The 72089-nt window shown below is 43.6% G+C and overlaps 1 protein-coding gene across 1 annotated transcript; it reads left to right on the top strand.

The window, feature by feature from the left end:
* The first annotated feature begins 1009 nt into the window (after positions 1–1009).
* On the top strand, positions 1010–51187 carry LOC147455695 (Peptidase C13 family). The gene is made up of 10 exons (XM_086514410.1): positions 1010–1196; positions 1332–1373; positions 1450–1594; positions 32773–33002; positions 33129–33186; positions 33270–33347; positions 49568–49656; positions 49821–49902; positions 50018–50200; positions 50778–51187. Exons 1-10 carry the CDS (start codon positions 1084–1086, stop codon positions 50910–50912), a joined length of 1155 nt encoding a protein of 384 aa, XP_086370536.1. The 5' UTR covers positions 1010–1083; the 3' UTR covers positions 50913–51187.
* The last annotated feature ends 20902 nt before the right edge of the window (positions 51188–72089 follow it).

Here is a 72089-nt window from a genome sequence, read left to right on the forward strand (position 1 = left end):
ATGTAGCTCCTCCCACAATGTTCCAAATGCCCTTTGCAACAAAAGGATGTTGCATCGTGTATGCCCAAATTGGGTAGTTCTCCCCATCCAATTTGTCCTCATGATACAACATGCAGAGAACATCATTACTATAAACCATGACCCATGAAAGTGCCTAATTGCTTGCATAGAGGAAAAATTGACCAAAACCAACTTGTAATATAGAGCACAACCCATTGAAGACTACAAAGTGTCCGTTTTGCTAAAATTCTACAGTATCAAAACAAAAGGATGAAATTGCCTACATGGTAGTAGTATTGATAGTGAAAACAAAGTTCAAAATGAGCCCACATCAATATCCTAACAATACCAAGGTTATGAACTGGCTTGAAGGTTATATCACCAAAAATCACCAAGAGGTTGCAGGAGATGTTGCCTAGGAAGGTCAAAACCTACTCTAATATCAATTGTTGGAAATATTATTGCAAGAATGCAAGCAAAGATGGTGAACAAAAGAAGAAGCTCAAGATCACACAACACACGTAGTGTTATTGGGTGCGATAGTACAAAAGATAAGGGTTTCCCTAGAATGATGTACATATATACAAGACCGAGAAAAAAATCTCTTAGTAAGGGTAAAAGGTGATGTGATGGTCCTAAGTGTGTTCACACATATCACTACCATAATATGGTGACATGTTGAAGTGTGCAAACTGCATTAAAGAGTTCTCTCATAGGACTACTTGGTAGAGCATTATGTTCCCCTTCTAGATGATTTTCCTCATACTTAACTGCTTTCACATCTCACATGCACCATGTCCCTTTCAGGTACATGCTCAATTTAGATCATCATATCTTTATATTAAATAGATACACACTTCTTTCTTTTTTTCCATAGATACTTGATGTCAATCTGGTATGTTTTGTTATGTTGTATAGCAATGCCCACCAAGCAAGACTAGTTTGTTTGTCCACACTGGGGGACATTTGGGGGACTTAAAATTTATTTGTAACGTGGCGGGCTTCAGTAAAAGAGAACAGACCCCTGATTTTCAAAGCGTCCACTATGTTCGGGACAAATGAAGGTTTGCGGTAGCATCAGTCATGGAGTCATCGCGATTTATAATTCTGCTGCTGTTAATCACCTCTTTCCAGGCGGCGTCCTCCTCCTTGCATACGAACACCTGGGCAGTGCTTGTCTGCACCTCTAGATTCTGGTGAGAGAGTGCAACTTTGTGTGTGTGTGTGTGTGTGTGTGTGAGAGAGAGAGAGAGAGAGAGAGAGAGAGAGAGAGAGAGAGAGAGAGAGAGAGAGAGAGAGAGATCGATCTTACTGCTTTCCAATGGTTTCAGGTTTAACTATCGCCACATGGCGAACACCTTATCTCTCTACAGGTCAGCCTGATCAAGCACTTGCTACAAACCTTTGTGGCCTGTTTTGGGTTTATGACACAAGTTTGGGTTGTTACAGAACAGTAAAGCGTCTTGGGATTCCAGATAATCGCATCATCCTCATGCTCGCGGATGACATGGCATGCAATGCTCGCAACAGCTACCCTGCTCAAGTATTTAACAATGAGAATCATCAAATCAACTTGTATGGAGACAACGTGGAGGTATTTGTTTTCTATTCTAATGTGATAAATGTATAGAACCAAGCATACCTTTTGTGTCTCATGTAAGCATCACTTCTGCATTTGGATTCAAATTTGAAGTTAGAACAGAAAATAGGTGAGCTCAAGCACCCAAGGCAATAGACGGGATGCTCATTGAACAAAGAATGGAGGCAAAAAGCATACATCTGATATTGTGAAATTTTCAAAGCTTTTTTCAAAATACTAGGACCATTGCACGGTAATCATGAAATGTGTTTCAACCTGTGTGGAGGGGGAAATGATCTAAGCATTGGAATGTTTAGTCCGGTTGAGTGAGACACATACATTTTCACTAAAAGCAAGTTGCCATCGTGTAATAGTGTTAGTAGGGAGACCCAAGTGTTGCACTCATGGTGTGCGCACGTAGAGAGATTGGAGAAGGTCGACACCGAGGATGGGTGGAGCAGAGTTTGCAATCATTGCCACTCACAGTGTTACCCAACAATTTCCCACTTAAAGGCCAATGTGCATTTAATCAAGGTATGGACGTATACACAAGATGTATTGTCACAAAACGAAAGCGGAACTAAATATTAGTACTCTAGATATATAGGATAAACTCTTAGAAGCAAGAAGAATGGAAGAGAAGAATAGAATAGAGAATAGTTAATCAACTCCATACTAACCAGAAGGAAGGAAGATAGAACGCAAAGACATGAACTGAAACCCACAATGCGTTCTGAATCTTGATCTTGATCAAGGTTGCATAACTCCGAGAATTTCACGCTCGAGACGTTACATTCTGTTCGAGTATGTATTGGTCATCCAATACTAACGTATTGATTGTTTTTAGTTTAATTGCTCGACTTTCATAGTGTTCATGTTGACAAGCAGATGATACTACAAAGATACTTTAAGCACAATCCCTGCGATAGCCAGACAAGGTGATCGAGATAACTTGCAGCATAGTCGGCATCACTTTGTGGAATGTTTGGAATCTCCACATTTGCAATGGGATACAATAGGAGCTACTCATCCGCTTTTGGCTTGACATTATCAACTCTCGCGGAGTTATTGGGACATTGTTACAAACTGCTGACGTGTCAAGCCACTGAGGAACGGAGTCAACATGCAGATCCCAGCCGAGGGACCTAAAACCTAGAAGAAGAAGAAGAAACAAAAGGAATGCCCGACCAACTCATAGATCAGCGGCCGAGGGGCCTAAAAACCCTAAAAGTCAAAGAGAACTTGTTTAAAGCGTCCGAAAGTGGTTGAGACAAAGTAAAACAAGTTTATAACCTCAAAAGATGATGATGTGGCACCTGTACGGATATCCCAGAATTCGCTGCGCACTTTTAGGGAAATCTTGAAATTTTAGGAAAGTGTTTTTTTGGGGCCAGCTTTTCATGTTTGATGCTTTTAGTCTTTGGGCCTTTAAATACGAGTCTTGGGGGCCCTCTCTGGTACTCTTCAACGTGCAGATTGTAGAGGAGGTGCTCCTCGGCTCTTGTACTTTGCAAATCAATAATCATAAAGAAATACCGAAAGGGGTACCAACGTTTGGGGCCAGTGCTCTCTTGGGGTGGAACTCTGCCACTCCCCGTCTTTTGTGTCGTCTATCTCTTTCAGTTCAATTGTTATTTGAAGTGCTTAAAGTTGTTCAATCTGTTCTTTTCCATTGGCATGTGGTGCTCGTCCTTGTTACAGTGGAATCAGAGCTTCAAGCGTGTGCTTTTTTGAAAGCACACCGGTCCCATCAAAGAGCAGATAGAGCAAAATGGTGCTTCGAGATTTTATGAAAATTTTATGAAAGAAGCTTCATGGCCCAACCCCGGAGTTAAGAGCCATTGCCACCCTTCATCGTGGCGTATCGTGCGCTCTCCTGTCTTCATCGCTCTGTCTTACAGGGCATAAGCCATAAAGATCACTTGCAAGAGAAGGATCAAAGATTTTTTTTTTTTTTTTGAGCTGTTGTTTTTCTTAGAAGTAGTGTTATACAATGGTGGATATCTATAGCTACCAAGCCGCACACTCCAAGGACTTGGCAAGCTTTCAAGAAAATTTTTGCCTGAAGTTACATGCCTTCTGACATCTTCTTTCAAAGTGCAGCTTCTGGCAGAGTGGGTTATCCTGAAATGCAACCCTAGTAGATTACAACTTACAGCCTTTGGACATCTTTCAACATGTGTCTCTTCTCAAGTTGATAACCTTGGAGGTCCAGTGTGATTGCTATGTCTTGCGACTACCATCACCGCGACGGGGACATTGTCTGTCCAAGAGCTTATGGACCATGCTGCGGTCGGCTACAACCTTATGGCATAACCCTAATTTTTGGTGCAGGTTTCAGGATGAAAAGTTAGTCGTCTTTTCAAGCTCGACTGAAGTCGAGATTACTTTTTAAGTTTGAGTCTGTTTGGGAAAGTGTTTGGTGTTCCTGTTTGGAATTTGTTTGAAATAAATTCATTGTTTTAAACCTATTTTGGTGCCAATTTGAATCATTTGATGTAAGGTGCAACGGAATGAATATTGAACTTTGCTCAAGATGAGTGCTCCGAACTAAGCAAGGGTTCCTTTTTCTTAGGGAAGGGAGAGCCTTCCGTTCTTTAATGAGAGAGTGCAATGGACACAAACAAAATGAATGGACACTGTGCGTGAAAGTGCATGAGACTGAGAGATAGAGAGAGAAGAGAATACGACACCAGAGACGTTGTAAAACCCTCCTCCAAGGGCTCCACTCTCTATGGCGAGAGCGGTCTACTTATGATTGCACACATCTCTACAATGCTTGAACTTGCCGACGATGAGGACGACTAGACGGGCTGAAATCTGAAAATGCTTATGGCTGAAATTTGCAAATCTTTATCTGCTGAATTTTGACTCTATGTCGGTGACGATGGCGATGACGATGATGCGACGGCGATGACGATGATGCAACGACGACGCGCTGAAAACGCAGATGCTGAAATCTGCGTTTTTCGGGCTGAATCTGCAAACTTCGCGGAATTTGACCGTGTGGCGAGGATTTGCTGCTGGAAGGTGAGATCTGTGAGGTTCAGGGGTTTTACTGCGGAGTTTGACTGCTAAAAACTGAAAATGCTGGTGCTACTGTTGCTTCTGTTGCGAAGATCTGCAAAAACGCTAGGTCTCTGGCTGATCCAAAAACGCTAGGCTGATTTGGGGTTCTGCGGTGGAAATCTGCTAACGCTAGGGTTGATCTGTTGTCGTGGGGGAATCTGCTAACGCTAGGGTTGATCTGCTGTCTATTGTCGCCGTAAATCTGCAAGTGCAAAAATGCTGGCTGATCTGATGCAAAAACGCTAGGCCTTCTGCAATGCTGAAAACGCTAGAGTTGTCGGCAGGTCGGTCTTGCTGAGAAGTTGCCTATTGAGCAAGGTGCTCCTGTTGCCTCTTCTGCCAGAAAGTGCTAGCGCTACGTATCTACTTATACAAACTTAGTCAATTTGCCCTACCTACTTTCCAACAAAAGTCACTTAAAAATAATAAGTGAAAAATGTCAAAAATAGGGAAAATAGGTCTATGCGTTGTAAAAATGCTACTGATGGGTTTTGATGGAAATCTAATGATCATGTTGTGTGCAACCAGATGATATGCATCTACTCTATGTGTCTGGACATGCACGGTCTGCGAACATACTCACAAAAGTGCCAAATCACTTCCTATTCTAGACTGATTTTGACTGAACTGAACCATGGTCATGCTGTAGCTTGTCCACTGACACATAGGGTTGGATGTGTCACGTGACATCCCCTCCTTTTCAAAGTGAGGTACTTGTACCGAACTGTATGGCGTCGAGGGAGATCGCCAATAACATCCGGAATCTTGGAAAGGACTCTTCGTTGGCCCACTCTGATGTGTGGGTCGTGTGATACTTGAACTTCATAAAGGTCTGCAACGCTTGCTTCTATGGGCCGCGTCGTAAGCGACACAAAGTCTTCTGTGGCTCCTTCAATGCGTCAACTTCGTTTAGAGTCATGCTTCTTCCTTCTTCAAGAATCTCCGAGGTTGAAAATTCCTGAAACCACTTTCAACATAAAAACATGAACATACCCATTCCATGTAGAGTGACTGGAAAAAATCTCATCTTTGTAAAAGACTGTACATGCAATGTAGATGAACACATAGACGGAGTGCCAAACCGTTCACCACACACACGCAAACAATGAGATCGAAGCTTGTCTTTCTGATCTATATCAATCAACTGTGGCAAAACTGTTATGTGGCAGCGGAATGATTGTTTGCGCTTTGCTCAAGATGAGTGTTCCGAACTGTGCTCAAAGTTCCTTTTAGTTCTTATGGAAGGGAGAGCCTTCCGTTCTTAATGGAAAGTGCTATGATCACAAACAAAGTAAAGGGACACTGTGCGTGCAAGTGTATGAGACTGAGAGATAGAGAGAGAAGAGAGATACGACACCGGAGACGTAAAACCCTCCTCTGAAGGCCCCACTCTCGTCGGCAAGAGTGGTCTACTTTTGATTGCACAAAGTGGTACAATGCGTATGCAATGGACTGATGCAACTTGGGCTATGCCGATGACGACGATGGTGACGACGACGACGACTCTAGGGCTGAAATCTGCGTTTTTCTATCTACTGAAATTCGGGACTGTTTCGGTGGCTGAAAATGACTGTTTTGGCTGCGTTTTTATGGCTGAAAATGGGGGTTCTTCTGCATCTAACCGGGGATGAATCTGCTGCTATGGAGACTGCTGAAAAACGCTGCTGTTTTGTTGTCGCTAAGGCTGAAAACCAAAAACGCTGATGTTGATTTGTAGCGTTAGTAAAACGCTAGGCCATTCTGGTGCTTCTGCTGGCGATTGGGGAAATCTACAAACGCTAGGGGTTTAGAAAGGATGGCGATCATGCAAGGTGAAAGCGCCAAGGGAATCGGGTACTGCTGCTGATGCGGGAACTACTTGGATAGAAAACACTAGGGTGCTTGAGGGTGTCGCGAGGATGGGGGAATCTACAAACGCCAAGGGATATTAACTTAGCGAAATTGCCCTACCTACTTTTGTTGGGAAGTCACTTAAAAATAATAAGTGAAAATACAAAAAATAGGGAAAATAGGTTGAATGCACTGGAAAATTTTCCTAACTGAATCTGATGGATTCTGAAGGGAATACTGATGATCATGCTATGTGCAACTAGAGGATATGTATCTACTCTCAGTGACTGGGCATGCACGGTCTACGAATAGACTCACAAAAGTGCCATCACTGCTAATCTAGACTTGACTAGACTGACTGAACCCTGATCATGCTGTAGCTTGTCCACGGACACATAGGGTTGGATGTGTCACGTGACATTCCCTCCTTTTCAAAGTGAGGTACTGGTACCGACTTGTATGGCGTCGAGGGAGATCGCCAATAGCATCCGGAATCCTGGAAGGGACTCTTCGCCGGCCCACTCTGATGTGTGGGTCGTGTGGTACTTGAACTTCATAAAGGTCTGCAACGCTTGCTTCTTTGGGCCGCGCCGAAAGCGACAAAATCTGCTGTGGCTCCTTCCTTGCTTCAACTTCGTCTAGAGACCTGCTTCTTTCGTCTTCAAGAATCTCCATGGTTGAAAATTCATGAAACCATTTCCAACACAAAACCATGAACATACCTATTCCATGTAATGTGAATGGAAAAAATCTTGTCTGCGCTAAAGACTGTGTATGCAATGTAGATGAACATAGAGACGGAGTGACAACCCGTTCATCAAACACATGCAAACAATGAGATCGAATCTTTTCTGTTTGATCGAAATCAATCAACTGTGGCAATTCACAACGGAAATGCCCATGCTTGGTGCTCACACTTTCATGTGCTCGTTCCGAAACTGTGTCATGCCAAGGAAGAGACATGGAATGTGACTTCCTGACATACATACTTTTCAGCTTTTCATGAAAAATCTGCATACATTCGTGCTCATCCATGAAAGAGACGTGCTCAACATACAATATGTCATGCCTAGGAAAAGGGATCACATAACGATGTTGACTAAAATACAGGAAACGATCACGAATGAAACATTCGAACAATGCGTGCGTATCAATCATGCGAACACATAATACTCCCTGTAAGGGTTCTTTGGACCTAGGCTCGAGAGCCAAGATCGCTGCTTCTTCTTGATTGATCGAATCTGCAACGAGGTTAGCTTTGCTAGAAAAAGCAACCACTAACACATCATCCTTATGAACAATCACATCATCTTCATGCAACTCATCATGCTTGTGAGAAATCACATCTTGATCATGCAAATCATCATGCTTGTCTTTATCATCCAAACCATCATGCAAATCATTATCTTTCAAATCATCATGCTTCTCATAATCATGCAAATCCTGTGTATCATCCTGTGGAGAAAAAGAGACTGAGAGTCTCCTTTTCCTGAATCCTTTCAATCTTGTCCTGCATACTAGCAATGAGAGATGGAAAATGAGCAATGTCCTCTCCATGAATGACAATAGGAGAATCACTTGTGGCATTGAGAGTTATAGTGTTAGTCTTAAAATCCATGAGAGCGTCATTATCACGAAACCTTCGAATGCCCAAAATCATATCACATCCTGAGAGAGGAGAAACAACAAATCTTCTAGTGAAGGCAATTTGTTGAATTGCAAACAACACATCAAGGCACTCCTCCGTGATGAGAGCGTCCATACCGGGACGAAAGCCAGAGACCTCGATAGGAGATCTCGGACTAACTTCGAGGAGGGCTCTCTCAACAAGAGAGGAATTGATCACATCATGCATACTACCTGGGTCAAACAATATGACAAAAAGGTGCCCCGACGTACGACCATAACATTTAATGAGAGAATCATCAATGGGAGGGTCCTGAGAAACTTGGGGCATACTCGTGTTATCATTTATTGCATTGACAGAGGAAGTGGGTTCTGTGGATTCTTTAGATTCATTCGCTTCAAGCTTAGGACATGTTCTTTTTATGTGACCCTTAATGTGACAATGAAAACAACGACCTTCCTTAAGAATAAGTGCTTTGCTCTTCCGACGTGATGTATCCTCCAACAATTCCTTGTGCTACCTTTTTATCTGGAGTAAGCTTAGGTTTAGCAATAGTGTTAGCCTTATCCTTAGATTCATTGGAAGAATTCTTTTCTGAGAGATTGTTGGAAGATTGGTTAGAAGAGTTACCATTCTTACCGTTCTTACCGTTCCGAGGGTTCTGAGAAGTCTGCGAGGTACTTGTGGAAGTCTTGTTCTCCTTAGGCTTTCCCTTGTTGTGCTTCATCTCCTGTGCGAGAGCAATCGCTACCGCCTTGTTGAGATCGATTGGATCGAGCACCTCGACATCGTACTTGATATACTCGTCCAATTCAAAGAGAAAAGCCTCTTTGCGCTCATCATCCGATTTTCGTAATTGAGTGCCTAACTGCAAAACACGATTAGAAAAAGACATGACTGGCATACCATTTTGCTTGAGAGAGTGCCAATCGTCCTTCAATCGTGCGAGGTACTGAAGTTGCATAAACCGCGCCTTGAGCTTGTCTTGGAAATCAGCGCAATTGAAGGAAAGGGGCGTGAATCCGTCGACTTCCTCTAGGTGCGCGGCTGTCACCAGCTAGTGGCAATTCCATTTTTGTTTATTTTCTCTTTCTTTGGGGAATTTCGTTTGTTTTACCTTTTGGAAACACCCCTCTGGAAATCTAACTGCCCTGCATTGCATAGCCAGTGTGGAACTGTTCAGAGAGAGTCCAGGCCTGAGGGCTAAAGAGCACTAAGGTTGGACAAGGACTATGGTTAGCCAAAGTGGGGTCATTGGCCAGCCAAAGCGGAATCCTTTGCTACATAGGCTACATTTCAGTTCTGGGTGTGGCTGCAGTGTACAAAGAGGGTCAGATGACCTAGAAGAATGTAATGGCAGAAACTCCTAAATTTTAGGGATTGCTATTTTTGGACGGCAAAATGTCTTCGCGTCATTACGTGCAGTTTGACATGGGGATCATTTTGTTACTCTGTGGGCAAGTCAACAGAGGCTGCAGGTGAGATATTTTTAGACCCGAGGATCTAAAGCGGGAAAATGCACAAATGAGTGACACTTGGCACTCTGAGGCTAGTTTACTACTTAGAGAGAAGGCAAAAACGTGATTTTCAGCTGTGAGCTTGTTTTTGAGTGCTGTCACAGGTGGGAGAGCTTCAATGGAGTGCTGGCTTATCCTCTATGTACAGTGAGGTGCAGGATGTCATGACCTGCACACCTCTCACTGCTCTCTCTCTCCCCTATTCTTTATGGTTATGCCCCTTTTCATTTGACCAATGTACAGTTATGTGGGTTCATGCGTGATTGCCGAGGCAAGAGCCTCTTGCACAGGTACTGGATTAGCTAGTGGCTAATACCCCGTAGGTATAGGTGAATTCGGAGAGGTTTCACTTGCGGAATCCCGTCTGATTCAAAGGGCAAGTAGCTCTACAGGTGCGGGAGCTCGAGGACTTGCTACGGATGCGATCGGCACGCGAAACGGAGCCCCAAACAGTGAATTATAGCCTGCTGTGTATTTTTGCAGGTTTAGGGTTTTGGTCCTAAATGGACCCTAATACCCCCAGGAGGTTCGGGGACGCGAGGGGACTGTTGTACAGGTGATCTGGCGCATGTTCAGGGCAGAAAACAGAGAATTCAGCGTGTTGCAGATTCTCGCCAGGTTTTGCAAAGTGTCCGTATGCGTCGGGAAAGTCATCTAATACGTGGGGATACTGACTGTGAAGGGTCCTAGTACAGTTATGTTGCTGAAATCGAGCCAGAACAGAAGAATTTCAGCCCAGATTGTGCGGGGCAGCTTGTAGGGAACCACAACTTTTATTTCCTCTTTTAAAGAATAAAGAAATACCGAAAGGGGCGCCTATTTAGGGGCCAATTTGGTGTCTGACTCGCATACAGATGCATTCTAGCATCTGTATCCCATTCCCCTCTCTTGTGTCATTATAGCACAGGTAGAATAGATGACTAATAATGGGTGAAAGCTAAATCAAGGTTTGAAATAAAGTCTACCGCCCTTTTTGAAGTTAACAGGCCGGTTACATGGTTCCATCGACGGGATTAAATCACTTTTTCCTCAAAAAGTGAGCCTTGGTCAGTTTGGGTTAAAGACACAGAGAGTTTTTGGGATGAGCTTGAAAACACAGAGAGTTTGAAAGTAGATCGAGTGGATTTACAGGTGAGAAAGGCTACGAGAGTCTTTCTTTGGATACAGGTGAAAAAGGCTACGAGTCTTTCTTTGGATTTACAGGTGAGAAAGGCTACGAGAGTCTTTCTTTGGATACAGGTGAGAAAGGCTACGAGTCTTTCTTTGGATACAGGACGGATGGCAACAAGGAAGAGGGTTCCTCTTCAGAGGATAGACAGCCTATTCCAACTGCACATGAAATTGGCGAGAGTTCAGGCCAAGCAGAGAAAGCTTTGCAGGTTGTTACTGCTGTGACCATGTTCAAGCAATTGATGGAGAATCCAAGATTTATGGAGTTCATACAATCTTCATCAATAGCACATCAAGTTCAAGGCAGTTTTGGCATGCCAGGAACAGTGTTTAGGGGTATGCAAGGCATGGTGCCCAACCCCATGTATGCAAACATTGGTTTGCACCCAGGATTTCAGGGCACACAAGGTCAGTTTGGGGTGTCACAAGGCAACTTGGGTATGGCTGGTTTTTCAATCCCATCAGTGAATATGACACCTGGACATCAACATGTTACTGGCCAAGGAGTACAGATGGCTCCCACAGGTGTACCCATTATGCAAACTGTCTCTTTTGACAATTTGGAGTCAATGGATAAGCTAAAGCCATACAAAGAAGATGATCAGTGAGTCCATTGACACATTCAATGGCTTTGATGAGAGCACAAAGGTTTTCTCTTTCCTCGAACAGTCTGACAAAGCATTTGTTGGAAGAAGCATTTAAAGTCAAGAAAGCTGTCAGTTTTCTGGAAAAAAAAAATGCAAGTCAGTGGTGGAATACACTGTTGTTACAAGGACAGACTCCTTCCACTTGGAATGATTTCATACAGGTACCGAATTAGCTAAAGGCTAATTCAAAACAGGTATAGGATGATTTAACAAGATTTCTTGCGAGAAATCTCGTGTAAATCAAAGGGCAAGTAGTCCTACTGATGCAGAAGATCAAAGGCTACGAATTGGTGCGATTGGCACGCAAAACAGAGCCTGAAAGAAGAAAATACAGCTTGCTGTATTTTTTTGTAGATTTAGGGTTTTGACCCTATTTGATGCCTTTTTGTCCCAAGAGCTTCGGGGAAGCTAGAGGATAGTAATACAAGTGATCTGGAGCATTTTAGGAGCTAAAAACAGAGAATTCAGCGTGCTGAATTTCCAGGACAGGTTTGCAAAAGTGCTCTATTATGCGTGGATAATCACTTGGATATGTGGATTTTTTGTTGTGAAGGTTTCTACTACAGTTATGCTGTCAAAATTCGGTCAAAAAGAGAATTCTCAGCCCAATAAAAGTGACAAAAAGAGAATTCTCAGCCCAATAAAAGTGACAGCATAAGGTAGATCACAGGTTAATCTCCAAAGATCAAGATGAAGAGCAGAGAAAGATTGTTTTCGATGCTCAGTATGCAAATCAATGATATTGCATAAAGGCTGAAATTGCCTGAGAGTTGGAAGATTCACAATGCGTTTCACGTGAGTCTTCTCAGACGCTATGCGGGTGATGTGTCAGAAGATATGCAAGCTGAAGATCAACCGGAAGTCGAGGAACTTGATGAGATCTTGGTCCCGGAACAGATTTTGGCGCATAAAGAAAGAAAAGAAAAGGCAAGGTTGCAAGGTGCGTTGGTAAAGTTCAAAAGCTATTCACCTCTGGATGTCAAGTGGATGGAAAAAAAGTGAACTTGCAGAGTCACTAAAAGTATGGGAACTTAAAACCTTGGTTTGCAACCTACCTTAACCCCTTGAGATTCAAAGCTACATGGATTGTCAGTGTGACAATGGCTTCTGAAAGAAATGATGTACATGTTACTTATAGTGAGCTCAAATGAAGTGCATGTTACATGAATGTTAGAGCTGTACAGATTGTCAGTTTGGCAATTGCTCTTATGGAATGTCCAAAAGTTTGGTTAGTGTTATAGAAGTGAGTATTTCTTGTCAGTTTGTCAAGGATACAACAATTGCTTCTATTAAAGGGTACATGTGTAACTGCATTCTTAAACTGTCGGTTTGGGTATGCTCGAAAGTGTTACTGGATCCAACGTGTACTAAAAGACAGTGGCAAAATGCGTCGCTACCATTTTGTCATTGGAAAGTTAATGACTCAAAGCAATGGCAGAGTGCGAAGCTACCACTATGTCATTGGGACAGGGTTCACGCGCAGGCAATACATGTGTCGACGAGGTGTTGAATACACTAGGGTTGACAATGAGCATGTATGTGTCGTACATGTGTCGACGAGGTGTTGAATACACCAGGGTTGACTGTGACCATGTACAACATAGGTGCAAACGAGGACGTTTGAGATTTCAAGAGGGGGGTATGTCACCCGCTAGTGGCAATTCCATTTTTGTTTATTTTCTCTTTCTTTGGGGAATTTCGTTTGTTTTACCTTTTGGAAACACCCCTCTTGAAATCTAACTGCCCTGCATTGCATAGCCAGTGTGGAACTGTTCAGAGAGAGTCCAGGCTTGAGGGCTAAAGAGCACTAAGGTTGGACAAGGACTATGGTTAGCCAAAGTGGGGTCATTGGCCAGCCAAAGCGGAATCCTTTGCTACATAGGCTACATTTCAGTTCTGGGTGTGGCTGCAGTGCACAAAGAGGGTCAGATGACCTAGAAGAATGTAATGGCAGAAATTCCTAAATTTTAGGGATTGCTATTTTTGGACGGCAAAATGTCTTCGCATCATTACGTGCAGTTTGACATGGGGATCATTTTGTTACTCTGTGGGCAAGTCAACAGAGGCTGCAGGTGAGATATTTTTAGACCCGAGGATCTAAAGCGGGAAAATGCACAAATGAGTGACACTTGGCACTCTGAGGCCAGTTTACTACTTAAAGAGAAGGCAAAAACGTGATTTTCAGCTGTGAGCTTGTTTTTGAGTGCTGTTGAAACCGGCCCATAGGGCGGTAGGCGTTGGCTTTCACCCGAAATTCTTTACTTTAAACACACACATAGAGCACTTTGCAAAGGAGACCTGTAACGGGAATTAACACTTAATCACATACACGGCTCGGAAGCTAGAATGCTCCGAGCAGACGCCGACAACTTGTAGGCCCCAAAATTGGCGCCCCTTTCGGTATTTCTTTATTCTTTATCAAAGGGAATAAAACGTGTGATCTCCCACAAGCTGCCCCGCACAATCTAGGCTAAGAAACACCTGTCCTGGCCCGATTTCGGCAGCATAACTGTACTAGGACGCTTCACAATCAGTATCCCCACACAATAGGTGACTTTCCCGACGCATACGGACACTTTGCAAAACCTGGCGAGAATCTGCAGCACGTTGAATTCTCTGTTTTCTGCCCCGAAAATGCGTCAGTTCACCTATACAGCGGTCCCCTTGCGTCCCCGAACCTCCTGGGGGTATTAGGGTCTGTTTAGGGCCGAAACACTAAACCTGCAAAAATACACAGCAGGCTGTAATTCCCTGTTTTGGGCTCCGATTCGCGTGCCGGTCGCATCCGTAGCAAGACCTCGAGCTCCCGCACCTGCAGGGCTACTTGCCCTTTGAATCGGACGAGATTTCTGGCGTGAAACCTCTCCGAAATCACCTATACCTGCGGGGGATTAGCCACTAGCTAATCCAGTACCTGTGCAAGAGGCTCTTGCCTCGGCAATCGCGCATGAACCCACATAACTGTACATTGGTCAAATGAAAAGCCCACTAGTGGGGCATAACATACTGCTCGTAGGGGAGAGAGAGGGCAGTGCGTAGCGTGTAGGGCATCACTCCTGGCACCGCACTGTACATAAGAGGGAAAGGAAGCACTCCATAGCTCTTAACCTGTGACAAAAGCTGAAATGAGGCCTCTCCCAGCTTAAAAATCAGCGCCCATTTTTCTGTAGGAGGAAAGTCCATGAAAAACTGACACTTGGCGCATTTACAAGCATTTTTCCGTTTCGGGTTCGCCGCTTAAAAATATCCTGACCGGTTGCCCTGTTGACTTCGCTGCAGAGTTGTAAAATGTTCCCCTAGTCATACCGGAGGTAATGACGCGAACACATTTCACGGCCCAAAATAGCAGTTCCCTAAATTTTAGGAGATGCTTCCGTTGGGCTCCCACTGGTCTTCTGACCACCTATCCTCATTGGGACCGCATCCAAAAGTGCAATGTGGCCCAACTGTCGGATACTTTTTGTTGGTAGTCCCACCTTGACTTTACGCCTTAATTGAGTTCACCTCCTAGTATCCACCAACTTGCTAAGTGCGACGGGGGGACCTATATGATCTTACCCTGAGCCTAGACATCCTCTTACCATACGAATTCCAGTGCCGACCACTTCCCGTCTGCAGGTGAATGTACCCGTTCACATTGGCCATACAATGTCTGACCGTTTGCTACTTCAAAAAGAGGGTCTCAAAACTAATAAAATAAACCCCATTGGAAAGAAACCAACAACCAAGGTTAGCAGTTGCCACATCTCTGTGACATGGTTAATAACTGCCACGTCCTCGTGACAGCTGTCACAGGTGGGAGAGCTTCAATGGAGTGCTGGCTTACCCTCTATGTACAGTGAGGGGCAGGATGTCATGACCTGCACACCTCTCACTGCTCTCTCTCTCCCCTATTCTTTATGGTTATGTCCCTCCAGTGGGCTTTTCATTTGACCAATGTATAGTTATGTGGGTTCATGCGCGATTGCTGAGGCAAGAGCCTCTTGCACAGGTATTGGATTAGCTAGTGGCTAATCCCCCGCAGGTACAGGTGAATTCGGAGAGGTTTCACGTGCGAAATCCCGTTTGATTCAAAGGGCAAGTAGCCCTACAGGTGCGGGAGCTCAAGGACTTGCTACGGATGCGATCGGCACGCGAAACGGAGCCCGAAACAGTGAATTACAGCCTGCTGTGTATTTTTGCAGGTTTAGGGTTTTGGCCCTAAACGGACCCTAATACCCCCAGGAGGTTCGGGGACGCGAGGGGACCGTTGTACAGGTGATCTAGCGCATTTTCAGGGCAGAAAACAGAGAATTCAGCGTGCTGCAGATTCTCGCCAGGTTTTGCAAAGTGTCCGTATGCGTCAGGAAAGTCATCTAATGCGTGGGGATACTGACTGTGAAGGGTCCTAGTACAGTTATGCCGCCGAAATCGGGCCAGAACAGAAGAAATTCAGCCCAGATTGTGCGGGGCAGCTTGTAGGGAACCACAGCTTTTATTCCCTCTTTTAAAGAATAAAGAAATACCGAAAGGGGCGCCTATTTAGGAGCCAATCTGGTGTCTGACTCGCATACAGATGCATTCTAGCATCTATATCCCATTCCCCTCTCTTGTGTCATTATAGCACAGATAGAATAGACAACTAATAATGGGTGTGAGCTAAATCAAGGTTTGAAGTAAAGTCTACCGCTCTTTTTGAAGTTAGCAGGCCGGTTACAGCGGCTAGCTGTGCCTCTTGCCATGCGTGGTACCAATTGATGGCATCATCGGCAAGGTACATAGTTGTCGTCAAGACTTTGCTATTTCCTGTCTTCTTAGTTGTTGCAAAATAAGCATTAAATTGATGCAACCAAGAATGAATAACCGTAGCATCCATCTTACCGTCATACTTACTGAAAGTCAACTTCTCTGTGACTGGATGGTTGGAATCCGCGTCGTGGCTTGCGCCACTTGATGAACTCCCATGATCTTTGGGTGGTGCGGTCTTCGAGGCAAGTACCTGTCGAACCAATTCTTGAGTTCTTAGTTCTCTTTGAGCCTCTCGCTTGATCTCCAAGGCCGCGCTTCGTGCTGCCTCTTCCGCCTTTCTTTGTTGTTTTTTTTTTTTTCGCGTGAGTCGCGCTCGCGTTCTAAAGCAAGGCAATTGTCTTCTTGTTGTGCGGCAAGTCTTGCGTTTCTTTCGTCGCGCTCACGGTCCTTAGCTGCTTGCGTACGGTCCTTAGCTTCTTGTTGTTCTGCTTTGCTTGCGAGTTGTGCCAACGCAACTCGATTTGTTTCTTGTTGTTGTGTCATCATGTCCAACATCGACTTGACCATCATCTCCATAGGAGTTAGTACAACTCGTGGCGTAGATGGCGAAGGGGGAGGGTCGAAAAAGTCTCAATCTTCGCCGCCTCTCTCATGCTCATCACCTGTATGCGAAGTATCCATTCCGCTTCGAGTGACGACCATGCACTATGATCTTTGGTTCTTAACTTCATGAGGAACTTGGGTTCTTGAGGGTCTTGGGTTCTTGAGGTTTTCTTTCGCTTGCAAATCGCGTTTGAGAAGGATCTTCTCTTCACCCGAGTTCTACTCTTTTCCGCGGGCGCACCCCTTGGCGGCCTTGCGCTCACACCAAGGTTGCTTTTTCCCACCTCACGTCGATTGGCCGGCCGTAAGTGCACGGTCCGCTCTCAATGAGTGAAAAGAAACACAAGGGGAGGCTGGACAAGCCCTTCTTTCTTGGGATTCCTGTCACTCTTCAACAAAACACGATTAGGAATCGACACGCCCAAGCGAACTTGGGTTCGTGCGACCTCAACAAGCAAAAAAATTCTTGTGATTCTTGTGGTTCTTTCCTTGAGTGACACAGAACACTACCAAAGCTCTGATACCAATGTTATGTGGAAGCGGAATGATTGTTTGCGCTTTGCTCAAGATGAGTGCTCCGAACTGTGCTCAAGGTTCCTTTTAGTTCTTATGGAAGGGAGAGCCTTCCGTTCTTAATGGAAAGTGCTATGATCACAAACAAAGTAAAGGGACACTGTGCGTGCAAGTGTATGAGACTGAGAGATAGAGAGAGAAGAGAGATACGACACCGGAGACGTAAAACCCACCTCCGAAGGCCCCACTCTCGTCGGCGAGTGGTCTACTTTTGATTGCACAAAGTGGTACAATGCGTATGCAATGGACTGATGCAACTTGGGCTATGCCGATGACGACGACGGTGATGACGACGACGACTTTAGGGCTGAAATCTGTGTTTTTCTATCTACTGAAATTCGGGACTGTTTCGATGGCTGAAAATGACTGTTTTGGCTGCGTTTTTATGGCTGAAAATGGGGGTTCTTTTGCATCCAACCGGGGATGAATCTGCTGCTATGGAGACTGCTGAAATACGCTGCTGTTCTACTGTCGCTAAGGCTGAAAACCAAAAATGCTGATGTTGATCTGTAGCGTTAGTAAAACGCTAGGCCATTCTGGTGCTTCTGCTGGCGATTGGGAAAATCTGCGAACGCTAGGGGTTTAGAGAGGATGGCGATCATGCAAGGTGAAAGCGCCAAGGGAATTGGGTACTTTTGCTGATGCGGGAACTGCTAGGACAGAAAACGCTAGGGTGCTTGAGGGTGTCGCGAGGATGGGGGAATCTGCAAATGCCAAGGGTTCTTGCTTGGATCTACTGAGAAGGTGCCTGTTGAGCATGTGCTCCTGTTGCCTCTTCTGCTAGAAAGTGCTAACTTGGGTTTGCTTATATATTAACTTAGCAAAATTGCCCTACCTACTTTTGTTGGGAAGCACTTAAAAATAATAAGTGAAAATACCAAAAATAGGGAAAATAGGCTAAATGTAATGGAAAATTCCCCTAACTGAATCTGATGGATTCTTAAGGGAATACTAATGATAATGCTGTGTGTAACCAGAGGATATGCATCTATACTTAGTGACTGGGCATGCACGGTCTACGAATAGACTCACAAAAGTGCCATCACTGCTAATCTAGACTTGACTAGACTGACTGAACCCTGATCATGCTGTAGCTTGTCCACGGACACATAGGGTTGGAGGTGTCACATGAGAAAAACACAATGGAAATGCCCATGCTTGGTGCTCATACTTTCATGTGCTCTTTCTACAACTGTGTCATGCCAAGGAAGAGACATGGAATGTGACTTCCTTGAATGCATACTTTTCAGCTTTTCATGAGAAATCCGCATACATCCGTGCTCATTCATGAGTGAGACGAAAACCTGCTTGGCCAAGCGCACGTTTGCCATTGTTTTCAACCCATTCACTTATCTTCATCTCCATGATACATCCAAATAACTTTGCTATCAAAGAACCAACCATTATAGTGCGATAGTTGTTCACATTGTTTACATCTCCTCCTTTGTGCAAAGGTTTGATCGAATTTTCACTCCAATCATGAGGCATGCCATGCTAAAGTGCAAGGTTAAACATATCACATATCCAATATCGTGTTTTCTTGCTTGTCCATTTAATCATTTCAGCCTTGATACCTTGAAGGTCCCCTGCCTTGCGAGTAACAAGTTTCTCAAGCGTGCGGCATACATCTTCAACGGTAAAGAAGGGACACATAAACGGAAGGGAGCTACAACCCTCCATCTTATCAACATTGGGTTGCTCATAGAGGTTCTTGCAATGCATATACATATCCTCAAGTGTCAAGTCACCAAAGCTCTCAACGCGCTTGCCTTTTAGATTTTGCCAAAACTTGCCAAATGCATGTGCTTTCTCTTGCGCTAAAAGAAGTTGTTTTTGACTTCCCACCTTCGGAGAGAGAGAGAGAGAGAGAGAGAGAGAGAGAGAGAGAGAGAGAGAGAGAGAGAGAGAGGGATGGCGTGCGCACAGGGATCAACCCCTAGCTCGCCGCTCACTCTTTGCCTGCCACTCCTTGGTGTTGTTGATTCGCCTTTGCCACCACCTCTTGGAGACGCCATGACATACCCTAGCGATGGAGAGGGCTATGGCTTCACACTTACGACCCATGTGGCCCTCGCATATTTTAGACTTGTTGGCGTTTCTGGTTCCTCCACCAAGCCTCTCGCGCGTGCCCCAACCTGCCCGCCTACTTCGGTGTGGCACTTGTTTACCTCCTTGCCTCCAGTACGTGCTTCTTCGCTGCATTGTCTGTGGTTTCATGCGCACAGTTGTGACGCCGCTGCCTTCCCTGACTTGTGTCGCTTCTCCAGCCCCTTCCCCCAACACCTGCCTCTCGGCCCTCTTTGCAACTCATGCGCACAGTTGTGACGCCGCTGCCTTTCCTGACCTGTCTCGCTTCTCCAGCCCCTTCCCTCAGCACCTACCCCTCGGTCCTCTTTGCAACTGCCCAAGTGGGGTTGACCTGTTTGGGGGTGTGTGTTTATGCGGGTTTGGGTCTTTTGTATGTGAGTCTGGATGTATGTATGTGTTTGTGTTCTTGCGGGGTATGTGCGCGTCTATGTGCGTGTGCCTGTGTTTTTTTGTCTATGTCTGTGTTGTTGGGTTAAAGGTCCAAATGGCCCCCTTTAATGTATATTTTAAAGGTTACTAACCTTTGGCCAAGTTCACATTGAACTTGGCCACTAACTTTAAATTGGTCCTATACATTATAATAAAGGGAATGTGAGTTATTTCACAACTCACTCACTTATTCCCCCCATCTAACGAGTAGCGCTTCCTCTCTCTCCCTCTTTGTTCTGCTAGCGCCCTCTCTCTTGCAGGCTATCGCCACCCCTATCTGCACACACCTTGTACTTCCTCGCGTGCTCTATGACTTACACACATCGCTTCGCGCTCATCAACTGGTATCAGAGCCCAATTAGGGTTTGCTCCCAAACGTGCAAACGCTGGTTTTCAGCCAAGGAGGTCAACTTTCACGCGAGATTTTGCATTTTCATCGCCAAAGGACTCGTTCCCGGACACTAAAGAGCTTCCGACAAGTCAAATTGACCTAAAACAGGCTGAAATTAAGTCAAAATCAGCAAATTACAGGTTATGACAGCAAAATACAGGCTTTGCAAATGATGTATTAAGGTGTGGGAACATCTTTGCTAAGTCCCCGCTACTCGAAAACACTGAAATTGCCGAAAAACAGATTCCAAAACAGGTGTTTTCAACAAATTTCAGATTTATGCAGGTTTTTGCAAGTGTTTTTATGATGCGACTTTGGAGAAAGTGCAAATTTATGCAATCTACGCACGTTTGACAAAGTTTGGCAATGTATGACCATTTGTGGCTCAATTTCATTCAATTTGATGCTACAAATTGGGGCTTTTGCTCTTACATGCTTCTAAAGGCTGTGCATTAGCCTTATGTATGTTTTGTGAGGCTAAAAACAACTAAATTTGTTGTGTTTGAGCACAAATTCGCTCGCTGAAATTTCCTGCGCATAAATTTCAGAAATTGTTTTTTTGTGCCTAAATCGACCTATTTTGCCCCAAATTGCTCATGTGACCATTTGGAGCTGTAGTGCACATCTCTGTGAGGCTATACTCCGGTTTTTGTGCATTTTGCCCAAAAAATTCAGAGTATTAGCCCTCTTATTCGTGCAACTATTGCCTCATCTTCTTCGGATGTGAAGAATCTTTTCGAGATTAGGAGGTTCGATGGAATAGGCTTCGACCTTTGGAAAGATGGGATTCAGGGAATCCTATTTCTTAAGGATTATGAAGGGGCACTTGAACAGGTAAAGCCATAGAATATGACGGATGAAGCATGGGTTAGCCTAAACAGGAAGGCTGTTATATACACTAAAATGGCCATGACCGATGAGACAGTCATTGATGTGAAAGGTCTCACAAGTGCTTTTGATGTGTGGGAGAAGTTAAAGGGAATGTATGAGAATACAACGCTTGTCAACCAAGTGCATTTGATGCGAAAACTTGTTGGCATGCAACTAAATAAGTCCAAGAGCGCTGCAGAGCACTTGTCGTTGTTCGTAGGTACTTTGTCGCAGTTACAGGATTCAGGCTTGCCTCCTTTTGATGATAAGCTGAAAGCTCTCTTTTTGCTTATGACCTTACTTAAGTCATGGGAAACATTGGTGGTTTCATTGTCCAATAATCCCAATTTGGCCTTTGATGGTGTTAGGGGTTCTATCTTGAATGAGGAAATCAGGAGGAAATTAAGTGGAGAGGGAGGCAGCTGTGCCAACATGGTTAGAGGCAGGACAGAAAAGAAGAATGCCTATGCACAAAGGAGTAAGAGTAAGAGTAAGGAGAGGGGAAATGCCAGCAAAGGCAAGGGTGATGTGACTTGCTATCAGTGTGGTAGGAAAGGTCATAAGAAACCCGATTGCAGGTACTACAAAGCCGAGTTAGAACGGAAAAAGAATGGCGGAGACAAAAAGAAAGAGAAGAAAGAAGTCAAGACAGATGCACAGGATAACTCAAAGGACAAAGAGAAGGCCAATGTGGCTTCTAGTGTTGTGATTGAGGAGCTATCAGATGTAGAGGATATCTTGTGTGCCACTTTGTCAGATGATGATGCTTATGACTTTGATGCCTCTCTTAATGTTCATTCACAGGACATGCAGATCACCAACAGTGATCTTATTGATGCTTTTTTGACTGTCAATGATGCATTATCCCAGACTTGGATAGTTGATTCCGGAGCTTCATTTCATGTGACTCCTATCAAGGAGTGTTTCTCTACTTTTGATGTAGGCAAGCGTGGCCATGTATACCTTGGAAACAATCATGCATGTTCCATTGAGGGTATTGGCACTTTGCATCTCTCCATAGATGGCACAAATGAGCTTGTCTTGCATGATGTTAGATATGTGCCGGGAATCAAGAAGAGTCTGCTTTCTGTTGGTCAGATGGATATGCATGGTTACAACATCTTGTTTGAGAGAGGATCATGGAAAATGACTAAAGGCTCAAGGCTGATTGTAAAGGGCACAAAGAAAGGGACACTTTATTGCATGCACGGAAAGGTTGTGTTGGGCAAGTTTATTGCATTGGCTGAAATTAACTCTCACATGGAGTTGTGGCACAAGAGGCTTGGCCATATGAGCCAAACGGGCCTTTCTAAACTTTGTACTTTGAACAAGCTTGATGCTAAAGGCACAAAGCTTGACTTTTGTAATGAATGTCAATATGGCAAGCAAGTAAAGCGTTCTTATTACTCTGGTGTCTCTCGTAAATCTTGTGTGCTATCTTGTACATTCTGATGTATGTAGCATGCCTACTAAGTCTATGGGAGGTGCATGCTATTTTGTCTCGTTTGTTGATGATCATTCTAGGAAAATTTGGGTTTATTTGCTTAAATCTAAGGATGAAGCCTTTGCTGCGTTTAAGAGATTTCATGCATTTGTGACCACCCAAACATGTAGAAAGCTAAAATGCTTGCGTACGGACAATGGGGGGGAGTTCACAAGTGTTGATTTTAACAAATTTTGTGAAAATTTGGGCATTAAGAGGGAGCTTACTGTGCCATACAGCCCCTCTTCTAATGGTGTGGCTGAAAGATTCAATAGGACACTTTGTGAGAGGGTGAGGTGGATGCTGTCCACAGCTAATCTCTCTCATGGATTTTGGGGAGAAGCTTTGAAAACTGCAGTCCATATATGCAATCAATCCCCTCACATGTCTTTGAAAGGTGACATCCTTGAAGAGGTTTGGTCTGGCAAGCCTGCTTTATATGATCACTTACGCATTTTTGATTGTGAGGCTTTTGTGCATGTTAGACCTGAGTTGAGGAGTAAACTAGATGCCAAGTCCATTAAAGGCCTTTTTTATGGGATATGGTGAAGAAAGGGAAATGGGTTACAGGATTTGGTTACCTCAGCTCAAAAGGGTTATACGCAGCCGGGATGTTGCTTTTAATGAGTCAAGGCTGCTTCAAAACAATTGTGCCTCAAAGCATGACCATAAAAGGGTCAAATTTCAGCATGACCAGCCACTTGTTAGGCCTGTTCTTGACCCTCAGGATGCACCACATATGGTTGAAAATGTAGATGATCCAATGGTGTTTGAGCTAGAAGATGTTGGGTAGCAAATTGAGGCTCCTGAAGGGCATTTGCAGCCAAGGAACAATGCTGAAAATGGTGCTGAAAATGATGTACAGCAGCCCATTGTTGATGATTTTATCATGCCACCCGATCTAAACCCATTGCCGGATAATGTGGATCATTGGGTGAGGCGGTCTACTCGTCAAAGACGGCCTGTGAGCAGATATGATCTCTCTTTGCATTACATTATGTTGACAGATGAGGGAGAGCCTTTTACGTATAAAGAGGCAAAGACATGTGAGCACAGCGACAAGTGGAAGCTTGCTATGCAAGAAGAGATTAAAGCTTTGCATGCTAATTATACTTGGGGTTTGGTGGAATTGCCCAAAGGAAGGAAGGCTATTTCTAACAAATGGGTGTATAAAATCAAGACAGTTGATGCAAAACCCAAGTATAAGGCAAGGCTAGTTGCAAAGGGATATGTTCAAACCAAGGGCATAGACTTTCAGGAAGTGTTCTCTCCTGTTGTGACGATGGCCACTTTGCGTGTATTGTTTGCCATAGTGGCTGCTCTTGATTTGGAAATGGACCAAATGGATGTACATACCGCTTTCTTGCATGGTGATGTGGAAGAAGAGCTTTACATGAAGCAACCCGAGGGTTTTGTTATTCCTGGCAAGGAACATTTGGTATGTATGCTCAATAGAAACTTGTATGGGCTGAAACAATCATGTAGACAGTGGTACAAGAAGTTTGATCGCTTCATGCTTAAACATGGTTACAAAAGAAGCTATGCAGGCCATTGTTTGTATACCAAACGTGATGAGGATGACAGCCCTATCATTCTTGTGCTCTATGTTGATGATATGTTGATAGCTGCAAATAAAAGAAGCACTGTTGATGCTCTTAAAGGGCAGCTGAAATCTGCATTTTCAATGAAAGACCTTGAGGCAGGTGAACATATACTTGGAGTGCGTGTTACAAGGCAAAGAGACAAGCGCCTATTGTATTTGAAAAGGTGCTGAAGCAAAGCCTCTTGGTGTGCCATTACAGCCATATGTCAAAATCTCCAAGGATGATTGTCCTAAGTCAAAGGAAGAAGCCAATGACATGCAAAGTGTGTCTTATGCTTCAGCTTGTGGTTCACTTATGTATGCTATGGTTGCTACTAGGCCTGACATAGCCCATGCAGTGGGAGTTGTGAGCCGGTTTATGGCTAATCTAGGCAGGTTGCATTGGGATGCAGTGAAGTCCATTATGAGGTACTTGGAAGGGACTAAAAACAAATGCCTCTACTATGGTAAAGGACTATTAGAGTTGAAGGGATTTTGTGCCTCTGACATGGCTGGTGATGTGGATACACGGAAATCCACAAGTAGGACCATTGGAGTTGAAGGGATTTTGTGCCTCTGACATGGCTAGTGATGTGGATACACGGAAATCCACAAGTGGCTATGTGTTTACTCTTGCGGGAGGTGCTGTTTCATGGTGTTCTAGATTGCAAAAGATTGTTGCATTGTCTACGACAGAGGCTGAATATATTTCAGCCATTGAGGCTTCCAAAGAAGCCATTTGGTTAGCACGCCTATGCAGTGAGTTTGGTTTGCCTGACAAGGCACCTATGCTTGGTTGTGATAGCCAGAGTGCCATATGCCTGGCAAAGAATGCCATGTTTCATGCACGCACAAAGCATATTGATGTGTGGTATCACTTCATTCTAGAAGTGCTCGAGGATGGCCTTATTACATTGGTTAAGGTCCATACATCACAAAATCCAGCAGATGCTCTCACTAAATGCTTATCCAAAGCACAACATCATCTATGTATAGAGATGGTGGGAGTCACGTAGCTTAAAGGTGCCATTTATGCCTTTAAGTGGGAGGTTGTTGGGTTAAAGGCCCAAATGGCCCCCTTTAATGTATATTTTAAAGGTTACTAACCTTTGGCCAAGTTCACATTGAACTTGGCCACTAACTTTAAATTGGTCCTATACATTATAATAAAGGGAATGTGAGTTATTTCACAACTCACTCACTTATTCCCGCATCTAATGAGTAGCGCTCCCTCTCTCCCTCTTCGTTCTGCTAGCTCCCTCTCTACTGCAGGCTATCGCCACCCCTATCTGCACACACCCTGCACTTCCTCGCGTGCTCTATCACTTGCACACACCGCTTCGCGCTCATCATGTGTGTTTTTCTGTTTGGTTCTAGTTCGAGGTTTTTTGTGTCCGTTTGTGTGAGTGCTTGGATGCTTGTAGGTTGGTTTATGCTTGTCAGGATTGTATGTTTGTGTGTGTGTGTGTGTGCGCGCTAGTTGTGCTTAAGTGTTGTGCATGCATGCATGGCTTGGTGGTGCGATGGTATTCGATAGCTTCTTCCCGCCCATTTTCCTTTAGTTTCTTCCCAGTCGCCTGGTGGTCTTGGGTAGCATAGCTACCCCCTTACCGCTTACTTGGAGGACTCTTTGCTTGATAGCTACGAGGTGCCTTCCAAAGGCATCTATGGATATCTTCTCCTCTCTGCTCTCCATCTAGTTCATAGGGCACTTTTACCCTTAGTAGGAGGGTTTTTTCCCCTCGAATTTTTTCAGTGTCAGAGTTATTTCAGCCTATGGGCATTATCTTTCAGTTCTTTTAGTCTCTAATAGGTTTCAGCTCTTTACAAGCTCTATGCCTTTGGGCAGCTTTGTACTTTACCTTCGAGAGGTATCGGTTTCACTCCCTTGTAGCCTGTAGGTAGGCACCTTCTGGCCACCTACAGGCGGTCAGAGTAATAGAGAATCAGCAATGTACTTTTTGTGTGAGAGAGAGAGATGAAATGAAATGAAATGATATATTAACGTCTTCAAAAGGCCAAAATGACCTATGAGACCAAATCGATACAAATTGGTGAATTTGATACCATGTTTGGGTACAAAAAAGAGATGCTAAAAATGAAACTAGGAGTGCTACTAGCTAGTACTATGTGGGATATGTGTGATCATTGGTACAATGGGTGCCTAGAGAGAGAGAGAGAGAGAGAGAGAGAGAGAGAGAGAGAGAGAGAGAGAGAGAGAGAGAGAGAGAGAGAGATGAGATGAAATGAAATGATATTAACGTCTACAAAGTCCAAAATGACCTATGACACCAACAAGTTACAAACTGGTGAATCTAATACAAAGTCTATGTGCTGAAGAAATACTGAACATCCTAAACAAAATGTTGTAGTGAAAGTGAAAGTGAGGGAAAGACTAGAGATTCTTTAGTCAATACAAAGGTGCAAAATAATGAGGATGTAAGAAAACTAAAGCTTCTAAGAGGGGATAATCCTCCAGCTTAGAGTAAATCCAGCATTGGTCAGGGTCGGATCTCCTCGATGTCCTCTATGATCAAAAACCTGACTGGGTATTGTGCGTGGCGTGCCAAAATAATCCGAATCCTCCTTTGTAATCTCTGTCTATGCTGGAATGCCCTTCTCTGTAATCGTGGACGCCTTGATCTCCTTTGGTCCATCGCATGGTCAATCAGTGTGCCTCTAGTGGAGGTGGGATCCGAACTCTACTGCAGAACCCGTCTGTCTAGCTGTCTAGTGGTAATGGCTGGCCCGAAATAGGCCGTAACCTGCCGTCGAGTCTATCTCTTTGGTCGCTTTAACAAGCAATCTCTATGTCTCCTCAACTCAAGCAAGAGCATACCCAAGCATCTCTGATCCTGGTATCCCATAACTTTGGAAAGTGGTCCAAAACCCTCCCTGAATAAGCAATGGAATCGCCCGTGAATCTCATAGTATGCGGAGCAATGACATATGTAATGCAACTCTGTCTCTATGGCATACACGACATAGCTTGGCCTCAGTCGAAACTTGTCTATATCTGCCAGTCTCGCTCGCTCGCTCGAGAGATGATGAAATGAAATGTTACCTATGAGACCAAAAAGTTACAATTGGTGAATCTGATACCATGTCTGAGTACGGAAATTACAAAGTTACAAAGAACTAACACTAAGACGCCAAGGAGAAAGGAAATTGGGTTGGGGGGGGGGGGGGGGGGGGGGGTTGTGGGTTCATATGAAATTTCTCATCGGTCGCTGTCGGAACTCATCTACCTCTTCCATGGTCAGTACTCTGGTTGGGCCTTCTTGCATGTCGAGCTAGAGTGATCTGTATCTTCTGTTGCAGCGTTCATCGGTAGTGGGAGACCCCTTGAGGTCGTGGACGTCTGGATCTGCCAAGTTCCGTGGCTCGATCAAGCAGTGTACCTATAGTATGAGTAGGCTCTGAGATTTGCTGTAATGACTGCTCCGTTGGCTCTCCTCTGGCTGGTGTAAAGAAATCTGTGATTTGTCTCTGAGACTGTCTTTCCTCTTATGTTCTCAGCAAGCTCTCCCTAAGTTTGCGCAGCTCTAGCAGGAACAATCCGAGACACCTTTGATCCTTGTATCTCATGACTCTAGAAAAAGGTCCGAACCCTTCTCTGAACAGACAGTGGAAGCGGCCGCGTATCTCATAGTATGCCGGGCAGTGACATGTGTAGTGCAGCTCTGTCTCTGGCTCTAAGTTGCATAGGTGACATATCCTAGCTCTTGCTGGCACCCCTCGAAATTGGCCAGTCTCGATTTGGAGCTAATGTGAGGATGTGCGTATCTGTCCAATAGCGCATCTTATCCCATGAGATAAATGTGTGTCCATGTATGCAGGTCTAGTCACAAAGCCATCCTCCGTGAGTTGGAGAAGATGCTTTGTAGAAGGCCATCTTCGTGCCCAACTCTTGTGTCGGCTGTATCCATGTGCTCCTGGTATTTAGCTGAATCAGATCTTGACGTATGAGTCTGGTGATCTCTGTCCGTGTGAGAGACAGGGAGGGTGCATCTAGGGAGTATTGAAGCGGAGGTAATCTATCCATCTTGAGACCATGCGACTGAAACCATGCTGTCATCTGTCCATACCAACATGTTGAATCGCCTTGTAGAGCTAGTTGTCGAGATGACTCCAAGGCAAGCCGAGCGTATCTGTCCCTGGGGAGATCCCATAGACCGTGCATAAAAGAAATTGATCTCGTCAACGCCTCCACCACGAGAGGGGGGGGGGGGGGGGGGGGGGGGGGGGGGGGGGGGGGCGGCTAGCTCGGCTCGGATAATCTCATGTGGTACTGAGGCCTTAGCCCGAATCATCTGAGCGATCATAGAGACCAGAGGCCTCTCCATACATCTCCATCCATCTGTGTTGCCAGATCTCCCATGGTGGTCTACTGAGGGTTCCCATACCTGAACTCCATAGAGCATAGCTGGAGTCACTAGAGTGTCAAAAAGCCAAAGCTTTGTTCGCGGTTCCTGAAATTGAACCTGCGAACACATCCTCTCCAGTCCTCCCAAAGCTGCATATGCTCTCGTCAGTCTAGTCTCTGATGCTCTCCTTAGTGAAAACACCGGTCCACCGAAGACTACCCCAAGATAAGTATATGCATCTGTATACTCCACAGTCTCCTGGCCATACATAAATGTGGGTGCCGACCTCCTGACCCACTGTGGTGTGGTGTTGAATACCATAACCTTGGTTTTCCCTAGATTGACAGACAATCCACTGTCACGAGCAAATGTATATAGAGCATCCAAGTGACGCTGCATCCCCTGTGGTGAGTCAGAAATCAACACAATATCATCAGCGTATAGTAACAACGGAATCCATGTCCCTGCTAGCTGAGACCCCTGTCCCCCTGACGCTCTACATAGTCCGAAAACTCATCCACATACATTCCAAAAAGAGTCGAGGATAGGGAGCATCCCTGCTTTACTCCAATATTGGAGAGGACCATGTCCGACATTCCCTCAGTGGTGCGTACCCGCCCCATCACTGTCCTGTATAGAGCCAGAATCCCCCAAATCAGCTCTGTAGGCACACCCATGTATTGTAATCTACGTATGAGTCTGGCTTTTGGCACTGTGTCGAAAGCTTTGCGGAACTCCACAAAGCTACAATAGATCCTCTTGCCATGATGTCTACCCTCCTCAATAATAGCTCTGAGTGTCAGAATCTGGTCAAGAGTGGAGAAACCTCTCCTGAAACCTGCTTGCCTTGGTGCTCTTATGCCCTCTCGCTCTGCCCATCTACTCAACTCTTGTTCAAGAATGGATGCATACAGCCTAGCTAATGCGTGACCAACCATTAGGGTGCGGTAATTCCCGTGAATCATGGGATCTCCTGACTTGAAAATAGGCACAATCGTGGACATACTCCAAGTCTCAAGGAAGCCTTCATACATGGCTCTATTAAACATCATAGCCAGGGGCTTTGCGAGCATATCCCTGGCATGGATGAAGTGCTCTGCTACCAGACCATCATGATCATGTGCTCTCCTTGTCTTCATCCTGTCAATAGCTTTTCTTACCCTCTCGGCAGTAAAGAAAGAACATGTCTCCGGGCATGTCTCTAGTTGGTCCGGTAGAGGTGGTTGTCCTGATGCTGTGTAGAGAGATGTGGCATATTCCCCCCATGTCTCAGTGGAGGTGACCGTTGGTGGTGGTGAATGTTCGTTGAATAGCCTCCATGCTTCGCCTGAGTCCCGACTTATAAATAACCGATACAGATCTTGCTCTAGGTGGGATAAATAAGCCCTTTTCTTTCGTCGCACTAGGCGGCGAAAGATAATCAATCTGTGACTGTCTATGTGTGGTAATACCCATGAGCACTTCCCTCTGTAACTTGATCCTCATCTCTCTACACTCCTCATCATACCAACTGTTCTGGGGCATTTTTCCAGATCGTCTCCGTGTAGGTTGGTTGTGGGGGTATGCTTTTGATGCTGCATCATGGATCGTCTCTGTCAGTATCTGAGTGAGTTCATCTAGTGGCTGTCCTGGCTCCTGGGTGCATAGCTTCCTGTATATCTCATCCATATACACAAAGTCCATCTCCCTCATGAAGGTATAACGGATGTGTGTAGGGACCTCTCCTAATAGAGCTGTGCTGAACTGAAACGTCAAGGTGAAGGACAAGATAGCATGACCAAATGCTACTCCAACTGGCCTAGTGCCCACCATGAAATCTTGAAAGAATGGAATGAGACCTGGCTGGGCCATAACATAATCCACTGTGCTGGCACCATGTCGGTGTGGAAAGCAAGTAAAACCTCCAGCTGTCGAAATCTTTGTAGGCCATTCAAAATGGCCAATCTATGTGCGGTTCCCATATCTATCAAGTATTTGCCATATTCCGTGTATTCCTCATCTTGTGATAATCTGGATAGACCCATCTCTGTATCGTCCAGCTCCCTAAGCATTTCCTCGGAAGTATCATAAAATATTGTCTGGTGGTGGGCAGTCCTAGCATTGAAATCCCCTAGTATGATAATGTCACCATCCTTAGAAAACTCCCATATGGCATTATCCAAAATAGCAAAGGGGGATTGTCCCCTAGGTGATGCATATACTGACGTACTAGGAGGAAAGTAACAGATAGCAATGTAGAGGTATCTGCCCGTCTCTGCCCTGAGCCTCACCCACATGTACCTAGCATGCTCATCCTTGCGTGCTATATATATCAATGGCTGCAACTCCTCCCTAAATAGAACCGCCACTCCCCCTGAGCCTCGTCCTCGATGCTTCGATCTGGTCTCTTGTCTACAGGCTGTCTCCCATCTATATCCGCTCACTTGTGGCATGGATTGCCCAGGGGCTTGATGCGTCTCAGAGTAGAAGATGATGTCTCTCCCTGTGAAGCTATCCTCAAAGGCCCCTACATCAAGACGAAGTGAACCGTTACAATTCCAGGTTGCCATCTTTAGTGTGGTCTCATAGGTCTCGCCCCGTCATGCGGGACGTCGCTCCAATATTACCACCTTTCCATCTTTGTAAAAAGCAATCTTCCCCTTTTCCCTTGCTGCTCTAATTTCCAGCATTACTTCTTGCATATGAGCAATCTGCGAGAGGGTGAGGTCATCTCCAAGAAAGATGCCAGTCTTCTTTAGAGTCGGTCTCTTCTTCAGGAAATCCTTCTTCGCTTCCATGGAGGGGAAGTGGAGAATGAGTGCCCTTTCCTTCGAGGTTTCTCCGTTGCTCCCGCTTTTCTCTGTGCCCACTCTCCAGGCCCTCGTATGTGTCTGCTCGTTGACCCCACCAGAGTCATGAGTTCTTTCACCTTCCTCCACATTATCTTGGTCTCTGAGGCCACATATCCTTACGTTTAAGGCCCGCACACGTCTCCTTTGCTCCTCTTCTAGTGTCAAGTTGGATGATGTGATGGTTGGTGTGGGGGTGGGGGTTATTTCCTTGCCTTTCCCTTTCTTGACAATCTCGATCCATTTTTCGGCCTTTTCTGCTTTTTGTTGGGTCTTTGTGATGACATCTACCCACGAGGTCGTCATTTCTTTTTGTTGCTCCCCACCTTCTTTGATGGCCCGCACTTGTTCCTTAATCGTGTTAAGCTCTTCAATTACTGAGGGTTGAAGCTCTCCCTCTTCGAGGACATTCTGCGATCGCACCTCTGCAAGCTCTTTCTTGAGTAGTGCGATTTCCTCATCTTGAGCCTTCACGCGATCCTCGAGTGTATGTATCGTGCTTTCCTGTGCTGCCACGCGCGCGTCGAGTATGTTGATAGTACCTAGGAGATGGTGGTTGATCATGCTGATGGACTCGCTCAGTTCTTCTTTGCATTTTTGGATGGCATCCTCCACCGGGTCATCTTTGCCATTCTGCTTCCTCATGGTCGGAAGGCTGCCACAAGAGAGGGAGAGGGATTTTTTTTTTCTCCCTCTCTACGCGGCTTCCCTCTTTCTCTCTCTACACTCGCAAACCTTCTCTCTACGCTTCACCTCTCTCTCTCTCTCTCTCTCTCTCTCTCTCTCTCTCTCTCTCTCTCTACGCTTGAAAAATCAAATTCTCTCTCTCTATGCACCATTTTTTCTCTCTTTCTCTCTCTTACGTTTTTTGCTTCTCTCTCTACGCTTGTTTCTCTACTTCCATTCTCTCTCTACGCTCGGACAGCAAGGGGGGCGGGGGGAGAGCGCGTCAGCGGGGGGGGGGGGCAGGGGGTGTAAAGCTGCAGCACACAGCAGGGCAGCGCGAGCAGGTGGAACTGTGGTGGGGGAGCGAGCGTGCAGCAGAGCAGCAGCAAGCAGCGGGCGAGCAGGGAGCAGCAGCAAGCAGAGAGAGAGAGAGAGAGAGAGAGAGAGAGAGAGAGAGAGAGAGAGAGAGAGAGAGAGAGATGGATGAAATGAAATGCTATATGAACGTCTTCAAAATGCCAAAATGACCTATGAGACCAAACTGATACAATCTTGGTGTATCTAATCCAATGTTTGGGTACAATAATAAAAATGAAATAAAGTGAGACTAAAATCATCAGCATCAGCATCAATGCCACACACACAGAGAGAGAGAGAGAGAGAGAGAGAGAGAGAGAGAGAGAGAGAGAGAGAGAGAGAGAGACGGACGTTCAAGTTTTATGCAGGTGGACTATCGTGGTTATGAGGTAACCGTTGAAAATTTTCTCAGAGTCTTAACTGGACGGCACGATTCAGCTGTTCCTCGCTCAAAGAGGTTGCTGAGCGATGAAGGCAGCCACATTTTGTTGTACATGACTGGGCATGGAGGTGACCAGTTTCTGAAATTTCAAGATTCAGAAGAGATACAGAGCCACGACTTGGCTGACGCAATTGAGCAAATGAGAGAGAAGAAAAGGCAAGTGCCCAATTTTTCAAATTTTTCTGGCACACAAAGGATAGAAGTAGAAAGTTAATATTTTGTAAGAAAGGATTCTCTGTAGGTTTATCTCCTCTATTTATAAAGGACTGACTGTTTGATCAGATTTAAGGAGCTCTTGGTAATGGTGGACACATGTCAAGCTGCAACCCTCTATTCGCAGGTACTTTGTCATATGCAACCAAAAGTGCTGTTAGCGCAAATACAACAAGTTCTTATTGTGTAATGATTATTATTTTTCTGCAGTTATATTCACCAGGAGTACTCGCGATTGGTAGCAGCAGAAAGGGGCAGAATTCCTACTCCCACCACCTTGATTCTGAAGTATGTATCTTGCAAAGCTTGATTTCTTCTCCATTAGAAAAAATATATACCCTAGCTAGATGAATCTAGGATAAGCAGAGACTCAAACTTTAAAGGAAAGTACATGATAGTCATCTTCAAGACAATATAACTATCAACTCCATCATTCATAGTATTGACTAAATACTAAGACATCCCCACTAATGTTGTCAGTGTCCAATAATGTGTATAGAACTAAGTACCAACGTATGCTCCTCACACACATACACACTAAATACCAATATGTGCTCCTCTCTCTCGGCCATTGGGCAGCTTAGAGTGTCCTCGCACCAGTTGGAGATTGAGAGGGGCAGAGCCAGAGGCATACCACAAGATGAGCGTATATGTCCCATTTGCCATACAGAGGTGGAGAGCGAGGAGCACTTCATGGTGAGATGCCCAACTTACTCGGAGCTCAGAGTTCAGTTTGGCATAGAGGAATTACACTCCAGCAGTGTATAGCGAGGAGTGACCAGATCCAGCTAGGCCGCTTCCTGACCACTGCTTTTAGCATGCGTGAGCAGATTCTACAGCCACGACAGCAGGCAGGTGCGAGTACACAGCGGACTATTACAGAGTTCTTCCAGCGAGAGGTGTATAGCCAGAGACCTCCGACTCACACGAGCGGGCTCATGCTTCAGCAGGCCGACACCCAGAGAGCGCGTCGTAGACCACGAGTCCCTGGCTATCTGAGACGGCGACCACATCACGACGAGGTATTGAGGATATGGGCACTCCATCAGCACCGCCTGGAGATGAGGTATGCATCTACGCATTGGACCACCAGGCTGCAGGAGGCTCTTCGACCACCCTCCCCTATGTATGACATTCTCCACCCATCCCCTATAGTATGCTTTTAGCTGGACATTGCCCACCATCATGTGGCCTTGTATTATACTGTAGTCATTTTCTGCTGTGTCAGAGCTACACACACGGGCCTATACTCCTATGCTGCACACACAGGGTAGCCACTATCCGCGGAGTCGGAGCTACCACCCACTCTCATACTCATTCACAGTAGGCACAATCGATTTATTCTTTCTTTTCTCTCATTTTTACCGACACCCAGATCACCACTTTTGTATATGATTTGGTCTCATAGGCCAACTTTGGCCTTTAGTAGACATAAATAAAGCTCTCTCTCTCTCTCTCTCTCTCTCTCTCTCTCTCACACACACACACACACACACACACACACACACACACACACACACACACACACACAGACATATTTACACCACTTTGCTGCACCACAGGTCTAGGGCATACTTGTATGGTTAGTATGTCTCCGGGTTGGCCACCCATAGTTTAGGTTGTACCTGGTCCGGTCGCCCGAGTTTGGGGCTGGCCGTCCACATATATATTTCCATGTATCATTTATGTTGGGTCGTGGGGGATTTTTCCAGGCTTTGCCCTACCTGCTTTTGGGCACCTATCTAGGGGGTTACCCACTTCCACACTATCTGGTTGTTGTATTGGGTCTTCTGCTCATGGTAGTCGTGGGGGGCTGATCGCCCCCTTCACACATCTTGCGTTTGTGTTCTCTCTCTCTCTCTCTCTCTCTCTCTCTCTCTCTCTCTCTCTCTCTCTCTCTCTCTCAAAGGACCATCGTCACTCAAGCTCGCCATTGCATCCTCAGCACCTCAGCGTGCGTGCGCACAGTCTACTGTAGGCAAAGCGTGTGCAAGCTTTGAGGTTCAGCAGGCTGCATGCTGGATTGAGCAGTGTCGACTGTGTGTTGGCTTGAGTAACACGCAGAAGGAGCAGAGAGCAAGTGACGACCACGTGCTGAGCAGCAGATACGCAGCAAGGGAGTTTTCTCTCGGAGGATGGACCAACCAGATGAGTTGGATGATACAAGTAGCTTCGTCACCCCACAAAAAATGCAAGCGACTTTCAAGCGGAGGAACAGAGAAAGTATACTCTCGCCAGGTTCTTTACGGGCAGGGAAAACCATTAGAGTCAAGGATGATGTATTAATGGAAAGAATTTAAGTAATGATTAAATCAGAGCTCAGCTTTATGAGAGATGATATTAGGAAAGAGATGTATGCAAATGCAGATAACTATAAGAATTCTATGTATGCAGATATGAGGAAAGAATTGGATGAAGCGATGCTTGGTAAACATGATGAGATGTACGCATCCTTGAAAGGGGAGATGCAGAATTTAGTGCGGGCAGAAGTGAATGTTATGGAATGTATTATGCAGAAAAAATTAGATGAGGCAATTGCAAGCTTTGATGCCTGGAAAACAAATGTGGAAAAGTGCATAAAGGAAAAGGATGCAGTGATTGAAGAACTTAAAGGGGAGCTTGCAGCTTGCAAGATTATGCCCAAAATGGAGAGGGAAAATCAGCCTTCGATGTTGAAGGAGCTTGAGGAAATTAAGGAGCAAGTGGAAACTTTGCGCAAAGGGGAAGAGCAAAATTCGAAAGCGGCCTCTTCATGGGCGGAGCGCCTTTTTAAAACACAAGAGAAGCAGAAAAATGGATTGCGGGTGCAAAGAAAGGGAAGGCCCAGATGCCAGAAGCCGTACAGACTTCTACCATCATCGATATGACCATTGAAGAGGAACAGAAGAGGAAGAATAGAGCCCTGCATGTGCGTATTACAGGTATCAAAGACACTGGAAATGTAGAGGATGAAATGAAGGAACTCTTGCAACGCATGGGCATCGCGGAACCTACGCATACAGGTGCTTGGAGAGTAGGAAAGAAGGGAATCGATGGAAAGGGAAATGTCAAAGAGAAAGCACTTGTTTTGCGATTTCCAACTATGGAATCAAGGAAGGAATTCCTAAAGAAGAGACCAACACTTAAGAACACAGGGATATTTATGGGGGATGACCTTACTTTGTCGCAAATAACACATATGCAAGAGTTGATGCCAGAGATTAAGGCAGCAAGGGAGAAAGGAAAAATTGCATTTTATAGAGGAGGGAAAGTAGTGGTTTTGTGAAAAGCGCACAGCATGACGGTGCGAGACCTATGGGACCACACTCCAGATGGCGGCATGGAATTGTAATGGATCTTATAGGTTGGATGTGAGTGCTTTTGAGGATAGCTTCAGAGATAGAGACATTGTTTTTTACTCAGAAACGCATTTGATGGCTGGACAGTTGATGCCACGTGTGACTGGTTATTTATGGGAAACAGCTTGTAGACCAGATGCTAGATCCCAGCACGGGAGCCGGGGTTCAGGAGGTGTAGCTGTCTTATTCAAGGAGGAATTGCAGCCGCTATTACAGATAGTTCGGAGAGATGACCAGGCAAGATACATGTGGGTGAGACTAAGAGCTGAGACGGGCAGATTCTTATATATTGCTATATGTTACTTTCCCTCTAGTACTTCAGTCTATGCCTCACCCAGAGGACAATCTCCTTTCTCTTTTCTAGAGATGGAGATATCATTCTCCTGGGAGACTTTAATGCCAGGACGGCCAACTCCCAAACGGTATTCTATGATACCTCAGAGGAGATACTCAGAGAAGTGGATATTTCGGAGATGGGGCTTGACAGACACTCAACAGATAGGGAGCATACAGAGTATGGGAGATATCTCATGGAGATGACGGCTATGCATGGTTTGGCCATACATAATGGAATAGAGATTTTTCCTTCTTCTGGGGGGTTTACATGCTTTCCGCATAGACATGGGGCTAGTACAATGGATTATGTCATGACTTCACCGAGCTTCGTTTCTAGTATTCAGGATCTTAGTGTGGGATCTAGACCTGTTGGAATAGCAGTGGACCATGCTCTTTTGACTTTTTCAGTCTCCTTCCAGTACAGTGCTTCTCAGACACCACAAAGGATTGCACACACACGATATGCTTTTACACCAGAGACCGACTCGGTGTATGTAGAGGAGATTTACAGACGGATGTGGGCAGCCAAGCCAGTTTATACTGTGGAGGAGATTACTACTCTATTGACTGAGATCTTGCATGGGGCAGCAACAGAGGCATACCCACATACTCGACCAGATCAGAGAAGACGTTCTGGGAGCATACCTCAAAATAGTTGGTATGATGATGAGTGTAGAGAGATGAGAGCTCAGATTAAGCACGAGCTTGTACTTGGGGTGATCACATATAAACAGTCTCGGATTGCTCTTAGGCGTCTAGTACGACGGAAGAAGCGGGCTTTTTTAGCCCAGTTGGAACGTGATTTGTACTAGCTCTTTTTGAGTCGAGATTCAGGGGAGGCCTGGCGTCTCTTCCATGAGCACTCCCCCCCTCCAGTGATTACTTCTCCCGAAATTTGGGGTCAGTATGTAGCATCATTATATACAATACCGGGGCAACCGCCTCTACCAGACCCCCCAGAGCCATGCCCAAACACCAATACCTTCTTTACCACTGAGATGGTGAAGAAGGCCATTGACAGGATGAAGACTAGGAGAGCATATGATCATGATGGTTTGGTGGCAGAGCACTTGATACATGCTAGAGATTTATTGTCAGAGGTTCTTGCGTGGTTGTTTAACCGGGTCATGTGTGAGGGACTGCCCAGGTCTTGGAGTTTATCTACTATTGTACCTCTCTTTAAAGCAGGGGATCCCAAGGTACCAGGGAATTACCGTACTATTATGGTAGGGCACACATTAGCACGGTTGTATGCGTCCATCCTGGAGCAGCAACTGAGTAAATGGGCAGAAAATGAGGCATACGAGCAGTAGGACAGGTTGGATTCAGGAGGGGTTTCTCCACCTTGGACCATATTCTTACACTCAGAGCCATTATTGAGGAGGGTAGGGCACATGGGAGACGGATGTATTGTTGCTTTGTGGATTTCCGCAAAGCATTCGACACAGTACCGAGAGCCAGATTGATGCGCAGGTTACAGGAGTTGAGAGTGCCCACAGAGATCATTTGGGGGATCATGGCTTTATACGGCTCAGTGATTGGCCACGTACGCACTCCTGAGGGGATTTCTGACATTGTGCATTCCACTATTGGTGTGAAGCAGGGGTGTCCTCTGTCCCCTACACTATTTGGTATGTATGTAGATGAGGTTTCTGACTACATTGACAGAGAAGGCGACAGAGGTGCTCAGCTAGCAGGGACATGGATCCCTTTGTTACTATATGCTGATGATATTGTGTTGATATCAGAGTCACCAGAGGGCATGCAGAGATAGTTGGATGCATTACACAGCTTTGCGGAGGATAGTAGATTGTTTGTGAACCTTGGTAAAACCAAGGTTATGGTGTTTAACACTACTCCGCAGTGGGTCAGGAGATCGGCACCTACACTCGTATATGGTCAGGACACTTTGGAATACACAGATGCATATACATATCTTGGGGTGGTATTCTCGGGACCGAGGTTTGCTCTGAGGAGAGCAGCAGAGACTAGACTGTCTAGAGCATATGCAGCACTGGGAGGGCTAGAGAGGATGTGTTCGCAGGTTCAGTCTCAGGAACCACGAACAAAGCTATGGCTCTTTGATACTAGCTATGCTTTATGGGGTACAGGTGTGGGGACCATCTGTGGATCATGACAGGTGGAGGAACATGGAGAGGCCCTTGGTATCTATGATCTCTCGGATGATTAGAGCCAAGTCCTCCGTACCACATGCGATTATTCGAGCGGAGCTAGCAGCCCCTCCTATAGAGATTGAGGCTATTACCAGATCAGTGTCCTTTTTGCACAGCCTATGGGATACACGTGGAGGCAGATACGCTAGATTGGCTCTGGAGTCTTCTAGACAGTTAGCGACGCAGGGAGACACATCATGTTGGTATGCGTAGATGACCTCTTGGTTTCAGAGGCATGGTTTCAGCCTAGATAGACTGCCTCCTTTTTAGTATTCCATGGATGCACCTTCACTACCAGTCACACGGACAGAGATCACTAGACTTATTCGTCAGGATCTTATACAGTTGGACACCAGGAGGACATGGGTAGAGCCAATGCAAGAGTTGGGCACGAAGATGGCTTTCTACAAGGAGCATCTTCTCCAACTCTCGGGAGATGGGTTTGTGATTCGTCCGAGCTACATGGACACTCATCTGTCTCATAGTTTGCGATGCGCTATAGGTAAGATCCGCACATCCTCGCACCATTTGGAGATTGAGACGGGCAGATGCAGAGGGATACCATCGGAGAGCAGGATATGTAAATTATGCGGTACAGAGCCAGAGACAGAGTTACATTACATATGCCACTGCACTGTGTATTATGAGATACGAGGGCGCTTCCATTGCTTATTCAGGGAGGGCTTTGGACCCCTAGATAGAGTCATGAAGTATGAGGATCAGAGATGCCTTGGCTTATATCTACTTGAGCTACAGCGGCATAGGGATAGTCTGTTGAGGAAACATGGGACACGACAGTCACAGAGACCGATCACAGATTTCTTTGGATCGGGAAAGCCAGGAGAGCAGCCACCAGCGCAGAGTTGTGCCCGTGTGCATACCAGAAGCACCCTCATTGACAGGGCGATTGAGCTTGGGAGATCGAGGCGACCTCGACCGAGACACAGGAGCACACTCCATAGACGTAGACTTCAGCAGAGGATCAGGGACATCCTAGCACGACATCCGTAGTGTCATTGAGAACTTACTCTACACTTCATTTTCACTGTCACTACTCACTTCTCATTTTTATTTTTTGCATTCAATACCCTTGTACTTTTGTATTTAGACATTGTACTAGTTTCACCACTTTGTATCAGCTGGTCTCATAGGTCATTTTGGCCTTTTGAAGACGTTAATATATCATATCATATCATATCATATCATCTCTCTCTCTCTCTCTCTCTCTCTCTCTCTCTCTCTCTCTCTTTCGCACATGCGCACTCACAAGGTATCAGCAGCTTCGGGCTCTCTATAACCGGCCTGTACACAGTAGGCTCCCAAATTGGCGCCCTTTTCGGTATTTTTTTATTCAATTAACAATCGACGATCGGTACACTTAGGCCAAACTCTCACAAAGCTGTCCAAACCTGGCGAGGGCTGAAAAACGCAGATTTCCGACCTGATTTCGGCAGCAGAACGGCGCCAGAACCCCTGTAGGTCAAAAACCTCTGTCTAGTATGGATTCCCTCATAATTTAGAAGCGTTCTAGTGAGCTGTAACAGAATTTCAGCATGCTGTATTTCTCTGTTTTTGCTCTCCGGTGCCCAAAACCCTGCACACGCATCCCAAGGCTCTCACGGAGCTCGCCTAGTGTTCCCTTGCGGTTTAGGAGCAAAACCCTAAACCTGCAGAAAAACACAGCAGGCTGTAATTCTCTGTTTCGGATCGTTTTTAGCGGAGCGAACACGCCCACGCGCGTCCCAAGGGCTCCCGCATGCAATGGGACAGTTCCCCTATAAATTGGACGAGTTTTGATGCGAGAAAACTCTCCAAAATCGCAATCTTTCGCGATGGAACTGTGCATGCCTGTGGGGGATTAGCAGTGAGCTAATCCAACTCGTGTTCAAAAGGCTCTTGCCTTCACAAACGCGCATAAACCCTCAAAACTGTACATATTCATCTGAGTAGCTCAACTAGTGGGGCATCACCATGTGTGCAAAGGGGAGAGAGAGATGTGCGAGAGCAAATCATCGCGCTACATGAGACAAAGGAGAAGGCAAGCTTTCCATTAAAGCTGTCAACCTGCACCCACTACTCACACACGCTCTGTAATTGCACTTCTTTCAAAAATCAGCCTCAACTCTCAAATTGGGTGTCCCCTCTAGCTGATGGAAGTGGAAAATCCACCTGGAGCCGCCATGTGTACAGTTTACCCCTTTTGAGTAAATTCTCTAGTTCCCACTCACTTATAAACTTATAAGTGACTTTCCGAGCGGCCCAGATTAAATTTGGCGCGCACAAGCTTCCATACTCATCAGAATCCAGTGCTAGCACTCATCCTAGGCTTACAATGTCACAAACAGATTACGTGGAATGATCACCTAGATAGACTGTTTGGGAGCAGGACAGACCAGAATTCACGTTGACATGCTGACGTGGCGGACAATACGGATTTTCGTGATTTGCTTGACAATTGGTGACATGGCAAATTGTACGGATTTTGGCAAATTGTTATGGCTGCTTTTCTGGCAGTTTTTGGAACAAGTGCTTTTGGGATTATTTGCTTTTGAGTTTAGAAGCTTTTGGGGCATCCCTTGTAAGAATAAATAGACTGAAGGGGCCTCACTCTGCAGAGCATCTAGACGCAGAGTTCAAGAGCAGAGGACCCTCGGGAGTTGTACTTTGCTCAAACATTAATATAAAAAGAAATACCGGAAGGGGCACTAGTCTTTGGGGGCAATCTCTCTGGGCACAAAACTACGTTGGTCCGTTTCGACTCTCTCTCACTCAATTTTAAAGCGGGTTATTTTTCTGAAGTATTTTTAGTGATTCTCTCGTGTGTTGTGACAGATATCCCGACTTGGGGTGCCCAAGTATGTGACAGTGGTATCAGAGCTTCAAGCGTGTGCTTTTCTCAAAGCATACCGGTCCTATCAAAGAGCAGACAGGGCACTTGGACACTTTGGAAATTGTTATTAAAGAATCTTCGCATCCCGACCCCGAACTTATTAGCCACTCTCGTCTTCATCGCTCTGACTTACAGGGCATAAGCCATAAAGAATCCCATATTACACATGTGTTCTCGTGAAGAATTTGACAGAGATAACATCTCTCGGTGGAAAGACAAAGACAAGTTGAAATCTGGCATGGGAATTGAAGAAGAGAACGAAGAATAGGACAAATTTTCGATAGGGAAGTTTGTCAGAAGACGTTTAAAAATCTCGTCAATGGTTGAGAATTTGGATATGCGACAGAAGGCAAAGTTGATCCTCTCAACAAGCCTTACAGACGAATAGATCTTATATCCTACAACTTTGGAAAATTAAGGTTTCTTGCAGAAAATTTCAATATGTGTGGAATTAATGTTTTTGGAAGCTCTTGTTATCTCTGTGCAGATAACTACTAGGAGCAAGGAACATGCATATGAAAGCATCTGGAACATAGTTACAGGGGACGGGGGGGACGGGCCCTAGGGCCGGGGGACGGCCGTAACCGGGCCGGTAACGGCTGGGAACGCCGAGGGACGGACGGAAAACGGGCTGGACAGGCGGGTCGCAGGGGGCCCGGACCGGGGACGGTCGGGGTCGGACCGGGGTCGAACGGACCGGACGGGGACGGCAGGGGTCGACCGGGGTCGGATTCAAAAAAATGGTTGTTTTTGACCGTTTGCAACGGCTCTGTGCAGCCCCAACTGCCATATTTTTTAAGCCTTGGCCCTTGGGAGGCTATAAAAGGCTCCCTTGGGCCTCTTAATACTCATAGTCTCAATGCTCAATGCTCATTCCATTTCCCTCAAGCTCAAGGCTCAAGCTCATTCCATTTCCCTCAAGCTCAAGGCTCAAGTTTGAACTTTGAAGCTCTCCTCTCCCTCTTCTACCCACTTTGAAGCTCTCCTTTACTCTCTCTCCACACAAGCTCTCCTCTAACCCTTCTAACTTCTAAGCTCTACTCTCTCGAGTCTCTCCACCATCATGTCATCTCAAGCCAACTCCACTTCTCAAGCCGCTTCTTCTCGAAGGAGGCCCGCCGTGCAAACGTGGTCGTGGTGGGATGAAGTCGACTTTACCTCGCGTGGCAAAGGTGGCGGTGCAAGACCATGGACGTGCAAGCTATGTCCATACAAGAGATCGGGGACGTTCAAACAAAGTGCGAGCCCATCTTCTTCATGAACCCGGTCACGAGGTGAAGTTTTGCCCTCATGTAGCTCCCGAGAAGAGGTTGAATCTTCTTGAGAAACTCACGGTGTATGAGGTTGCGGAAGCGGCCAAGAGGGGCCGTTTTGTTGCCGTTGATCCCTCCCGCCACGGCGACACCGCGAGAGCAAAGGGAAGCTAACCTTGACGACATCTCTCGAACCTTCAAGAGCCATGGATCTACACCGTCCTCTTCCCTTCCGCATCGCCAAACCACTCTCAACGAAAATTGGAATCCTAAATTGAAGGAAGAGGTGGATAGGTCGGTTGCCCGATTCTTCTTCCACGACCACATTGCCTTCCATGCTTCGCGGTGAGTTTCCCTTGGCATATACACATTGCAATCTTCCATTTTGTATTCATAATGGGTTATAATTTCTCGACTCTCCATACTAACGCAACATCCTCTATTTTGTGTGGATAGGTCTCCATACTTTCGAACCATGGTTACGAAAATAGGGGAATATGGCTCCTCTTATGTGCCACCTTCATTGGAGAGGCTTCGCACCACCCTCCTTGACAAAGAGAAGCTTGCCGTGGAGCAAGCGGCCCAAGCAACAAAGGATTTGTGGGAGACCAATGGCGTCTCTCTTCTTGTAGATGGATGGAGCGACACCCGCAAGCGGTCCATCCACGGGGTGGTGGCCTACTCTCGGGGGGAGATGTACTTTGTGGAGTCACATGATGCATCTGATAGTGGCAAGGCCGCCGAGATGCTTGCTGCGGAGTGGACAAGCACCATAGAGATCACCGGCCCGGAGAATGTCCTTTGTGGACAAGCACCATAGAGATCACCGGAGAATGTCCTTTGTGGACAAGCACCATAGAGATCACCGGCCCGGAGAATGTCCTTTGTATGGTTGCAGATGGAGAGGCGTCAAATAGGGTAGCCGGAGCTATCATTGAGGGCATGTATCCCAGTATCCATGTCACATTTTGCATGGCGCATTGCCTCAATAACCTCCTCAAGGACATAGGGAACTTGTCATGGATTTCACCCACCATTGGTGACGCCTCTCGAATTGTCTCCTTTGTGCTCAACCATCAAAAAGTGCGCCATGAATTCTCAAAGAGGAGCCACTTGTCTTTGCTCAAATATTCAGAGACAAGATTTGCATTCAATTGGCTTATGCTAGGCCGCTTGTCTACATGTGGCGGAGCCTTAAGGGGCCTCTTTCTCAGTGATGAGTTCCAGGCCATGCCGGAGTCTACATCAGCAGTAGGATCGAAATGCCGAGAATGGGCCGACGACGCCGCTTGGTGGAAGGAGGTGAAGACTCTTGACGCCATGGTCAAGCCTATTCTACACCTACTTCGAGTGGTGGATGGCTTGCAACCATGCATTGGCAAAGTCTACGAAGCCATGGATCGGATGATAGAGGCACTTGAGAAGCTTGTGCCTGACCCTGTTCAGTATGCGGAGATTCATGGCTTGTGTGAGTCGAGGTGGAATGGATACTACTCTCCACTTCATGCGGCAGCTTATGTGCTTGACCCTGAGTTTCAAGGAAGGCGTCAAGAGACCGACAAGGAGGTGAGCAAAGGATGGCGGCTTGTATTGGAGCGCCTTGAGCCTAGCAGTGACATCAAGCGCAAGATTAGAGACGAGCTACTCAACTACAGGCAAAAGAAGGGCTCCTATGGATGTGTAGATGCACAGCTTGATCGCAACAAGATTGGCTCGGTTTTGTGGTGGGAGGACTATGGAGGAGATGGCCCACATTTGCAGCGCTTGGCTGTTCGTGTCCTTAGCCAAGCATGTACCACTAGTTGCTTGGAGCAACTATGGAGTGTGTACAGCCACATTGCCTCTAAGAAGAGGAATCACCTTGGGTTCAGAGGGCCAATGATTTGGCGTTTGTGAGCGCTAACTTGCGCATGCTTGCCAAGAGCGTCACACACAAGGCAGATCCTTTCAGTGAGTGGGAGATGGCACAAGAGAATCCATCTATGGCCGATACTCTTTTGGAGGAGCTAGAGGAGGATTTCGAGCCTCAATGCGAGCCTCCCGAGCCGGAGCCCTCATACGTTGCTGACGACCTCGACTACGACGATGATGTGGAGATTCAGCAGGCGAGCACTTCTTGAGTTTGATGATCATTGATCACTTGACTCTCGAGTCTAGACTCTTGAGTCTACGACTCTACCTACTACATAGCCCTTTGTACTTTTTGTTATCCTTGAGGCCTCAGGCTTGTCGTAAGTCCTTTAGGCTTTTTGACTCTTGAGCCCTTGTGGCATGCACTTCTCATTTTGTATCGATCGATCATCGATGTTTTATTAGCACATTTCAGCCTATATGACTCGTGTTCTTTGGCCTATTTAGTGTAAATTTATGGTCAAAGTGATGCTCTATGTGTGTGGCATGTGTGTAGGTCAAAAAATGCCAAAAAAACTCTCTTTTTTTTTTGCCGTTCCGACCCCCGTCCCCGTTTCCTGACTTTTGCCGTCCCGACCCCATTCCCGACCCCGACCCGCTGTCCCATGTAACTATGATTTGGAAGCATGGAGCCGGACATCGACTTTTTTGCAAGGAGATGAACCATTTGCTTGAACTTTTACTTGTTTTGCAGGTGAAATCGAGGATGACATGGCAAGGAATTTGCATCTGAAAGCAATCAAGAGCAACGGCAGCTCATGAATGAATCCGTCGATTCAAGATAATAATTATGAATTTTGTTTGAAATCTGAATGAATGATGAAGATGAATGCGAGGATGAATGATTCGAGTACATCAAGATTCTCATATGAATGAGATGACTGGATATTATGGTGACCGCATCAAGAGTTTCTGCGGGATGAGATGGCTACGCACTGATCTAGGTGCATCAAGACTTTTGGACGGATGAGAGAGGATGACTAGATGATTGAAACATTCTGTTCAGTATGAATTAAGGGTGTGAATAAAGAACTCTGAAATAGGAAGTTCCGAAGATGATTTTGATTTATGTATGAAATTAATGTTTTCTGGAAGAACTTGCTAGTTGTAAGCAGATAACATGTGAAATTGGTGATGATGAATGCAATTGGGAGCAATGACAGCTCCGGAATGAACCTGACAACGATAAGAATCATGAATTTTGAATGGACCTGTCGTGAGCGCATCAAGAGTTCCTGTGGGATGAGATAGCCACACAAGCTAGAGCTGAATGATTGAACCACTCTATTCAGTATGAACTCAGTGTGTGATTGATGGATTGGGATCTCTGGAAATGACTACTTGCACACGAGAGTACTTGAGTGCAGATGGAATGATTAACCAAATGACTGCAGCATTTTGGTCTCGAGAAATCTATGGACATGATCGCAATATGGGATTAGTTAATCCGACATCAATGAGATCCGGGATGGATCTAGATACGATTACTAAATACATTGCCAGGAATAATGGTCCTAGATCAGAACAAAATCTATGGACATGATCGCAATATGGGATAGTAAATCCGTCATTAGTAAGGTCCGGTGCGACTTTAGATGCGATTGCTAAATACGTTGCTAGGAATCATGGTCCTAGATTCTAATGTGATATGATTTGAATGTGATGTGATGTGATTGCTGTCTTTGTACAAATGTTGGATTTGTGTCGTCTAGTGCGTTGGTACTTAGAATCAGTGTCTACTGAATTGGTTTATGGCTTATGCCTAATTTTGCAGGCGTAATCGGGGGCGATTACAATTCTTTTAAGAAGGGGGTATGTCACAAAAAGATGATGTGGCATGACCACCCAGGCAGACTGTACGGGAGCAGGACATGCCGGAGTTCATGCTGACATGCTGACGTGGCAGACAATACGGATTTCCGCGTTTCACGCTGACAACTAACGACGTGGCGAACTGTATGGATTTTTGCAAATTGTGTTGGCTACTTTTCTGACAGTTTTTGGAACAAGTGCTTTTGGGATTATCTTTTGAGTTTAGAAGCTTTTAGGGCTCTGCTTTTGGGGCATTCCTTGTAAGAATAAACAGATCCAAGGGGCCTCACTCTGCAAAGCATCTGGGCGCAGAGTCTAAGAGCAGAGGACCCTCGGGAGTTGTACTTTGCTCAAGCATTAATATGAAAAGAAATATCGAAAGGGGTGCTAGTCTTTGGGGCCAATCTCTCTGGGCACGGAACTACGCCGGGCGGTGTCAACTTTCTCTCTCACTTAATTTTGAAGTGTGATAAAAGTTCTGAAGTATTTTCAGTGATTCTCTCATGTGTCTTGATAGATATCCCGACTTGGGGTACCCCAAGTTTGTGACACACAAGGTAGTCCTATATGTGGGTCATAGGGAAGGTCTTACCTACAACATCATTCATCATCATATTCATACAAGAATGACTTGGGTTTTCATCATACATTATGTTTTTATATATCATCATTGTCATACATTATCATCATATACATCATATCATCATCACCGGACATCATTTTCATAATTGTCTCCTCTGCCGCCGCTGCCGGGTGGTGTGTTAGCTCCCGATTGTCTTGGGTTGTGTCCACCATATAGTACTGTTTGCGGCCGCCCCCTTGGGCTAGTTGTGCAATGGTTGCACTCAATGGCGATAAGAGTAGATGCTCTTGGTCAATGTGGTATGCCTCCTTGTGCTGCTAGCACCACTTACTCATAGTTACCCGTAACGGAAAATCGGTACACGGAACGGGGAACGCCAACGGGCGTGAAATGCCATTCCCTGTCACATACACTCACGTCTGAAACACGAAACGGGGATTCAGAACGGGAAGGTGGAATGGGAACGGGGAATAGAGACTTGAAAATGGCCATTCCCTGTAACTATGCGCTTACTGCCAACATCGCTTGCTCACCGCCTCCTACTTGGAGTTGTCTTGCTCTATCAAGAGGCGCACACATGCTACAGACGGATAAGAGGTTAAGATGTACAAAAATTGTGGGCTAGGAAGCGAAGGAAATGGCATTCAACAGTAGCATGTGACCTTGGGTCGAGGGGCCACCAAGATCTATTCCAGACTCCAATCCCTTAGGCTCTGATACCACTTGATGAGCTCGCATAGTGGAGGCGAATTGCTTCTCTGATAGACATGGCAAGGAGAGAGAGCAGACGAAAGAGAGGAGAGGATAAGGACGAGAGAGAAGATAAGGCACGGTGGGCACAAAAGGAAGAAGAGAGCATTAGTTTATTTTTCTTAAGTCTTTATAGGCAGTCACAATAGGTTCATACTTACAATGGTCGCCCAAGTTGAGCTGACGCCAACAGAGACCGCAATGGGAGCCGTTGGAATAACTTCTAAATGTGCCCTCTTCACAAGAGTATCACTAATCACATCATGCACATGGTCAGAATCAAACAAGATCACAATGTGTTGACCATAACACTTAAGGAGAGACTTATTAGAATCAGTAGAAACTTGGGGTCCACTACTATGCTCATGCATGACACTAGCAGAAGATGTGGGTGTCATTGAAAGGTAGTTAATCCCAAGAGGGGATTATTGCCACCACATTTACATGCTTTTTCAGACTCCCATTGGGTTGGTTGCTATGACACATGGGTGCCCACTGGTGGTTTTTGTTTCATGCTCAGTAGCTCATGCATATCTTGGTTGAGCAAGAAGCAGCCTACGTTGGCCACTTCTAGTTGGGAGGCTGAGTTTAGGGCAACTTTTACAGCTATTGTTGAGTGCATTTGGCTAAGACACCTTTTGACTGGCTTGGGTGTTGGATAGTTGTGTGCCACCACGACCTTCACTGACAGTCAAAGTGCTTGGTAGTAGCAAGGAATCTAGTGTTCAATACTTGCACAAAGCACATCGAGATGCATTATCATTATGCTAGGGAGAGACTATCTACGTAGGACAACCCTATTGAACGCTTTCCATGAAGCTTTGGACTTATTTCCCTTTGTGGATTGATCACATGGGTTCTGCCACTTTTCATGTATGAATGCCAACTCATGTTCAATGCATCACATCCAAGGGGGTTTTGTTACTATATATTATAGTGGTTTTTGTTACTATATATTATAGTGGTGATGTGTGTGAACACACTCAGGACCGCGAGGGCACTTTTTTCCCTTGCTTTTTGCTCCCAGCTTGTTTATATGCACGCCACTTGCACGCCACTCCAAGGCAAGCCTTATCTTTGTATCGGCATACTGAGTAATAATACTTCTTGTGTTGTGTGCTCTTAAGCTTCTCTTTCATCTTCTCCGTCTTCCTGTACATTTTGCAGCCGTATTTCCACCATACCATGACCATACAACTTTCCTTTAAAGGTGAATTTGGGCTTTTTTGATTCATGTTTGTGTTTCTTTGTTGTTTAATGTTTTTCAGGCAGTACAGTTCATAGGAAAGTTGGAATGCAATGTATGAAGGCACGTGTGGGAAATTGTTGGCTGTTTAATATTTTTCAGGCAGTATAGTTCATAGGAAAGTTGGAATGCAATGTAAAATATATATGAAGGTTGGGGTCCTGATGAAACTGATGCGTCATTTGTGGGAAATTTTTCTTGTTGCTTGGATGAAGGTGGGGGTATCAGTTGTGGATCGCTTCACGTACTTCACACTAGCTTTTTTTGAAAATTTGGACATTTATAGTAATGCATCTCTTATCAGGTACAACTTTTTTTGTCACTCCATTCTTGTGCTTCATTTTGTAGTTCTGAGAATGACATAGCAGTGTAATCCCATGTATGATACAGTGAGGTTTTAAGGCCAGGGTTCTAGCTTTAAGCAGCAGATGTGTCACTTTTTCTTTGCTTGCTTTTGCTTTCAAACAGCCTCTTTCAGTCGTACAACCCAGCCCTACTCATGTCTCATGCCGATTATCGAGAGGACCTCTTTAGTCGTCCATTGCACGAGGTAAGAAGGCAGATTCGCAATCAATGTGGACTTAATACTAAAGTATACCTGCAATTTCTTTCACAAGCATAGATAACTTTGTTGAAAGGAGTTGACTTTTTGTTGATAACTGTAGGTTCCGGTCACACACTTCTTTGGGTCTGTGATGGAAATTGTACACACCGACTCTATGTTTGATGGATTTAAAGGGTATGAAGGCAGCCCAAAGAGCTGCAATGTGTTAAGAAAAGGGGCGAACTGCAATAGGGTGGCAGAGCAAAATATTGCATTGCATGGCAATGGACTGTCTAGCATCCAGGTATGTGTGCACCTTTGTAAGAAATTTAATGCTCAGCAATGGCTTTAGTGGAATCAAGCATTGAAGATATAACTAGGCAGTTTTTGGCATAGTTGCAAACATAGTTTTTCCATACATCAACCATACGTCGGACTCTGGGAGGTACAGAAGTACAGAGTAAGAATAAGTTTCGTATGCTGGATTCCATACGGCACACTAAAAACAGTCTACATATAATACTTAAAACAACATGAAAGAGCACAAAGCCATAAGAGAACACCATGAAAACTCTAAAATTTAGCTCAACCAAGGTCAATCAACATAGTATATATCAATGGCAATTGTCATTAAGTCTCATAGTAGATAGTGGTTTTTTTTTTCAATCACTTGGGAAGTCAAAAAAACCCAATCATACGTCAATCGGGTTCGGACCCAATCAGACGGGTCTGGAAAAAACTATGGTTGCAACTTAAGCGGTTTATGTCAGCATGGACAAGACTTAGATTTCTGTAAAGTAAGTGAAAAGTAAGCCTGTGCATCTTTTGTAATTAGTTACTGAAAAAAAGGTTCTATTATTGCTCTTGTACTATTATGACAGGCGACAGAAGTTAGTCCGACAAGACCATTGGAGTCCCTATTGCAGGAGTTGGATGATGAATTGGCTGTTCACATAGGGTTGGCTGGTTTAGTTGCAATGGTGCTTCTTTCATCGAGGCTATATGCGAAGAAATGAGTTCAAACAGTTCTCACTGACTAGTCCGCTTCGAGCTTTGGAAGGAATCAGGTTTTAAGGAGAATTGGATATGGATGCTTTTTGATGATTCGGTACTGGCATCTTCATGTAAATCAAATGTACAGAAAGGTCTCTTTTAGCCATGAGCTTGGAATCACTAACCAATCTTGTCTTCCTTTCATATGTAAAAAAAGAGCTTTCACTTTCTCCAGTTCAACACAACACAAATAGTCAAGAGATTCATGTTTGTGAACGTAAGCCAGCCTTAAGGAGAAGCACCCGAGTTTATTACAATTATCTACGTTTCTTTTAAGTTCCAGGGATTGTGACACACACACACACACACACACACACACACACACACACACATGTGTGTGTGTGTGTATGTGTGTGTGTGTGTGTGAGAGAGAGAGAGAGAGAGAGAGAGAGAGAGAGAGAGAGAGAGAGAGAGAGAGAGAGAGCTCTGCCACTAGCAAGTAGACAAAGAAAGAGAGAGTGAGGTGGTCAATGGGACCAAGACCAAGACCTTGATGAGGATAGCTACTAATGATCATATAGAGGCGAATAGGGGATGTGTGTGTGTGTGTGTGTGAGAGAGAGAGAGAGAGAGAGAGAGAGAGAGAGAGAGAGAGAGAGAGAGAGAGAGAGAGAGAGAGAGATGAAATGGAATGGATATAATGTCTTCAAAAGGCCTAAAAGACCTAGCAGACCATAAGAGGTTACATCATCATGATCATATGATTCATATCTCGGCATGAAGAAAGCTATACAAAATACCATACAACCTACACAACATTGACATCACATGAAATCTCTCATAGGTCTATGTCTCGTGGCCTCAATCTCCTCTTAAAGAACTTGGTAGGAGCTGTAGTATGCCTCTTAATGATGGCTTGGATGGGATGGTGAAAGATGATGTCAATGTGATCTACCACAGAGCTGTGGTCGAGAGAGAGAGAGAGAGAGCCCCCCGCCATACTAAGGCCCTCCCTCTTTTCTTGTTGTGTGGCTCCATCCATTGAGTTGGATAGTAGTTTTGTGCCCTTATCGTTGTTCAATTTGGTCAATTTGCTATGTATGTAGTGAAATGTCAGTAATGTTGAACAATACAACATCAAGCATTTGCATTGTGAGGTGGTGGGTACCTCCATGAGTGTAGGGTATCAGTGACTCTATTTTAGTTTGCAGACATATAGAGATTGTTGATGCTTGAGTTGGATCATAGAACTCCGGTTCCTCGCCAATTGTATGTGCTTGTTAAGATCATTGCAATAGACGTTGGAATGGAGGTGGGTCCGAAGATGATGTTTTAAATGGTTCAATGGAAGTGCGCCATAGAAAATGCACTCCTCCCCCACTATTGTGACTCCATCTGAATCTAGCCATGCTTCACGGAAACAAGAGGTAGTAGCTAGAGTAGATAGACATTCCTTAGGAACAAAGATCCCTAACCCCTTGGAGATGCTAAAAATTGAGCTTTTCTCGAGGGTAGTATGATGCTAAAAAGCGAAATGTGGTACAATGCTCTATATTATTGGGCTTATAGGCCATGAGCAATGAATAGAAATTGGCGAGTAAGATTTTGAAAATCTGCCAATGCCAAGCTCTACAATGAAAAGCTAACCCTCTCCTAAAGAAAGTAAAATTGCCTTGCCAACCTTGGTAGGAGAGATGGGGAGGGATCTTGGTAGCTTTAGAAGATAGGCACCTACAGCGACCAAATGCTTAGCTTGTGTGATATACGAAATGCCCAATGTATAGTTAAGGGGGAGCTTGGGAGAAAATAAGCCACTGAGAGGAGGCCAAGAACATAATAGAGACACGTAGCCCCAGAAAGGACTCATCAATTTGGAGCCCTTGAAGAAAGAAGAATCTACGAAAAGAAAAAGTAAGGTAACTTGGTGGAGAGAAAAACCTAAGATTTAGCATATTTAGGCGAAGGGCTAAAATGATATATACAAAATTGTTGTATTGCGTCATATAATATTTTGGCCAAGGGTTGTGGAGCAGTTTTGAGTTTTCTACCAAGTCCTCCCACCTAGCTCAATGGTTAAGCCCTAAAAGATCCTATTGATGGCCTCATGATTCATTTGGCTTGGAAGCTAGGACACACCGATGTCATGGTTCATGCATGGCTTCTTCTGCTCTCACTGTCTGCTTGTAGGTGAACTAACTTTTTGGCCCCGTGAAAAATCTCTATTTTGGCACAAAAAGGAAATGTGCAGAGATAGGGTCCACTTCGCTCCCATGCACGAGTGAGCTCCTCCCTCGTGCATGTACTTGTTTACGTTAATGAAAGGGCTTGAAATAAGACGTATTCCACTTCAAATCTACTTTAATAAAAATGAGGTTTGCACGGATTAAAGGATGACCTAGGAGCTAAATAGAGTTTTCTCTTATTGTGGAAGTGGAGGTTGTCTATGTGAATGAGTCTTCGTAGTCCTCATCTACTCATTTGTCAATAAACATACATCACTTGTACATTAGATCATAATTCTAACCTATGAAATATTCAACGTGCAATATCACGAATAGAAACTTATTGTATAATTCCTATTCATATCATACCCCTAGTTTGAAAGCAATTGTCCTCAATTGTACTATTTGATCATCGGGAATCTAAGCAAGTTAGGATGTTACCTCAATCAACAATATACACCATACTACCTCAATTAGCAATTTGCATGCATAAACCTTCATATGTGTACCTCTCTCATGTAGACATGTCAAATACCCTCAAGATTTCCCTAGTATAATTTTGTTGAGGAATGAAGCTTTAAATGGAATCTTGCCATAATTCAATTCTAGATGCTATTGCATCTAACATCATAAACTCTTAAGTTCAAGCCTACATATTAGATCAACTTTCCATTGTCGCCCATCATAAGAGAAGTATCCACACAATCAAACACACCAATATTTCCCTCCTCCCTCTACACGCGTAGGCTAGCATATGAAGCTTATCTTTTGAAGCTCAATTGCAAGAAAGTTTATCTGTCTACTACTATATTGTAGAGGCCTAATTCAACTTGTGCATTGCCCTCTTGGGGATTCAGATCTCCAATGTGAGAATAAAAGGGGGGTCATCACTAGAAAATTGGGAGGTGGGGAAATAGGTAACACATGTGGCTCCCATGTAAGCTTGTCAAAAAGGAGTTGTATAAAATGATCCTTTGATGTTCAAGGGTCAAGCTGCAAAAATAAACAAGGATAGGAGGTTTGGGAAAAAGTGTGTGTACGAGTCTCAAGAGGGTTTTTCATGCATAAGATGATTATGTAGGTTGGGTCCCATGGTCGAAAAAATTGTGGGTCTAGCAAGATAGATGTGTGTGTGTGTGTGTGTGTGTGTGTGTGTGTGTGTGTGTGTGTGTGTGTGTGTGTGTGTGTGTGAGAGAGAGAGAGAGAGAGAGAGAGAGAGAGAGAGAGAGAGAGCTTGATGAAGTGGTTTCCCTATTCTTAGGGTGGGGTTTAGTATCCTAGTTTTTTATGTGAAGCAAAGTTGTAGGAAAATGGGAGGGGTCTATTTAAAGGACGGTTCCTTGGCAAGGAGGTTCCTCTCTCTTGCTAAGAGATAGAGCAAAATAACTTGAGAAATTCTATAGGGTAGCATCTCTTATTAAGTCAAAGAAAGAAGAGGTTGCTAATGTGTAGACAGATGCCTAAGGAGCTATCTCTTGAGAAAAACCTCTCGAGCTCCGACTTTTGTAAGGGTAGGGTGCCAAGAGATCTAAGGAATATAGTGGTAAGTATTGAGGACATTTGGTGGAAATTAAAATTCAATTTATCCAAGGGCTTATAAGGTTTTGAACTTTAAAGAGAGAGGTCTCAAATTGTGGCTTAGTAGCCCTACTTAGGTTTCAAGTGCTTTGATGAGAGACAAATGAGAGCATAGCCATATCCCAATGGCATCATCAATTCGTCTTTCAAAGAAAGCTATCCGTGCATAATTGAGAAAGAAATTATGGTCTCAAAGAGGCATAAAAATGGGACGAGAATAACCACTCAGACAAGGTTTGATCCCGTAGGTGTGTTGCATCTATACCTTATCTTGGAAGGAGATATAGTGGTGTGAAAGGACTAGTCCAACTAGTGAGATACTTCAAGAGGAACAGAGTGGGTACAAGTGGAGAGTTTGAGGGCATGTAGTCCATGATCCATTGTGATACTAGGGTAGAGGAAGTATATATTGAAGGTAGAAAGGAGGATAGAAGGAGAATGAGATTAACTGTGGACCATCACTATATTGTTACTAAATTGTGGCGTATTTTGTTCTTGGGCATAACTGATGAAATGCACTGAATGACTGGTTGGTTATGATGGATGGTGGCCGAATATCGCTATGGTCAAGATGGGATGTGAATTATAGAAATTTTGGTTAAGCTGTTCATATAGCAGTATGAGGTTGCAAATTCCATTAAGGATATGGGCATTTGTGACACATTCCTGAACAAATATTGAAATATGGAATATTAGGTTTAACACTTTCCACCTTACATATGGTCTCCGACTCCGAATAAATGGTTTTTGGGCTTAGTCACTAATGACGTGTTGCTAATTGTGTACTGGTATTGAACTGGTACTGGTACTAATACTGTTTGTGAACTATAAATACTGAACCAAAGCTACTCGTGTACTGGTACGGGTGCCACTGCTGTGCTAGTGTTGAACTGATATTGATGCTGGTACTGTAGTATACTGGAGTAGCACTGGTATTTTATTACTTTGAACTGATACTCCTGCCACTTGTATGCTATACTGGTCCTAGGACCGATACTGGTTGTGTAAAGTATTATATTGAACAGGTACTGGGGTTGCTTATGAGACTAGTACTGGTGCTAACTATGTGCTGGTTCTCAACAGGTTCTGATACTAAGACTGTTTGTGTACTATTAAAACTGGAACAGCGTGGCTTGTGTGCTAGTACTGGTGACACTGGTGTACTAATGCTGAACTGAAATTGGAATGGGTACTGCATTGTACTGAACTGGTACTGGTGCTACTTGTGTAATGGGATACTGATACTGATGTAAAAATGCGTGGACCTATTGCCTGGCTAGGATAGTGAAAAATAGTGTGTAAATATCCTTGGGTGTAATTTACTGGGGCTAATTGACCTAGGGAGCCTTGGGTGTAATATAGTAGGTAATTCAATAATTGATATTTAGGAGGTGCCTTAAATGACACCTTACTATGCAGCAATAGCTAAGAGATATGAAGAAACGGCGGCAGTTTGGCTTTGGCATTATGCCCTTGGTTTAATATCCTTGTGATAAATTTTAAAACTTGGGACTATTTAACCTAAAGAGCCTTGGGGAGTAAAATTCAGTATGGATATTTTTAGAGGTGCCTTTAATACACACCTAACCATCAATAGCTAATTAAAGAACAATGAAGGATGGTGGGCATCCTCGCTCTATCATTTCTTTATCCTCTTCTGTGAACTACTATAGTCAGCAATATTGTGCAGTCAAATACCTTCTTCTTTCCCCTTCCCTCTTGCCCCTCTCTTATCTCTCTATCTCTCCCGTCCCCTGTTCTATGAACGAGATGAAGAGGCAGAAGAAATTGGGCCCTCCACAATAACTCAGAAGGAAAGCGGCCACTTAATGCAGTGGCACTACTGTATCATCTCATCTTGAAGTTGGCCCACCACTCTATTGTAAAGGGAAATGGCCTTGGGCTCCCATCACTATAAAGGTGAGCGTTTTTTGCTCACTTAGCATTGGTACTGTATTGCTGCTATGAGCGTGTGAAGTACTTGTGTGCTTTGAGAGTGTGAGGTTCCTTTCTTGCAAGGGTGTCGGGTTTAGTAATCGACTATATGGCTAAAAGCAAGGATAAGCATGCTATCATAGAGTTGGCCGCTCCGACTCCATCTTAGGTGAGTTATGAACTACTATCCGATTGGTGTATTTAATTCACTTAATGCTATCCCTCATACTTGTACTGTAATATGACTTCTACTAAGCCTTGTTATGGCTATGGTTGGTGGGTGTATTTTCCTGAAGGAAATGATTTCTTTTTATTGGTATATCAAAAAAGATGTTCAATAGTGGGTATTGGCGGCCTTGGTTTGTGATTGCATGTCAAAATGTAGGCTTGTTCTGTCGATGCATAAAGATGGTCCTGTCATTAGCTCGGGTTGCTGTACATGGAAGGAAAGTAGCCTCCTACCATAACAGATGTACGATGCCGTTAAAATCTTAACGGTCTTCTTGAAAACTTGGTGAAAGACCATATATGGTATGGTTGATTGATGTTTGACCCTAATTAGTGGGGTAACCTACTTATGGGTGTTAAACATCGACTTGTATGGTCTGGTAACACTGGCGTGGTGGTTATACTAAGGTGATGTGACTTTGGTTGGTTATTAAGGTTCTACTGTTGTTCAGTTAAGGTCAATACAATTGCATTTTTGGCTTTTGGGCGTAACTGAATAATGTGCCGATTGACTGGTTGGTGATGATGGACGGTGGCCAAATATGGTTATGGTTAACATGAGGTGTGAATTATAATAAATTTGGTTGTAAATTAAGTGGCTCATAAGCCGTATGTAGTTACACATTACATTAAGGATATGGACATCTATGGCACACATCCTTGGCTTTTTCAGAACAAATAATGAAATATGGTAATGGGTTTAACACTTACTAACTTACATATGGTCTCCAACTCTGACCAAATGGTGTTGGGCTTATTTACTAATGTCTTTTCATGTTACATGTGACTCCAAGGTATATATTGACTGCACGTATGAGTACCATCACAAACCCTGAAAAAATAGAGGCAATTAATGCCAAACTCTATAAAGGCAAGAAACATGAATATACGGCCCACTTCGAGGTTATATTGCCTAAGAAAACTCGTCTCCGGACTTATCTCATGAGAGCTTGTAAAGCACAAAGGGCTCCTGTTGGTTTTTCACCTTGTAATAGAAACCATCTCTTTCATATTAATTTTCTTTGAAAGCAGTTATGTTGGGTGAGATCTATAACATGTGGGATACCCATGCATCACCTGCATACGATGCCAATACTAGCTGAATGTTGTGTTGTTTTAGATGCAGGTGAGGGTTACCTTCTCAACTATGCCTTTCAAAGTTCCTTGGAGTGAAGATGGTGGATTAATACATCTTCATACTCTTACTCTATTGTACTTATGTATAAAGTCCATTTTGTACCATTAATGGGAATTATACCAACCTTTCACTGACATAATTTCTAGTGTCTTTTGTAATTTGAAATAATTATTTGGTGTTTATGTTATATTGGTATTGGAATACACACACATAGAGTACTCATTTTTAGTTTGCAAGTGGCAGTGCTATTCAACAATTATGCCACAACCGTAGCCTGCTTTGCCTGTGCTGAGTCATAAACTAAGATGTATTGCAAACTTTGGCTATTCAAGGGCCACTACATTTTTCCATTATGAGTTGACTCATCTTCTCTAACGAGTGTGTTCTTTGAATTGCATCAATCTTATGGATTATAGTTAACTAGCTCATAATAAATCAAAAAGAGGGTATTACTTGTCATAAAATTTTGTTGGGCACTCTCTTGTCTTTGTGCTATGTATGCCATATGTCACTATGTGCTATGTAAGAGCATGGTGTGCACATGGGCTTTGTTTGAGAGTTACTTTGTGCTTGATTGGAACTTTGTGCTTGAACTTAGCATTGCTTGAAGAGCTATTAATGCCAGATCTGATTTGAGCTTTGTGCTTGAACTTAGCATCGCTTGAAGAGCTATTAATGCCAGATCTGAATGTAAAAAGACCTTCATAACACTAAAATTGAGCTTGTTTGATGGCCAAAAGAGAATTAAACTTTTGGGATTATGATTGATCATTTTTTCTTGTTGAATATGCTTAAGAACACTAATGTATGTGCTTTATTTTGAAGGGTTGGGGGAAAACATGATCTTCTGTTAATCCAAAAGGTGTCGGCGTTGCACTATATTGCAAAATTTGTCTATCTAGAGCCATCACATATCGTTTGATTTAAGTTGTATAATTTCTAGCTCTGAGCTAGTGTTACCCAACTTATTGAGAGCTTCATGTTGTAATATTTGGCTATTAAGGGCCCTTCACTTTCAATTCATCACAAGTTGCAATCATCTCTAGCTCATAGCTTGCTCTAAAATTGCAAAATTTCATGTGAGCTAGTTGTTAGTCAACTTTTTTGGAGAGCTAAATTGTAAAATTTGGCTTTCAAGAGCCACATCCTTTCATTTAAAGTTGCATTATTTCTAGCTCATGAATTGTTTTAAATTGCATGTTTCAACTGAGCTTCAACTTTTAATCATGCATGAGAGACTTTCACATTGCAAAATTTACTTATTCAGAAGCATTTTCTCTCTCACTTTTGATGTGTATGCATACTTTTCTACTAAAGAGATCTATGTACATAACCGAGACACTTTTTTTCCCTAGGGTATTTTTCCTTTTGCATATTTGGGTATTCGAGACCCTAACTTTAGGTTTTCAATAATGTTTTGTGTATGTTTTTCTTGGCTTTCAATAAATGTCTTTTGAGCTTGAAATCAAGCGGCCTCTACATACACAAAGTGGATGCTTGCTCATGGATGCTCAAAAGAGGATGAATAGGTGAAATCCTTCCATGCTATGCTCTTTCTTATCTTTTCATCTCTTTGTGTGCTTGGATTAAGTGAATTACTTCCAAACTATGGTTCCTTTCATTTTCAAAAGCTAAGCATACATGAAAGTTTTAACACTTGTCTTTGTGAATATTAAACTCATTAAAAATTTGGTTTTATGTGTGCTCATCATGGGTAATTGGGCTTGACCTTAGGTTAATGTAGGATCATTGCTTGTTAGTCCTAGACTCTTAGTGACTGTCTTAATACTCCACTCACTTCTAGCATGACCTAGGGCTATCATTAAGCTTTTAGTCCCTTAGTCCATTTGCCATAAACAATCTCATGATGGAAGCAATAAAAAAGTGCTAAAAGAAAGAACAATGAAGAAAAAACAAGGTGTCCAAAAGAGTAGGGAAAACGATACTAGACACATGAAAATCAAATCTATATGTTATGTTTGTCTCCATGTGAGGCCTAGCTCGCCTTATTGGCACTTGGTAGGCAAGGAGAACCACCTTGAATCGCTTGGTCAAGGTCCTAAACCGATGCCCTGAGCTGATAGGGGTTAGCCGTTGCCTTGGTAGGCTAGTAGATTCTTGGAACACATGCGTGAGGGTTCAAGGAGTCAAGAGCCATAGCTTGACTTGCCTTGGGGTGGTCGCCTTGCGATGTGCTTTATTTTTTTCTATCAAAATTCCAAAAATAATCTTCCATGAGCTTCAAAATTCTAAGTGTGACAGTGTACTAATAGATTATGAGCTTCTTTGTGGCCATAGAAATGATAGACTTGGATGATTTATTAAGATTGATCATATGTTTTTTTAGGCTAGTATGTTTATGAACTTACATTAGCCTAGGGTCATAATTGATTGCTTTTGTTTCATGCATAAAACTGAAATTTTAAGTGGTTTAATCTTCATAATAGTTTAGGCTTTATGTTGTTTAGGTTTTTGCCTATGATTGATCCATCTTTTAGAAGCAAAAATTCACTTTGCATAATATTTCATTGCACTTCATGTTTTATTCATCTTTTTTGGCCTTTTGACATCATGACTTGTTTTATGTTTTGCAAAACATTCCTCTATGGACGTGCTTTCTACCATGTCTCCATGTTCTGCTTACCTAGGACATCCATCATGTTCATGAAAACAAATTGGAGAGTTGAATAGCACATTCGATGTCCTAACATGTATGTAACAAGGTGTATTGACTACCATATATAGTGATTTCATTAGGATAATAAGTATGATAACTAGCATACTCAGCGTGCTAGCAAGCATATATAAATAACATAGCGTGTGTGCTAAGTAGCATACTCGGTGTGCTAACTAGCATACAAGGTATGCTAACTAGCTTGTTAGGTATGCAACAAGCATAGCATGTATGATAACTAGCATGTGCAATGTTCTGACCAGCATACCCATGATGTTGATTAGCATACTAGATGTGCTAACAAGCATAATTAGTGTGTTGTTTAACATATGAGGTATGCTAAACTACATAGAATGTGCTCTAAGTAGAATAGAAAGCCTGTTAACTAGCATGGATTAGGTTCCGACCAATATACCCTGAATGGTAGCAAGAATAATAGGTGTACTAATTAGCCCAGTGCAGGGTTGCATTGCAGCAATGGCCTAATCGCAACCCACACAAAACTATCAATCCATGGATCGAAAACCCGGCTAGCGCTTGGAGGCACGAGCATCATAGGATGCATCAAAATAGAGGATTCAAGGAATCCTTCTACCCATCATAGAGAGAAGCCATGGAAGGATCTTCCTCTAATCAACCAGACAATCCTACTTACTAATCACTTTGCACACAATCATGTGATTGAAATTAATCTCTCACATCAATCACCCTAATCACACGACCACACAAGCATGCAATAAATATACCTACTTGACATTGGTGTGCCCATTCTGGTCCATCCCCTCAATATGACTACGTATGCACACACAATAATTACACACATTGTAGAAAGAGAGAAGAGAAGGAAGGCATAGCCCTCACACACCATGGCCAATGGTGTGGATAGAAGAGAATATAGATCTAACATCACACTAATACAATCTCACTTCACATACTCAAATCAAAGAAAACTAATAATAAAGAAAGTGCAATTGATTATTAGAAATCAAGAGCTACATGGGCATGGAAAGCCCATGAGCCTCATGACTATCCACTCTACAAAGAAGAGAGCTCACCCAAGGATAACTTCTTATTTAGTATAGGGCTCTTTTATAGTTTTGGGTTTCAAGCCCTTCAACTATGGGATAAAGTTGATTCCTTTAGCCTAAGCTTATACAATTTGGAACTCCTAAATGAGCCCAAGGCCTTATACAATGAATAGGAAATATTGGGCACAACATCACATGCCTAGCTTGTTGCATAATTGGTGTAGCATGTGTTAGCCACCACTACTAACATTCCACCCCTCCTAATTTGGCACACATCCTCATGTGCCGCTGAACAATCTGTATATTCTTGTTTGGATTCATTAATCCTAGTGAACATACTGATCAAATCTAGATATTGCAGATTGAGCTCTTTCACACACTCAAAGAAAAACATCCAGATTGCAAGATTGGGATGAGAATGTTTGAGATAATGAAGTCATTATTTTACAAGCGGCTAAAGGATAGATATACATGTTATTGCAAATACCATCTGAAAATGTCCTTTGTAAAGGACTCACTGAACCACATCCACTCTTGTGCCTTTAGATTGCATGATGCGGGTTGCGACTATCCATGTAGTATCTGTGCCACATGCGAGAACATTAGCAAGGGTTTTTTAGCTTCACATAACACAGTCAAAGGTGTCACACAAATGTGGGAGTCAGTTCTTTGTCAAAAGCCAACATATGCAGTTTTCCATAGAAGAGAATACCTGATGGGAGATTGTTAGATATGTGGAGTCAAGAGGTTAGAATTATGTTTCTTGGAGATAGCAAAGCCATGTAAGAGTATTACTGTGAAAGTATTTTGCATATGTAGAAGCAAAAGACAAGCATGGAAATATTAAAAAAAGAAAGATAATTTGCTTAAAGAAATGTAGTGTTGGGAGTTTCTGCAACTCTTGAAGGCGAAGTTGAAACTCTTTGCTACTCATAACTATGTAGCTTGATGGCAAGGACAACAATTCAAGGATTGTCTACTATGATTTCTAGATGATGTTGTCTCAGTTGTTGATTTTGCCGAGAATTACGCCTTCAAAGGAGAAAAATGAGATCCATTCAATGCATTAGCACTCTAGTTAGGTCACCATTTTTGTACACATAATGTACTATCACAAGGCATGGGAGGTAGTCAAAATAGTCCACTTCTTCATATTAGATGAGAAGGTGCATGACACATTGTTTGTGAAACATTGGTTCATGTTACACCATGATTGTTTACAACAAGAGGGTGTCACTCCTATGCAACATTGGGTGTGGTCCAATGGTGCGGCCTCGCAATTCTACGGAGCCAGGCCTTTCTATTTTGCTGCAAGATACGATGGACTCATAAGTAGGATGAGCTGGATCAGGGCACAACAAGGGCATGTAGGAGAAATTGTGAAAAGAACCTTGATCCATGAGCATCTAAAATTGCATGGAGCTATTATGCAGTGTGCAGCAGATTTGGTTGATTATTGCCAAGCCAACCTGTCTCATAGCGAGCATCTGGATCATATTCTTCAAAAGAAAGGGAATGTGACGGTGTGTTCTGGGAGGTTAAAGTGAGGGATGTGAATAGGGAAGTGAAGTGGAATTGTGCCACTATGGAAAATTCTTGTTCTTTGCATGTTTGTCGTGGTCACAACCCACATGATCCAACTGCCCTTGCGACAATAAACTTGGCATGCTTTTGTGACGTATGCATGCATGGAAGGTGGAATTTCTGCATCATTAAATCTCACATACAGGCTTATGATTATCATATTTTCTTGCCATTACATGTTGGTGGATTATGAGACAAAAGATAAAGTTCCGATAGAGGAAGTCATTGGCTAAAGTGGCTTCACAACAAATTCACTAGTTTAAACAATAACAATGAATACTCACTGGTTTAGGCAACACAAGAAAAGATTAGCCTATTTAAACAGCATGCCTCATTTGTGTTTATTTTTCAATTTAAACAACATCGATTACAAATCATGCTGCAATGTTTGGCCACCATTATCCCTAGTATTGATTTGTTAACCCATGTATATAATGGACATCATCTAGATTTGGATTTGGTTTAGGATCGTATAATGTCAATAATATTTATTGCATTGGATTTGGAGCTAATGACATTTCATTTTTAGAAGATGATTATGACCAATGATATCTTGATAATGTAATCAGGATATGACATATACTACCTATTCTCATGGTATAGGACACTAGAATATGTTGTATGTGGATGACAACATGCATGAGAATTTTTTAAAAAAAGTTACGAGTTTTCATTTTTATACATGATTTTCATATTAATAACATAGCAACTGAGGATAGTTTCTTTTTTAATGGAGAGGTATGTAATGAAAATTGACATTCATTTATTAATTATAGTTACATGTGGCAAAGGAATGCTTGGCTTATGGATTGTACAAAAGGATAAAAAATTTATGGAAGTATTATTATTAAAGAGCTATTTATGAGAAATGCTCGATTTATGTACAAACGAACAATTTGTAATCATTATCAGCATTCAAGAAATCGTAAAATAAATACATGCAAGAGAAAAATTCTCTCTTGCACAGGGGGAGATTGCAACCAGTGCCATGTGTTCCTATTCTCTCTTCTCACTTTTCCTCTCACCCGGCCTATGTAGCACTCCGCTCTAGGAAGTGTACTTGCACGTGTTCTCATGTTCTCTGTGTGTGTGTGTGTGTGTGTGTGTGTGTGTGTGTGTGTGTGTGTGTGTGTGTGTGTGTGTGTGTGTGTGTGTGTGTGTGTGTGTGTGTGTGTGTGTGTGTGTTGGATTACTATATATACGACTTTGCAACTATACCAGTCTATCGATTTGGTCGCTTCTTATATGTTATTTTGTGGATTTTTAAAGGACATGCTCACCAAAATTCTACTGTGTTTTCAAAAGTGAACTACACTTGGCACACATGTCAACAAAATGTTTCCCTGAGTATGACATTGTTTTCCAACAACTATTGATTGATAATATCGGATGGGAAAGACCTCTATGCTCTCAAAGGTATACTGCATTAATGTACATGTGGATCGAAGCATTGCCACTCACTAATATAATACCATGCACATGCTGACTTAGGATGTAAGTATAGGAAATGCTCCTCATTTTTCATCAACCTTTTGCTTGACCATGTTTCACATGATGAACATATATTGAAATAAGTGCAATTCAAATCATGAAATAGCATCCTCAACTGAAAGTCGACACGAACAAGAAGCAATCCAAGATTTAGAGCATTTATTTACTCACTTCTTTTACATACTCAGCAATGTAATCCTAAAGCATGAGTCCTTTGGAAGTGACCCACTGTCATAATGCAACATGTACCTCACTATCTTGGCACAACAAACAACACCAAGCACCACTTTTTTTTGCAAAATCTTCATAAACACACCCACATGAATTTGTATGCTACAATCAACTTCTTGCATGTTTCTACGTGAGCTGCTATAGGCGAAAAATGTGGATAGCAAGATTGTCAAAAAATTGTTGTCAAAAGTGCTCCATATTTTGGCACATATGTTGGGCAAAAGAAATGCCAAGCATGGTTTTTTGTGTAAGAAATCTCACTAACAATTTCATCTATAATTTGTTTGCACATGTCAAATTCTTGCTTTACTCCCCATGCCTTCAACATGTAAGCAGAGAAACCCACAATTTGCACTTTCTAAAGTTAGCCTAGTGATTTTTTGGCCCCGCATTTGTTGACACACTTTTTAGAGATTGCATTTTAAGAGATCACACTGTGTATGGGAAGCTCATCAAAAACTTTGTGCTTTCAAAAGTAGACCCCATTGAGATACATGTGGAATAAAGCAACGTCCTTGGTAATAATATCATCAAGGACATTATCTATGGGAAGCTCATCAAGCTCTTTGTGCTTTAGACCCCATTGAGATGCATGTGGACTAAAGCAATGCCCTTGGTAAAAATCTCACTATGCTTATGTCTACCTAGGATGATGCAAGCATAGGAGCCTTCACTTTACTCAGCCTATATCTTGTATGCCCTCAACATACCTCGCAATAAGTGTAAACCAAGAAAAATCCAGCTTGATTGAAACTTGATGCGAGCTGAAAGCAGCTGAAGACACATTGCGTTGCACTTTCACAAATATCAACATGTATATACTACTTTTGTACAAATAAGCAATGCCAATAATAGTGTTTTCTTCCAAGCATTTGTAGGTAACAAAGTTATCCTCTCTCTCTCCCTCTCTCAACATCTGAGATAATCAATTGCGGTCTTTGAGAATTGATTCCAAGAGGTGGGATGCAAATAAATGCCCAATCTTGATAGAAAACTTTGAAAACACCATGTGGCACTCTCTTTACATGGTAGATGTTATAGGGTATATGAATGAATAGGTGGACTTACTATCTGTGTCCCAAACAAAGGTAGCACATTGGCAACTACCTCCTGATTCCAAGTAAAAAGGTTAAGGGTAGTGGAGCTTTTTTTAAATGGTTGAGCAGTCATGAAAAAGTCTAGTGCATGTTTGCCAAAATTTCCAATTTTTTTTACTCATTCTCCTTCCCTCCCCCCCCCCCCCCCCCCCCCCCCTCCCCCCCCCTGTGTGTGTGTGTGTGTGTGTGTGTGTCTCTCCACTCACACACGGTTGTTGTAGGTTCCATTGTACCTGTGTGTGTGTGTGTGTGTGTGTGTGTGTGTGTCTCCACTCACACATAGTTGTTACACGTTCCATTGTAACTCTCTCTCTCTCTCTCTCTCTCTCTCTCTCTCTCTCTCTCTCTCTCTCTCTCTCTCTCTCTCTCTCTCTCTCTCTCTCTCTCTCTCCCCCCTTCCTATTGCACGTGTTCTATGAATGTCGAGCTGAAACCATGGTAGAAACTCTCTCTCTCTCTCTCTCTCTCGTAATCACCATTTTTGTGATTGTTGAGCCTAAAGTATAGTGCTTAAAAACTCCCCCACCCCCCCCCCCCCCCTCTCTCTCTCTCTCTCTCTCTCTCTCTCTCTCTCTCTCTCTCTCTCTCTCTCTCTCTCTCTCTCTCTCTCTCTCTCTCTCTTTCTACAAGACTGTAGATGGCGGAGATAGTCTCATTGGGTGGGAATCGACTCCTGTGAGACGAACAACGGATCAGTTAGTAATTACCAAGGTAGTTACCACAGTAACTCCCAAGGCATATAAATAGCACCCATTACATTGTAATCGGGTTGGCATTTGTTGGCTGTACTTCTGCTTAGCTTTTTGATTCATAATCCTTAGTTCCGAGCTGTTCTTGAGATACATCATTTTTATTTGTAATCTTTCATCTGTAATCCTAAATACAAAAGTACAATGTACTTCAGCCATACATACTTTGTACTCATTCTCTTTGAATCTGAACATCATTCTCAGTACTTTAGTCTGTTTCTCTATTCAGTAGATGTATTCTAGATCAATTTCTATCTCCTTTTCTAGTTCTACTGCTTGAACTAACACATCACTAGTAGCTGTAGACTTCTAACACTGGAATCATCTATTTAAAGAGATCAACTCCAATTCCATTTTGGAAATCACGGTGGCTAGAGCTATTGCTCGTTGACTAGAAAACTCATCTCCCAGTTTGAATTTTTCGGCTGCTGCAGTAATGGCACCCAAACCCAGTCATGGCCGGAAACCATCCTACCGTGTTGATCCTATTCCTGAGGAGTCAGAAAGAGACTCTGATCCCAAGCATGAGCTGGTGATTGACACTAAGGATTAGGAGGAGCACAGTCATGTTGATGAGGTGCAGGACTCACAACATTCTAGTTAGCCCAAACACAGAAGGGCAGAAAGGGAAGCACACAAGGCTAAAAGTTCTTGGTCCACTAGGTAGGGGGATGAGGGCACCAAAGGCAGTAAAGGAAGTCACCATACTTCCAGTAGACAAGCAAGGAGGACACAAAAACTGAGATGAAGGCAGATATTAATTGGGATGCAGATACAGACAATTGTAAGAAAACTCCAAAGCGACGTCCAAACTCCAAGATGAGAAGAAGAAGGACCAACGATGATCGGCATGATTACATATCCTCGTTGAAAATCTCTTTTCCCGTGTTCGAAGGGGGCAAGAAGGATGATCCGGATGTTCACATCCAAGCCTTTGAGCAATATGCCGAGCTAAAAAATATTGATGAGGATGACTGGGGTGAATACTTTCCATATATGCTGAAGGAGGCAGCGAGGAAGTGGTACTACCATTACCCGGCTTCCCAGCGCAGATCCTATAATAAACCACTTAAAGCCGACATATGGGTCCTAGTCAGCATTACATTGGTTTGCACCAGTACCAACACCAATATCTCCAACATCATCAACTTTCACTTCCTCCATTAGATTGGCTGCCACCAGTATTGACTTCTGGGTCTTGGTCAACATTACATTGATTGCCATCGATACCAACACCAATATCTTCCACATCATCAACTTTCACTTCCTAGTTACCATTAGATTGGCTGCCACCAGTATCAACACCACATTCTTCCATTTTATCTTCAACTCCACACTTTCCTACCATTTCAATTACGCGATCCACATCAGGATTCACGGAGGCAGCTTCTAAACATACAAACACCAATACAAGATAGACACTAATTAGAGGCAAAAAAAAACTAGTAATCTTTGGCTCAAAGTAATCATAATATTTAAGGCAACAACTTTGATACAAAGTCACAAAATGAAAAATCCAAAAAGGGTAGAGCCAGTCATGGCCAAAATACAAAAATAGCTAGGGTTAGAGTCTTTTTTTGACTCTGGTTTTGCAGGCACCTTTTCTTCCCACTTCTTCAACACCATTGGCAGATGCCTCTTCATATACCTTTCTGCTTGAAGCTGGAGGACATTGCTTTTTTGGTACTTCTGCAACAAGAAGAGGATTGAGAGAGGCTCATGATTTTTTTAACACATCCTCTCACATTAATAAACAAAACTGTAAACATACCTTTCAGCTTCCTTTTTTTTTTCCTACAATTTCACCAGTGTTTCCAATAGCGTAGGACTCCCTCCAGTCACATCCTCACTCTCTGACTGGCACGTAGTAGACGCCAAGTTATTTTTGTCAACTTCCATCTCACCATCCTTTTTCATTTGGCTATGAATATCCATATTGTCTCCCAAAATCACATCTTCTTTCTTAGTTTCAACGTCCATATGTCAAATAGTACTAGTGCCTTCATCATTGGTATGCAAGTGGCATGGTTTCACGCTAGAACATGTGGCAATGGCATTGCCATCTATTGAATCATTTTTATTTTCCATCATTAGGATCTGCCATCATATAAACCATACAAAACCATCATTGACCTTCATAAGCATTACACCTTGCAAGTTGACAAGGGGGGTGGCACTTAAAAAAAAAAGAAAAATTATAGTTGGGCACTGATAGCCATCAAAATTCCCTTGCTAACCACCCGCCTTGCTAATACTGTTACCTAACTTGATAGCATCTACCTTTATAAATATCTCTGAAAGCTATTATGCTGCCATTGGTAGCACTGGTACCTAGCTAGCTAGCTAGTGATTGGGAGCTAGCTAGCTAGTGATGATGGCTAGCTAGCTAATGTTTGGAGCTAGCTAGCTAGTGTGAGAAGCTAGCTACCTAGTGCTGGTAGGTAGGTACTTAGGATTGGTAGCTAGTAAGCTATTGTTGGTAGCTACCAAGATGCCACATGTAGCTAGCAAGCTAGCATAGGTAGCTAGCAAGCTATCACCAAAATACCAAGCATGAACCGGGAGATGCCAAGTAATCACTGACAGATTTGAAGCCCACCCCTAGTAGCTTTGCAAGCAGCAATGGTAGTAGCTAGGAATGCAAGATTTATCTTCGTTCTTGCAGATAGAGAAATGGTATCTCCCAAGCCAGGAAGGATGCCTCTTGGTGAGAGGTAGCTCCAAAACTATCAATGTTAGCTCCCTAGAGAGCAATAGTAGCTTCCAAGCTAGCACTCCTAGCAATGAAGCTATCTAAGAGCTATATGGAAGCTACCAATAATCCAGGTATCCTAGAAGGTTTTGAATGCTCATACCAGTGCAAGCTACTAGATGCCAATATAGCTACCTAGCAACCAAGGTACCACTAGAGACTACCATTGTAACAAAAACAACTAAGACAATGGTCACTATCGGTGCAAACTAGCACAATGCTGATACCATGCTACATACATCTTCCTAGCCTATTAAATAAAACATAGAATGCATACCTCACACAATTGTGGTTTTGATAGCACTATTTGGCAACACTAGTCGTGATGTAGTTTGTGACTCCATTGTTAGGTTTATGGCCATGTGGCCGATCACCCATTACTAATTGCTACTAACCCTAAGTGTAAAACTATACACTTGTGTGAGCCACTAACACAAAGTAGAGTGTGTACTGTGCCTAAGTGCATAAGATAGAGAAGAAAAGAAAGGGGGCACACAGAGTGTGGGTCGGCTCTCCCCCTCCAACTTGTGTGTGTGGTTATGGTGGTTTGTGTGTGAGTGTGTGTGCATATTCATCTTCCTCTTCCACTGTGCTCCCGGCTCCTCTCCTTCATCTGGTATCAAAGCTGTTTCATTCCCAAAATTGCCTTCGTGCACTGGTTCTTCCAAAGCTGAAAATTAGTGCCATCAAACTTTTTTATGTCATAAATGTCACGGTCTTTGCTAGTAGACATGGTGACAAAACTACCATAAGATTTTGGGAAAATTTCAGTAGAGTCTCCTTTGTATTTGGGAGTATGTCAACCAAAATAGGAGACAAAATGACCAAGTATGTCACTCACAAAGAATAAAAGAGGGCAATGCCTCTCAAAAGCACACTATATTGAGACCAATTGAGGTGCATAAATTGTCAAACTGGCCATAGACCACAAACTCAGTGTCAAAAGTACCTATACCAATCTATACATGTCCTACGGCGAGGCCTCGTAAGGGATGCTCCAGATATCTGTATCATCGAAGGTATCTTCACACTTGAGAATATTCTAGCTCAATGAAAACCTCATGCTATCGACCCTCAACAACGTAGGTTATGCAGCAAAATGTGTAGGCAAGTCTCAAAAATGGCTATCATCCGAACCAAGTCTCAGAAAAGTCGGGACTGTCGTACTAGCCAAAAGATGGCTCCACAAAATCGTACAATGGCAGTATCCACAAAGACGTATAAGTCTATCACAACGCTCAAATAGGTGCCAAAAGCATGTGCATGCAAAGAAATATCCCTACGGGGAGTCAAACTGCTCTCGAAAGAGCTTAAACACTATCAAAAGTGCAAATATATAAATGAATGCATAAAAAACTACTCCCATTGAAATCAGAATATTGCAATCACTGAAACCTATAGCATGTGAGTTGATGCCGATGCCGTAGCCGAAGTTGAAATCAAGGGCGAGAAGCACAGAGAAAGCTAACCAAGCCTCTCTATGTACATGTACCTGTACATGTATCTGTAGCTTTGGTCAAAGAAGACAATGTCGTCAAACTCCTACTCTATGTGTGTGTATGATGCCACTTCAAAAGAGCCTACACACTCCCAAATGATCCATGGGATCTCGTAGATGCAAGAGACTACAACAATGGTACCTGTAATGGCTATAGAAACTCTACAACACAAACTAGCAAAAGAGAGCTAAAAAAATTGTAGCTTGAATGAGGTTTTTGATGGCACGAATGGATCCAAAAGGGGGGTAAAACCAGAGGACACCTGGTGGAAACACTCTCGAAATGTTGAATTTGCCGATGCCGAAGTCGGAACCCTGTTTGCACTCTTGAAAGTGCACGTTTTCACAATCGCAGTGAAATCAAATTCCAAAAGAATAATGAACCATCTCATGGTTCTTCCTGTGTTGCATGGATTGTTGACCAAGTACAATAAGGCTTGGTGGTCCACAAAAAATACAAATTTGTTTGCTAATAGGTAATGTCTATACCTTTTTACGACATAGATCATTCATAATCCTTCCCTTTCTGTGGTTGTGTAGTTTTTCTCTGCCATATTCAATTGTCTGCTAGCATAAGAAATAGGAAAATCAATTTTCCCATCTCCTGGTTGAGCTAGGATACACCCAATGGAAAAATTGGAAGCATCTACATGTATGTGAAATATCTTATTCCAATCTGGTGCTTTCGATATTGGAGCTAAAGTGAGAGCTTGCTTAAGCTTCATGAAGGATTCTTCACACTCATCAGTCCATTCAAAGTGTGTAATCAAGTTGTACATGGATTTTGCAATTATAACATACATGTAAATGAATCGTCTGTAATATCCACAATTTTCCATGAAGGCTTGAACCCCTTTGACTGTTGTCAATCTAGGCAAATTAGTAATAACATGAATTTTATCCATATCAGTAGCTATGCCATTTTTAGACACTATATGTCCAAGAATTTTCCCTTGTCTACCATAAATGTGCACTTTTTAGGATTTAAGCAAATC

This window comes from Adiantum capillus-veneris, chromosome 6 (genome assembly GCF_014529385.1).
Source record: "Adiantum capillus-veneris isolate H3 chromosome 6, ASM1452938v2, whole genome shotgun sequence".
Classification (NCBI taxonomy): Eukaryota; Viridiplantae; Streptophyta; class Polypodiopsida; order Polypodiales; family Pteridaceae; genus Adiantum; species Adiantum capillus-veneris.

Coding starts and splice junctions, on each gene's coding strand:
- LOC147455695 (XM_086514410.1), top strand. CDS start 1,084: ATGGAGTCATCGCGATTTATAATTCTGCTGCTGTTAATCACCTCTTTC. Junction 1,374..1,449: donor AACACCTTATCTCTCTACAG/GTCAGCCTGATC, acceptor GGGTTGTTACAG/AACAGTAAAGCGTCTTGGGA. Junction 49,903..50,017: donor TTAGTCGTCCATTGCACGAG/GTAAGAAGGCAG, acceptor TGATAACTGTAG/GTTCCGGTCACACACTTCTT.